The following is a 67,763-nucleotide window of genomic DNA, read 5'->3' as shown; positions in this document are numbered from 1 at the left end:
AAAGACCATGTGACTGACAAGCGCCGCGGCGCCGCCTCCCCACACAAAGACAATAGGCTTGTTCGACTTCATGCAGCTCTGCGCAGACCGATCGGCGGCTGACTTGAAGCAGTGCATGCCGGTTAGAAATGTTGTCCGACTTGATACAGCCAGAGAATGTCTAATAGGAAGAGAATTGGCACTCTCTGCTTACTTCTGGTTTCTGGACTGGCTGCAGTAACACGTCTCTGTCCATGCGGGGGCGCTCGCAGGCGAGTGCAGAATGAATGGAGGTCTATGGCGAAAAACCCTCAAAATCCACTTTTCTCAGGATATAATTTTTTGTCTAGTAATTTTAATGTTGTATTCGAAAGGAGATGCAAAGAAATTACACATTGCTGGGTGTTAGATTTTTTAGAGTCACTTATTTGGTTTAAAAAGTCTTTTAAAATGTCAATGACGTCAGAATGCTGACGTCATTAGCAGAATGCTAGCGTGTTATGGGCAACAACAACTCAAACTGTAAGAAATCGAAAATAATTAAGTACTCGTTCATTCAACTTTCGACCTATAACCCATGTTGAACTTGCAAAACCTACAATAAAATCTGAGATTTCTCAACGGCAATCGGGTGAAAGAGACACATTTAGCCGTCTAGCCCCATAGACTCTCATTCAGTCTGCACTCGCCCGCGATCACCTCCAGTGGAATTCTAATGGAACTGCAACCAAGATCGATACAATGGGGCTAATAGGAAGTGCCAAGGCTCTCCGTAGACGGGCTCTGATCAAGCGGGAAGGAAGTCGACCGGAAGTTGAAGCCGGCCGCGTGCCACCATCTTGTAGCAGAACTTCACCTGCTGTTAGCATCCCATTGACTCCCATTCATTTTGGCGTCACTTTGACAGTGAATAACTTTACATCTGAGGCGTTTGAAGACTCCATTTGTCCATTATTTATTTCTAAAGAAACACGACAATGTATAAAAGGCTCCATTACCTTGTAGCTTACGTTATGGCCCCGTAAAAACAGTTTTTGTAAAAGTAGGCTAACGATTGCGTCATAACCACGCGACTCTCTGTCGCACAGTAGAGAGATTACCGTATGGACAGGAGGAGAAGCTCGCGGGCAATCGGGGAGACGTGGAGGCAAAATGACTAAATAATTAATCAGAATACCTAGCAAAAGTTTCTCCTGCTCCTAGCTCATGGACACCTCCTACTCACGATCTCCGTCTCTGCAAGATTCGGAAGGGAATGATTCAGATTTCTCATGCCACAGCCACTAGAAGACAGACGGGTTGCTCACGTCACATCTACGTCGTCAAGCTCAGTTTGAGTCTGCGCGTCAGGAACGGAAGTCCTAAAAAATCGCTGAAAATGGGCTTCACTTGCCTCAATTGAGTTCCAATGAGATGACTCTGTCCATTTCTTATACTGTCTATGGCTCTGATACAGCGCCGACGCCACGTGACTGTGACGTATGCCATCAAAGTACCGCGAGAGCGATTCGAGAGTAGCCGGAGAACTCAGCCAGCGCAGCTTCTCAAGAGCGGCTGCACTGGGCTGCAGGAGGGCTGATGACGACACAGCTGTTCCACGATTGGCCGGATTCATCGCATGACAACGATCACTTGTGTTTCGTGTTTATTCGAACACCTTTAGTTCATCTAAAGCTCACAAATCAGTTTTTTTTTTATAACAGTAAACATTCTTTTCATGTCGTTGCGATGTTATATTGTGTCATAACGTTAATCAAATTAAAACTGATTAAAAACGTATCTCCACTTCATTGATAGTAGCTTATGCTGAACTTTATTCTTGTTCAAACAGACGCTGTATGAAGCAGTACATAAAGTAGGCCTATTGAATGAAAATGTCTCTGAAACATCTGTGTATTATTTGGCAAATATTACATTTATTTCACTTCAGCTGTGGTAAAGTACTCGAACACCACTGAGCGGTCACTACGGGAACCAGAAAGTGTCCGACTTCACGTCTCCGTTTGCAGCTCCTCCCCGCCTGCACGCGGCTACTCTCGCCGATCGGTTACATCCAGCCGCAGCCGATGTCGAACACACCCAATGCAACTGACAAGAGGGTTCACTCCTCCTATACGCTAAGGAACCGAGAGTGGTCATCCAGTCTCTTTGGTAGAGAGAGAGAGAGACACGAGGAAAACAAACAAGCATGCAAATGGCATAATCGCCGCCTATATGGGGAGGCTGCAGACCTGGAGCCGGTAGATCTACGCCCCTAGCAGTTTTACGCCCCTGGCAGTTTTACGCCCCTGCTGTTCCTGATGCGTCCAGTAGGGGGATATGCTGCGAAATAACACCATTAAATCGATGCTCAAAACTTACACAATAATAACCGTCCAGTTCATAGATTTTGCCCGAATTTGTGGTTTTTGTTAATTTAAATATTAAACGTTTTAGTATAAATCTGCACTGCACTATGGATTAAAATATCTCTAGATATTATTGGGCTTCACTCAGCCTATACAGAAGACTATTTGTTTTCATGAATTAAAAAATAACACACATAGTTGGATCAGATGACAAGTAATGATATATGACCTACTATAGAATAGTTAATTGAATATTGAATACATTAATATTGAATAAATAGTAATAATAATAATACTAATTAATAATAATAGAATATTCACTGTATGTTTTTATACAGGAGACTGAGTGAAATATGTTGTTGTGAATTTATATAAAGTTACAATTAGATATTAAACATATTTAGCCCATTAGACATACAGCACCGTGTAATCATATGGATCCTGGATTAAATATCTGCTGTACTATTCACTTAGTCATCATACAGCTACAAAACAGTGTCCTTCATAGCATTTTATGAAGACAAACACAATTTATCCCTTTTCTAAAATTCCAAGGGCCATTTATAAGAAAGAGACAATATTTTTGTTCACAAAAACATTATTTATCAACACCATTTATGAATTATGATGACTCCCCTATGGCTTGCCACTCTGCTTTAACTGTTTTTCTATCCTCCTGTCAAAGTGCTTCTGCTCACTGATAAAAAATTTAAATTAAATTAAACAAACAAATGTAAAAAGGACATCCATGGTGAATTTTATTTTGTCAAATTCAAAAGCAGCAGGACTCACTGTTAAATTTTGTATAAAATTCCCGAATCCTTAATTTATCACAGTTGCTTTTGTACATTTCATCATTATTCATTATCAATTCATTTTTTCCTTCATTAGTGAAATTCTAAATACACCTCCGCATTTCATCAATTCAGGACACATTTACAAAATAAAGTGTAATAGAAATGTATTGAAAACATGCTTAACAGTTTATGACAACTAGTCAGCCATTTTGCATTTAATGACTTATGCAAGGAACTAATGCCTATAGATGTTTTGAGGAGTATGACAATTCAACAGAGAAATAGTATAATAGGCCTATATTTTGATCAACATGACATAAAGAGTTGATAATGTAGGAAACAGCAGACAGTTGTACATTATGAATTGCATGAATGTACCAAAGCATTTGCAATTTGTATATAATGAGAAATTGCTTTTATGATGTGCACAAGTGAAAGATGATGTGATTTCAGGTGTGATCTGAGAAATGCACCAAAGCAACTGAGATAAACTATAATACTTATTGGAGACCCTGCAGAATCACTGACCCCATGAGTCACAGACCACATAAAAGAAAGTGTTACGAGAACACAAACTGCCTTTTTAATTTGCATTTCATGTGTGTATTTCATTAAAAAAAGCTCAACTTTAAAAAAATATAAAAAGGACATCCATACTGAATTTGATCTAGTCACAGTGTGTGTGTGTGTGTGTGTGTGTGTGTGTGTGTGTGTGTGTGTGTGTGTGTGTGTGTGTGTGTTGCCCAGAATTTATGTCAGATGAGTGTGGATTGCATCAATTTGCTCCTGATCTTCAAAGTACAATGGCACAGGTACTTGTTGGTGGAACACTTTTGGAAAAAGTGTCAAGACACTTTGATTTCTTTTGGCCACTGATGATGGACTGTGCAGAGAAAATTTAAAAAATGACATTAAAAACATGTCCTTGTATGTCTCTGTAAGTCATTTATTTACTAGAGAAGCTATTGGTTTGGAATGCAGTTAAAAAAGAGATGGGTGTTTATAGTTTATAAAAGTTTCGAGAGAGAGAGAGAGAGAGAGAGAGAGAGAGAGAGAGAGAGAGAGAGAGAGAGAGAGAGAGAGAGAGAGAGAGAGAGAGAGAGAGAGAGAGAGAGAGAGATTTCCATAGCTAAAGCAAACACACACCTTTATGGGATGCATCATGCAAGTTACTTGGCAAAGACAGAGTAATGATAAATCCCACTTTAAGTGCACACAGCCTACATTTTAATCCAGATCAGTACGCTATTTTAAGAAAAATGTATATTTAGATATAAATGAGATAGTTAGATCATCTCATTTTATAAGAAACAACTCAAACCAGAAAGGAGTAAAGGAGTCTTACCAGAAGAGGCAAGATAAAGACGGGCAACAAAAGAACATTCAAAAGAAAATTAATTTTGAAAGTGAGTAGAGAAGACTAGGGGCAGCTAAACTTACACGTGGTAAGCTATAACTTATAAATTTAAGCCAGACAGAACATCAACCTGACCGTCCAGAACTTTTTGTCTCTCGAAATAAATGATATAGACCTATCCATTGATATAAAGAAATGAATTGATATCTACCTAGCTCTATCAAGCTATTCGTTTATAAATAATAAATGTTGCATCATTGCTAAACAACAATAACTTTAGCGGATTATTTATTATACCTCAATCAATTCGTGTCAATGTACAGCCTCCCCCTACTGGACGCATCAGGTACAGCAGGGGCGTAAAACTGCCAGGGGCGTAAAACTGCTTGGGGCGTATATCTACCGGCTCCAGGTCTGCAGCCTCCCCTTACTCATCGCCGCCGGAAAAATTATCGAGCTCATTTTTTTTATCGTGCGATTAATTGATTTATTGACTATCGCGACAGGCCTAGCTCAAGGATTTAATCTGAGTCACATTTTTCTGTGATATTGATTACGGTTTCTTTTGTTCTTCCACAGGAAACAGGAAAAGTAATAACTAGGGATCTCAGTCTATGCTCACTCCCTTTTTTTCCTCTCACTTTGGTCATCAGATCAACTATATGCATTGTTTTCCTAAGTATGTGAGATAATTTCAGCTGATATTGAAGGTGTTTGATAAAAATGTTGTGCCTTTGGCAAATCCTTTCATCAGTCCATGCATTCTCTGGGACTTGATCTGAACCTTTCGCTAGCACTTGTTGTATAAGTGTGTTGTGGTTACACTTTGAAAAGTGATGTTACAGAGTTATTCTGATATACCTCTGCGGTTTCAAAACAATTGTTTATTGGAATATTTGACTTTGATGATTGCAGAAAAGCTTTATTTTTAGGGGTTCAAGCACAATATGTGGAAACCCTGTTGTAATTGTTAAGATTTTTATTTTTATTCTTCCACCGCAAAACTGATTGTGCAGACCAAAACCGTAAGGCCTCTAGATATTTGAAACCTGGCCCAGATGGTAGGTCTCAATTTAGTGAAATCATTGGAATCCTCAGCACAACGAACAAAACATATCTCAGATTTCAATTCCACCATTTCAATTTTTCCGCCATGTTTAATTTTCAGAAAAACTTACTTTTTCGATGCCGTTTGTCTGATTCACTCGAAACTTGACATGTTGACATCTAAAATGACATCTAGATCCTCATGGCAAATATTTTTTTCAAGGCAAGAATTTCGATCTGTGATTCACACTGACGACGGGATGCCAAAACGTTTGAAGGTTAAATCTCCTCATTCTGAACAACTTTGCCTCAAGAACCACTGCTGTCAATCAAATTCTTTTTCAAACTCCTCGTAGGCTGTTTGTCCGATTTGCTCGAAAGTTAAAACTTGACATGCATCATCTTGGGACCCTCATGGCAAAAAGATATCAAAATAATATTGATCGAATTAACTTTTTTTTATAGTTATCTTGCATGGCCCATTGTGAGTAGCCTAATGTAAATTGTAAAATCAAATTGTAAATCAAAACAACAATCGTCAAAGATTACGAGATACAAGAGAATTTGTGCATATTGTGCACAAAGTAGAAACTTCACAAAACTGTGTACATATGGAGAACAGGTCATTTTGAAAAAAACAATGCCAGGTTTTGTGGATTTCTGATGTTTAGAAAGCTCACAATAAATTCTAAACGATCACTCATTTCAACTGAAATATTAAGGCTATAATGTTACTGTCGTCTACTAGAGACACCCGCAGAATAAAAAAAAAATTAAAAGTTTCCAGCATTGTTTGATTGTTCTCTAAATTATGGTGCACTGGTAATATAGTTTTATATAATTAGTTTGCAAAGAAATGTGTAATGCTTATATAGACCATTTAAAAGGTATTTTCCCAATACATATTCAAAAACACATGTTTTTGTGTGTGTTTAAGCCTGCTTAATGAAGTTGCTATGGAAACATTGCTTTGCTTTAGTGGAGATTACTGTGCAAACCAACGATTATAATTGTAATTCTACTTACTAATAAAGTTCTTTTTCTCAAGTTTTGCTTTTGCATTCTTATTTAGACAAAATCAATATTATAACACTTAATCACATTTGTGTCAAAGTTTATAACTTCATTTGTATCAATACAATTGATACAGTTTTGACTGTATCAGTCAAACTGCTGATACAAGCAGTTTTGACTGCTCTCAATTTTGACAATTGTGCCACAATAATTGTAAACCCTGAAAATGTTATACAGAGGAGATTTGGAATAAACATTTTGTTACCATCTTTTATTTCAAACATCTGTATCTACAACAATGTGTGTGAGCATGCTTAGTGTATTGATTGGTATTGTTTAAGCCTTTCTTTTGTGTATGTGTTTTAGCCTATTCTTGATCATTGATAATTTATGGTCTTAAAACGCTTGAACCTCATTCATTGTTGCTTGCAGCTATATTTCCTCCAGTATCTGTGGCTTTACATTCACTATGCAATAAAGCACGGTACAAAATTGATCATGATCAGTTACCATAACTGACTAAATGACAGTTGATTAATTTTACAAATCTTAAAACTTAAATTTGCAGGTAACAATTTATAAAACAAGAAAAAAAAAAGGCAATGATGTTTCAAACTTTAAGTCATGCTAACAGTTTCTAGTATTTTGAGCTCGAGTTCTCCGCTTGTTCAAGTGAGGTTTCTATATAATATCACTTGATTATATAAAACTGATAAACATCTTTCTTCCCCGGGGAGCATGTGCTCAGAACACCCAAGTTCACATCTTTGTCACCCGTTTCACTTGTAAGAATTGAGAAATTACAAAATGCCGGACAGTCTGGTTGAAGAGCGACCATGACCCTGAGAGAGGACAAAGGACCTCTCTGGAAATTAGCATTTAAACTCACCATTTGTGAGGCAAAGTCTCACCTCCGAAACATCCTAATCTACATCTCTCCCCCACTCCCATGCTGAGACACATGTAAAATACCCAAGAAAATGTATAGTTTAATGTGAATGATTATCATTGAGTATTTTTCATGTTTGGTATCATTTAAAATGTCACAGTGTAACTGGTACAAATGTCTCATTTCCAAATAAGTAAAACACAAGGTAATAAGGTTTTTAAGAGTTTAAAAATAACTGACATACAATGGAAGGTGATCTTCTGTCAAATGATCACACCCCCCCAAAAGGTGTAACCTCTGAATGCAAATTTCTTTTGTTAGTACATGTTTCCAAGTGAAAAAGGTCCTGACTATATAATGAAATGTAGCAAAGGGTTCGGGGCCTTTTCTGTACCTGAGATTGGCCTGTGAGGCTGAGTGTGAGACCTCTCAGTCTCATGCATTTCTTAATGTTGGGTTGTATCTCTTCTCTTTATTCCAGAGCATTTGATGTTTTGTATCGATTATCTTTGAATTGATTATGAAGTTGGCATGATACATTTACCTGACATAATAAATTGTTACCTTTGATTATGATTTTTACCTTCGTTTTATGATTTTACTTTCGTGTGTTATACCCATTTTACAAACGGTGTTTGTAAATTGTAAAATGTTTATTCTTATATTTTATCATTACTAGTCTTTTTATTCTTTTCTTTTCTCTCTTTGTGTGTACAGCACTTTGGTCAACTTCAGTTGTTTTTAAATTGTGCTTTATAAATAAACATTGTATTGTATTGTATTATTATGACCGCCGCTAGCGTAGCTAGCGAAAGCGGTCATATGGGGATTGTCAGAGTTTTTTTTTTTTTTTTTTTGTCATCTACTGAATTTGTCAACGATACCAGGGACACCGAAACACCGGGGAACATGAAATTTGGTGGGCATGTAGCCCCACTAGACTTTTACAGAAAAATTTCATTTGGTCCCCGGGGGCCACTCCCCCCCCACGCTGGGCCCCCCCAAACCCAAAAAATGCAGTTTTTCCTAAATAACTACCTGAACCGTGGCACCGAGGATGAAGAAATTTGTATGGTACGTTGGTCTTAAGGGCCCACATCAACCTAGCCCATAATCACTCATTTGTGATTTGCGCCCCTCCCATAAAAAATGAAAATGCAATAATATTCTGCTTTAATCACCCCTATCTTCAGTTGAGATGTTCAGAACTGCACCATATTTCATGTGTATGATTAACTTGACATCCTCTGGGGGTATGCTAAGTTTCGTAGAATTTCATCCATGGGGGGGTATAAAATAAATTAATTTATGTGCACATTTAGTGACTGTACACTCATCGGCCTGTAGATGGTGGTGTTGAGCGAAGGTCTAGGATGATACTGTCACACACACACATGCAGGAATACAAACGCAAGCATGCACACAGACATCCACACGCACAGACACACACCCATACACACACATACAAATCCACATGCACAAAACACACACACACGCACATGCTACTACTTTTTTTAGGTATATACATACACACGCAATACAGCCAAATTGCTCCACGTCATTTATTTTTGTGGAAAGCCAGTGCAGGCCTGAGCGGCGGTCATATTTTGTACCGCCATGCGGTACATCTAGTTCTAACTGACTTTGGCATTATTTTAATTAGAGTTCAAAGGAATAGTCAAACATTCGCTCAATTAATGATCCACAGATATCATTAAAACCTTTTCATTTATGGAGTCAGATGAAATAATGAGAGAATACATATTCAAATGTATTGCATTTAATCAAAATACTTTGCCTCGAGAAAAGACAGTAACACGTAAAGACCTTCCGCGCTGGACGGATGCCGGTTTTGGGCCGATTGAACGCGAGCTTACACTGCTGATGAGTCTACATCCCTGTACAGTTAAATGCTTTAGCCTTAGGTACTTGCTAGAAATGTACATCTTGCACAGATAGAGATAAAAATTTTATTCCAAGTTAGACAGCACAAACACACACTCCAACTGCCAGTGGCTCACCTGGGCCTTATTCATTGAGACTACAACAAAATGAACAATATCAGATTGCAGACAAAAGAAATAAGTCGTTGTAATCCATCATGAACATTTGAGTGACTTAAGGCAAGCTTACAATACATGACTTTTGGCCGGATTTTACGGTCACAAACCCCCGGATCCTGGCCAAATCAGCACTTGTTAATTATTAGCAGTGACATGATCTGAGCCAGTCTCGAGCAGTCACAGACGCTATGATAAGATCCAACAGGCCACATGAGCTTTTAGTTTGTACGATGCAACAATGTGGAACTAATCCAGTCAATCACATTGCAGATGGTATAAACATCTCAGTCTCAAATTTCATGCATTAATTTATGTGAGAAAACATTTTTTGGAAACCCTTTACAATAAGGTTCATTAGTTAACTACCTTGGTTCACATAAACTAAGAATGAAAAATACTTCTACAGCATTTATTAATCTTAGTTTATATTAATTTCAACATTTACTAATATATTATTAAAATCAAAGGTTGTATTTGTTAACATTAATGCACTGTGAACGAACATGAACAGCTGGATTTTTATTAACTAACATCAAAGATTCATAAATACTGTAACAAATGTATTGCTCATTGTAAGTTCATGGTTAACTCTTTACAATGAGGTTCATTAATGTATTAATTAACGAACCTTATTGTAAAGTGTTAACCATTTATTTGATTTTGGTCGAGACTGCCTCTTGACCAAAGCTCTTTCCGTTTGTGCAACTCAACAGCGTTGCGCTCTGCTACAGATAAGAAACCCTTACAGTGAGCACCACAGCAATTCAGGTATTTTTGCAGTCCTGTAGTGTGAGCTTGCCTTTAATGTGAACAAATTTTGCACAACACACCTTTCCATCAAAACAGGTCTCTGCACAGGGCGACCCAGAAGGCATGCACACTTCAGTAGAACACATGAAGTAAATCTGTTTGCAGGGAGGAAACAGAAACCATCAGGTTGCCTTACCAAATCATGATTCTGATCATGTGTTTTTGTTTAGTGGTTACCTCCTCATTGAGATATTTATTGGTGGACAAATCCATGAACTGAAAGGCTTTAATCTCAAAGCGGCGCTGGTACTGATTCTGAGGCAGATGTTTCACATAAAGTATGGAGGTATTGCCCGAGTCAAGAGGATTGGGGCATCTGAAAAAAAAAGAAGAAATTCATTATCCAAGGATCAATCATGAATGAAAAAACTAAAAAAATAAAAGATATCTGAGAAGCAAAACTTCTAAGTATGCATATCAATTTCTTAGCAGCCTATCATTTCAAAAGAAGTTTACTGAACTGAAATCCAAGCAAGTTCACAGGAATTATGGAAGTTATTGAAGTTAACTAAATCATTGCATAAATCGTGACATTTCGAACAATTATGCATCTACTGACAGACACATAACTCAATTTTTTACATTTTATTTTTAGCTTTCAAACTGGGCTCTCACAACCAATTACAAACAATACATTAAATGTTCATCGGTTTAAAAATTCTACTCATTGCATAAGCGACATCATTTTAAAATTCTATTTCAAAATCAAATCTGCGTCCTCAACTCAATGCTGCAATGTTAGCATCTTTGTTTTGAATTTAAAATGTAGGTTCTTACTCTTACCCCTCAAAAAGCAGAACCAGGGCACTCTTAGCAGAGCGTGGATAGGCCACACAGTAGTGAACTAGAAGAGTAGCTGTAGGTTTTGGAGATCTCAGACGCAATTCCAGATATACAGGCTTCCCCAAAAGAACATGTAGGGGCTGATGACACTGTGGATAAAACTTGGTGAAAGTCTCGTCTGCAAGGATAAAGGAGAAAATGAAAAGAAAATATGAAAATATAAAATATTCAAAAAAATCACTATTCTGATCAACTAGAGCAACCAGCTTGACCGTTATAGAGCTTCACCCTCAGAAATCAAAAGCTGAACTCCAAACAGTCCTTCAGAGAGCAGGTATGGAGGAAGACTGGGACTCCTAACCATGTACCCTGCGCTGGCAAGCACAGGCCTGGAAAGCAAAGGATCAGCTGAATCCTTCTGGTAGCGGCATTCAACCATCAGTCTAAGGAGCACAAAATAAAGAGGAAAAATGAGACTGAAACAATCTTTACATAGCCATTTAATTAAAGCTAACATGAAACAGAAGCAGCGAAAGTGTTTATCATCAATATTGTGGCATACATGTGAAACGGCTCAAACAAGAAAAAAGGTAGGGCAGGACCACCCATGTGATCAAGGTGAAAAGGTGAAATCAGCTGAAAAGGAAGATTGTTGTTTTAAGTTACTACTGTGATGAAATATTACAAAGGTCTGAAAGTTGAAACCATGCACTAAAAGACCAGGGGCCTATACCATGATGGTGGTTGAAAAAACTGGTTTGTCAACTTGAAACTGAATTGGTTTGTGTTACAGGATTAATCATAAACCATTCATCAACTTTCTCTATCAACTCAGGCTTTGATCCTGAGTTCATGGAGCACTTACACATGAAAGTGTTACACCAATCACATGCCTTGAAACAGGAAAAACTGCGATTCACTTCGAGAGAATCAGCAAGATTCAAAGATTAAGAGATTGAAGATTATAAAATACAAATACATTTACACAGCAAGAAGAAAATAGCTTGCTATATCAGTGCAAGTGAAAGTTGTGAAGTTAGTTTATACACTTGATAAGGTATACAGAGATCTCATTTCATCAGAGGAGTCACTTTGCTCGATCTCCTACCTAGAACATAACCTGCCTCAGAGCAGGTTAGCCAGGGAGCGCAAGTTACTATGGCAATGAACAACTATAAGCCACTTTCATGCTGCCTAAAACTCAAGGTTGGATCAGACTAAACTGAAACATCCCTGGCTATCCACCTAAACCAGCTTTATGGTATAGGCCCCTGGAATGTACATTTAAAAACAAAACAAAAAACACATTTTCAAAGAATTTATTTTCAAAAACCTGATAGGGTTATCCCTGGAGATCACACCATACTTCAGGTTGCGAACTCTGATGAGGGCCTGTACCTCAGCCAGGTAAATTGTCGTCTCGCCTATGACCTGATGTAAAATGACAGCAGTTGTTCTCATTTCTTTCAATCAACCAATTGAATCAATGTACAAGACAGAGCCAGCAAGGGGGTCTGAAGTAACAAGGGGGGAGGAGGGGGCGTAACGCAACGTATCCCCAGATAGAAAAAACATGTGGCTCATTCACGTAAATAAACCTGTTGCTACTAAAACTATGAAACCAAAAGCTACTGAGAAAATACAGATGTCAGAGCATTGAAAAATATTAACAAAACAAAGGAAAATTGCCTGAGCCAATATATTTGAACATTTAACTCATGTCCATGAAATAATCAGTTTAAATAATCCATGTCATTAATTTATTTTCACATTCCTTTTGACTGAGGGGGCAGGACAGTCCGGGTGAGTGAGTCACACCCCAAAGATGATGCTTCTAAGGCAAAATACTTACATAAGAACGTGTTCCACACTCAGTGACAGAAAATTTGAAGATGGCCAAGTCTTTGTTGGAGATAACAGGTTTGCAACCAGTCTTCCCAGCAACAGTCAAGCTCATGGGGTTCACAGGGAAGTTTGTGAAATCATTGTGAACAGCAAACACAAAATTCTTATCAGCAGTGCATTCTGGGAAAACAAAGTCGAGACAAATGTCCAAATTTGTCAAATGTCAAAACTAATTTAATTCACAACAAGTGGATATGCACATGGACTAACCGTAGCCTTGTTCCAAATGCTAAGAGCGACCGCATGCACAAGGTTAGATATTAGCATAAAACACTCAAACCACATGTCCATAAGGGCATTCCACACACTCTTTCCTTGGAAAAAAGAATCCCACCAGTAAAAATACCAGTAAAAGTTTTTATAGAATAGGATCATGGCAAAGTTGACATGATTCATTACATAATTTGTCTACAATACGATTGGTTCTTCATCTGTATAATCCAGCAAATCCTTCTCAAAATCATGAGTTTAAGAGAAGTTTCTAGAGAATTCTATGCTTTAGTAAATGGCGGTATAGCAGCAATTTAATGCAATTACTGAACTACCAAATCTGTTAATCAGAACATAAACGTATCAAATTTAGGTGTTTTTAAAGTACAAGGAAAATAAATAGGCCAAATTTGAAAGCAAAGCAGAAAACCCTGACTCCTTGGAACATGTCAAATGTATGGGTTTGTAATGCCAAACACCACCTGTAGGGAAACAACAATTTAACAATCAATATGGCAGCTGTAGAATGGAAGTCTCTCCTTTCAACTGTAAGAGGCAATTGCTTTTTGATAAAGGAATTGTCTTTTCTTCACTCAACGCATGTGCATTAAGTGGACCTAAAAAAATAAAAAAATTCAGGACTTGAATTCATGGTACCATTGTTGTTACTTTTAAAACTGACTTGCCTTAATATACGCTAGTTTCTCGCATTACAGTTTTAGCTGTGAAGTATATAAGAAAGAACATACCATCCATGGGATAGTAGCAGACTGAGGTCATTGCATCAAAACAGCATCCTATGGTCAGGCACTCCTCTTGCGTTATACCCGAAGTACTACACGACACTCTCTGATCGGCAGAGATGCTGCAGCCTTAAATGAAAACAAGAAAAGCGGAGTTAATTTGAGGAAAGAAGCAGGACTTCAAATTCAAAGAAGTTAAAGCTGGAATGTAGCAATGCAAAGTTATAAATGTTCAACAGTGAGTTTCACATTCACCAACTGGTTTGCCGTTCAGCGGCAGCAGGTTTGGTGGGGATTGGGGAGATGATTGAGAAGGTTGTGCAGGCGGTAGTTTCGCACACGTCTGATCTGACTGCACATTGAGCCGTTTTAGGGAAGCAGTGAGACTTTGTTTTGCATCACAAGACAATGTAGCGACATCCAACTTTCCAGCTTCATTTGGATAGAGGACCCTCAGGGTATAATAGCCGTCCTAAAGAGAACAATCATGAGAGAAAGCTGGGTGCAACATGAAACTGCATTTGCAACTAATATTTTAGGTAGGAAAGTATAGGGCAGAATTTAAGATTAGCTGAGAGGTGCTTGGATTAAGGAGAGGTGAAAAATAAGAGTGCTTGGACATCAAAAGAAAAACACCATTTGTTTCACAGGTGCATCAAGACATTCCATTTTGCTAATACTTTTTTTCTTTAGAATAACATGCACTGACAGTGAACCATTTACAACAGGACCATGAATGTGAACAAAGTTAAAAAGATTGTTCATCTGTCATGTTGTGTCATACCTCTGCATGTGATGCATATCTTTTGTAAGCTTTTAACCAAACCAATCATTTGTAACTCACTTTAGATAAAAAGCATCTGCCAATAATGTAAATCTTTCTTCTGTGGAACACAATTTTGGCAGTCTACATTGACATTCACCATGTAAAATAAACAAACACACCAATAACAAAAACATTTTTCAAAATATCTTTTGTGTTTCACAAAAGAGAAAAGCATGCAGGTTTGGAACAACGTAGGAGTGAATAAATGACTACTATAATAGCTGACTTGATGTGAACTTCAAGAGCAGAAATGTTTCCATAACTTAAATACCTCCAAGGTGACATGACAGCCAGTGTAGTCAACAACCAAAACATTACGTCCATGGCCTTGTGTCAGAGAGTATCCACAGGCCACTGGGGCCTCAAGCACAGATTCAATCACTGCAAAACCTGAAAATATTTATGCAAAAAAATGAAATGCCCATTAAAATGACATGCATGAAAACAAACAATTGCTACAGGCTACTAAATACTTACCCAAGATTTTGACCTGACTGAGAGATCCAGAGGGCAAAATCACTTTCATAGTATTATTATTACAGTAAACTGCCAACTCCGATTTCATTTTATGTTTACTGTTTTTAGCCAGCACTTCTGATTTATTAGCTTCACCATCAGAATAATCATAATCTACGCCTGAAAAATGATCTAAAGAAGAGATCGGCTTAATCTGTAATAGAAACAAATCAATGTAGCACAAAAACAAAACTATTGTTTTCACTCCCTGCCAAGCCATGTGTGCCTAAAACGCAGCAAAAGATGGGATGGAGAATAAAGCGCAATGCTGCAAAATTCTAATAATTAAAGTGTTACTTCATTTATAACACCTGTCTCCACCAGTTCCTATAATTAGCTGAATATGAATTAGGTCACGTGACGCTTTTCTCAACAAAAGGACTTTGTTGAAAAAACGACCTGACCTAATTAGAATTCATTATTTTAATGTGTCTGAAAACTCGGAACACAGTGCCATCGCACAGCTTTCCCACACAGATATTTTGATAGTTGGTCAGCTAAATAAAACAGACGATTGCCAAATATGTAGTTGTGGGTGAAGATGCGAAAAATAATATGAAACTAATATTTTACAGAAGAAAGCTTTCTAGGCTCTGACCCGGTAAGGTTTGTGTCGAGTCATTCGCTAGTCTGGTTGTTTGATGAGAAAGAGATGAAATGCAGTAATAAACGCTTTAAAGGGACACTTCACCCATTTGCATTAAGCTTTGTATTGTTAGAAACCCAGTCATATATTATAATAAACGTGGATTTTTCATTAATTTTTCCCTGAGATGGGAGAAATAAGGATTTAAGTGTTTTACTTCCTGCTTATTATGACGTAAAAATCATCATTTTGCGTCATAATAAGCAGGAAGTCACATTTCATTGAAAAGTGTAGAGACTACAAACACTAGCTCCTCATTATTCCAGGGGGCGGGACCCGCTCACGCTACAGGCCTATTACAGATCAGTGGGTGGGACTTCACTTTCTGAAACTAAAAGCAATATCCTCCATCTTGTTTGGAAGCTAAGCTAACAGGCACTGTGGAGCAAGCTGTGAAGATATGACAATAGCGGAGGGTAACGTTACTCAATATGATGTAGAAGAAGAGGATTTCGGAAGTCTGATGCTCGAATCAGGTGTTTGTGGCTACCTTTACAAGCCGCATAGCGAAGAGCAGCCGAGGCAGAAGACCTGCCTGTCGCGGACGAGAAGCCCAGACTGGCTCGAGCTGGGGGCGGACTGGTGGCGCCGGTGATCTCACTATGCAACTACGAACCGCTACGAACACAGAGATAGAGTCCGTCTGCTGCAAAGCATTTAAACGATGCCAATTTCTCCTGGACGAAATCTCTGAATCACACGAGGACACGGACGTTTGTGTTGTGAACCATCCTAGTTTCGCACCGCATCTGACTGAACATCCCGGTAACGTAACCATGCAATAATTCACCACTTCGAAAGAAATACAAATGAGGAGTAATTCATTAATGAGTTCGCCAACTAACTAACGTTAGACATTTTGTGTGAAATGAATTTCAAGCTCCGGTGGTAGCTAGCCTTATGGACGGATGAGTGATTCATATGCGTCAGAGTCTCACTAGTAGCCTTGTTGTTTTCAACTGCGCTCTCTAACTGGTAGGCGCGGCTTGGGAGTGGCCTCCTAGGGCAGCGAAGCAAGTGCATTCTGGGAGTTGTTGTCTTTCATCCACATAAGCCAAAAATAAATTTTCTGGCTTTTCTCAGTCTAGAAAGCTCCAAATTCAAAAATAATTTCACATTTCTTCTACATAAATGACCTATTTTAAATACACATTCATCTTTCCAGAGGTGAAGTATCCCTTTAAGAATCAGTACAACTGCAGCGAATGACATTCTGTTCTCTGCTGCGCGAAACAGAGGAAACGGCACGGTTTGATGTTTGGTTGACCAATCAGTGGAAACGGGCGTTTCAGCCACGTGCTTCACACAATACCAAAAACAAACGTTTTGTTGTTTGAAAACAACCATGAATTAACTTCCATGTTGTTTCCTAAAGATGTTGCTTTGTTCAAAAGTATTCGTGTGTTACACGTTTCCGCAAATTCCGCTGAAGATTTTTTGCAACATTAATCTTGATCAGTCTTGATCTGAATTATTAATAAAAAAGATTGCAGTCTTTGAATCTAAAAGCCTGAACAATGTGTATGGTATGCACGTTGAACTTTATTTAACCCAATTGTGAAAATGTATATTTACATTTCTTTTTATTGATTTATTTAGTCTTTATTTTTTTTATATTATTATTATTATTATTATTATTATTAATAATTATTTATGCTTTGTATTATTTATTCATGTATTGATGCTCCACACTCCATCTCAGAAGGTGGCAGAAATGCACAAATTGCTTGCCAACCGCCATTAAATCGAAAGAAGAAGACAACCGCCTGCACAGTTAGCGGCGCTGTTTCGTTTAGTCTCTCACAGACTCTCTACAATGAAGAAAAACTCATTGACGTCTTGTATTAATATAAACAGTTTGTGATATCTTTAATATTATTTATTCAGACGTTCTAAACAGGTGAGTGATAATGCAGGAAAGGGTAAACACTTTCCAGAGTGTCTCTTTCAGTGGGACTGATCAAAGACAAAAGCATCGTGAGCTAAGTTGATCGTAGAGACCTTTGATGACAATAGTTATGGTCTACTTAGGCTGATGGCTATGTTTTGGGGAAACGTAGCCCTGAACAGTAAACACGAGCCTGATACTAGTAAATCTAAACCTTACTGTCACCAATATCTCTATCGTTAATGATTTTTAGTTTCTAAAACGTAATGAAATAACAACATGATTGCAATTAAAAGCTCAAAGATGTAATCCAGTACATCACAGACATGGACTGTGTGCCAAAACCTAGTGAGATGCCTACCTATACTATACATAATTTTTGGGCATATGCATTCTAATCTCAAACCCCAAAATACTGTTTAGTTCATCAGCGCACTATATTTTGAGGTAGAGTTAATATGCTTTATGTACTGAATGTTATGTGCTGTATACTGATGTTTTTCTGCAGGTTAGAATGAGTGCTGAAGCTGCAGACCGGGAGGCGGTGACTGGCAGTCGGCCCTGCACCCCACCACAGACCTCCTGGTTTGAGTTTCTGCTTGAGCCATCATTACTGGAGCAGCACTTACAGGGCCCTCATCCAGGTATCTTATACACTAAAAAACGGATCATGGAGTTGCTTGCTTGTAAATGAATGAGCACTTCAGACTATATATTTATACTTAAGGGTTAGTTCACCCAAAAATGAAAATTCTGTCATTGATAACTCACCCTCATATTGTTCTAAACCCATAAGACTTTAGTTCATTTTCGGAAAAAATAAATTAAGAGATATATATATATATATATATATATATATATATATATATATATATATATATATATATTTTTTTTTTTTTACAATAAAATCTGAGAGCTTTCTGTCCCTCTATAGACATCTATGCAACTGAAACTTTGACGCTTCAAAAAGTTAAGAAAGAGATCGTAAAATTAAATTCATTTGAATTTAACAATTTGTTCCAAATTTTCTGAAGCGACTCTTGAATATAGGCTTTTGTTCACATATAAACATTGATCAGCAAATATTAACAGAAGCTCAACCAGACCTGCTTGATGCTCCAGAACAAACCTCATTTGTTCTTGCTGAAGCTCAAAAGTGCTGCATAACACTAGAATGAACCTCATTGGTTCTTGCTGAAGCTCAAAAGGGCTGCGTAACACTAGAATGATCCTCATTGGTTTTTGCTGAAGCTCAAAAACGCTGCGTAACACGAGAATGATCCTCATTGGTTCTTGCTGAAGCTCAAAAGTGCAGCGTTACACGAGAATGAACCTCAATGGTTCTTGCATGTCAAGCAAACATGCTTGAGCTTCCATTGGTTTACTGCAACTGATGTGTGAGTTGATGAATGTTCATGTGTATAAAAGCCTAAATTCAATGTTCATCATATCATATAAAGTGATTGAGTCTCTTCAGAAAATGTTGGACTAAACTGAGAAAACTCAATTCATATGGAATAGTTTTACGATCTCTTTCTGAACTTTTTGAAGCGTCAAAGTTTCAGTTGCATAGCTGTCAGTGGAGGGACAGAAAGCTCTCAGATTTCATGTCCTGAAGATGAACGAAAGTCTTACGGGTTTGGAACGACATGAGGGTGAGTAATTAACAACAGATTTTTCAGTTTTGGGTGAACTATCCCTTTAATTAAATAGCAGCCTTTTGCGAATTGAGCTCCCAGTGCTATAATCCTATTTTGATTATAGTTCAGTTGAAAGATACTTTGCCAATGCGCTGTCACAAAACACAATGTTAGAGATTTTTTATGTTACCATGAGAAGTGTAAAATAGTTTCGGTTTATTTTATGAAACCGTGGCAGGAAAATGTAAGTAATTAAACCAAATGACGGTTGTTCGAAGGAGATTGCATATTAATTAGGACTTTACTGTAGTAAATATAAGTTCACTGAATGTCACACTGTATGGTCAGCATGTTAACTTTTCTTCATGTCTGTTAATGCTTAATGTTTCAGCTGATGTCAAATTAGTTTTAAGCCCCTCCCCTGCAACTATATGTCATATACAGTCCATTTTTTTCACCATCCAAATCTATTCTGCATTGAAAAAAATCAAGTCCTGCCTTTAAGTTATTGAATGTGCTGTTTTACTTGGATACATCTTGTCAAAATACAGAAGTAAAATTAGCTGCAAATGCTCTTTTATGTTGACAGTTTCCACAGGTCCTCATGTCAACAAAGAAAAAAGTTCAGATGACCTTAGTTTCCTAAGATGAGATTTAGAATTGAATTGTGTATGTTTCCACAGATCCATCTCCCGTTCAGCTCATCATTCAGTTTCTTGAGCAAGCCTCCAAACCATCTGTGAATGAGCAGAACCAGGTCCAGCCACCAGTGGACAACCGGAGGAACCGCACACTGAAGCTAATGGCACTTAAGGTTGCCGCCCACCTGAGATGGGACCTGAACATACTAGAGAAAGGGTGAGTGAAGATAAAAATGTTTGATTTAGTGTTGATTTATTTGTATTTTTTTTTTAGGTTTATAGCAAGTTTACAAATTTAGAACAGCCATCCACAAAGCAGTCCTTGGCCATTGTGACAGTGATTTCCACTTACATTTTCTTAAAGGGTTAGTTCACCCAAAAATGAAAATTCTGTCAGTAATTACTCACCCTCATGTTGTTCCAACCGCGTAAGACCTTCGTTCATCTTCGGAACACAAATTAAGATATTTTTGATGAAATCTGAGAGCTGATCACTTCTCCGTAGGCTGCTAGGTGGCCCAAACTTACTGGCCCAGAAAAGTTATTAAAGAGATCGTTAATATAGTCCAAGTGACTACAGTGGTTCAATCTTAAGTATATCAAGCGACGAGAATACTTTTTGTGCGCAAAAACAAACAAAAATAACTACTTTATTCCACTATTCATTTCCTTCTCTCTGGGCCTCTAGTTGGTTCACGTAGTGTTTTTGCGCTGCGCGTCACACACATGACCAGCGTCGGCCAATAGTGAGCCTACGTGGTGACGTGTAACACAGACGCGCTGCGCAAAAACACTACGAGGCCCAGAGAGAAGGAAATGAATAGTGGAATAAAGTCGTTATTTTTGTTTGTTTTTGCGCACAAAAAGTATTCTCGTCGCTTGATATACTTAAGATTGAGCCACTGTAGTCACTTGGACTATATTAACGATCTCTTTAATAACTTTTCTGGGCCAGCAAGTTTGGGCCACCTAGCAGCCTACGGAGAAGTGATCAGCTCTCAGATTTCATCAAAAATATCTTAATTTGTGTTCCGAAGATGAACGAAGGTCTTACGCGGTTGGAACAACATGAGGGTGAGTAATTACTGACAGAATTTTCATTTTTGGGTGAACTAACCCTTTAAAGGGTCGTATGATGCTTTTGTGTGTAATGCATCTGTTTGTGTGTGTATAAGATCTGCAAAGTTACTTCTCCAGACCTGCCAAAAAGTCTTGATTGAAGTCCAGATATTACTTTATATTACTGTATGTAAAGCTATACATACAGAAAGAAGACTGGGTCAGTGAATTGTAGTGTTGTCACCATGTCGAGGAGACGCTCTGTGTTTCGATGCAAAAGCAAAACCTCTTTGTTTGGCTTTGCGAAAATGGATGAACTTAGAAACCAGTGGTTAAGATTTATTTATATTTATATTCCTGAGCAGTACAACCCAAAAGTTAGCTTGTGTACAGTGCATTTTACGCAGCTGCTGCACATTTTCTCTTAATTAGAAATATACACTTCAGTATGTTTTTTTAACAGAATTTTATGTTGTCACTTCAGGACATAAAGTTGTTACAGTGTAGAATACAAACTAAACTGTTACAAAATAAAAACTTACCACTGTCAAATGTTTTGCTGAAGTCATGCTTGCAAAGTTGTTTGCGAGCGATCTGCTTGATCATCCGCATTTTCAGAATCGTACTCTGGCCCGAACTGATACGGTAATACAGACGACATCATTACTTTGTGTTTACAGTTGCTTTAAAAGCCTTGGAAGCTGAAGATTGTGATTGTTAAGGGCCGTTACGTTTCTTACACACGCTTGAGGTTTTTGACCAATCACAACCCACTGGGCCAGCTGGCCAATCAGAGCACTCTGGACTTTTTGAGGGAGAGACTTTGGGTGCTTCTCAATTCTTATTTGTGTATCCTCCTTTCCTTCCTCGCTTCCTTTACCCAGAGGAATTGGATCAAGTGAAATTATATATCCTCACTCCCTATAGCGTCACTTCAAAGCGTTGCCATGTAATGAGGACTCTACACCGCTGTATTTAGCTTTCACGTTGGGATTCTTGAACATTAGAGATAATTATTTATATTGTAATAGTTTCAACCTCCACAAAATAACACAATTGTCTGTAATTTTTTTTTATATTAACAGTTTATTATTATCAATGAATTATTCCCAGTTATTAACTGCTTTTTATTTGTTGTATAGTATTACAGTTTGTTTAATTTTCTTTAATTTTCTTATGTTTTGATATAATTCTGCAACTGTCCCACTACAGTTATTGTAATTTGACATACACCACAGTGAAGCAGTTCCAAATGTTAATGTGTTGCATATCAACTTCTGCAGGCATTAACTACAAATATACTGTGTAATCAACACATCAAAACGAATTAACTTCAGGCCTACATTAAAGTTATTCTCTATTATCTATTAACCAATACAAGATGCACTAATTTAAATATTAAAAGCAATAATCCATTCAAATCAAGAGACGTAAATAAGTGTAATTTGCTGAAAAGTACACGTTATACATCGAAATTAAAGGCACTGTCAAACTTATAACCCACATTTACAATAACTTTAGTTGATAAAACACTTCCGCAAAGGGTGTGTCCTCGCTCATGACTCCTCAGGAAGCCTCCTCACTCCTCGTGGTGCAATTAGAGGGTTGAGATGTCCTACAAGATGGCTGAGCTCAATCGGTTTCCGGGTCATAGGATGGAGGACGGAGGAGTGAGGAAACGAGGAGGGATATTGAGAAGCACCCTTTGTAGATTCAGAGTCAGAATCAGAGTGTTTCAGACAGACAGTAGGTGAAAATTTCGTTTTTTGAACATTAAAGCATGTTAACATTAAAGCATGTTATTAAGAACATTAAAGCAAACATTAAAGAATGTATATATAAACATTCTATTACACCCAATACATAATATAAATACTTTTAAAATAGCATCATATGACCCCTTTAAGAAAATTTAAAGATTGTGTTGGACATTGACATCAAATGGTAAAAAAATAAAAGTGTCTTGTTTTGTCTTTCTGTTTGAATCACAGTTTGACCATCCCTGTACTCAATATGTTATTGAATGAGCTTCTGTGTGTCAGTCGTGTTCCTCCTGGAGTTAAACATGTGGATCTGGACTTGTCCACCCTGCCGCCCACCACAGCTATGGCCGTGCTCATCTACAACAGATGGTCAGTGTGGCGCTCATTTGTATGTCACAGCTTAGGTAGGGTAGTTAGGTAACTATTTATAATATATGGCATTATATGTTATGTATATATTATGCATGTAATGGTTTCATTTCGAAGGCTGCGTTCCTTGGAGGTTGCATTTATCAGCCATAAACATCGAGGCTACTTATTTTCAGAAAAGTTACCATTACATTCCAAAGTGAAGGAGAAATGACAGTAATTTAAGTTTTAAGAGAGCATGCATCACAATAGTCAAGTTTATAATGGTTGTTTTTCTGACATTTTCCATGATGAATGCACAGCCTTTGAAATGAAACAGCTTATATTTATAGTTCCTATATGTTACTCTTAGAAATAAGTCAGTAATGAACATTATATTAATTATTAACAGGTCAGTAATGTATAGTCAGAAATTTTAACTTATAAAATATATGATTGAAACTAGGGGTGTGCAATATCAAAGATTTTTGATCATGGAAGATTAAAATGTCTCCATGATCTGCTTTTGAAGAAATATCGTAGTATCGTGCTATAGATTCTATCAGTTGCAGTTCTGGTGCCTCATTCTCAACATATTGTACAAAGCAACTTACATTCACATCACATGTTAATGCAAAGGTAGAGTTACTTTAAAGCCTTGCCGGTTAAACATTTAATTCATCTGCTGATGCGCTGTTTTAACGTGCTTTTCTGAGCGCATACACTGGCAAACAGCGCCTGATTACTGGACTAAGTTATCTTTCGAGTCTTATTGCGCCAATACTGTCAAACACACACAAGGTTTACATAGACACTTTTGGTTATGTCTAAAGTGTAAGCAAAAGTAAACGTTTGAGAGAAAATCGTATGCGTGTCTGTATATTAGCTGCATGCAGGTCTTAAAGTGACAGTTGCTTAAATTAAAATTGTCTTTATTTACTCACTCTAATGTTGTTCCAAACCTGTATTAATTTCTTTGTTGTGCTAAACACAAAAAAAAATATTTTGAAGAATGTAGTTACCCAAACAGTTGCTGGTCCCCAGTGTATAGTACATAGTATATTTCTTTTCCTACTATGGCAGTCAATGGGGACCAGCAACTGTTTGGTTACCCACATTCTTCAAAATAACTTTTATTTTCAACAGAAGAAAGAAACTCATTCGGATTTAAACAGCTTGAGGGAGTAAGTGAAGACAGAATTTTCGTTTTTGGGGGAACTATCCCTTTTATGTTAATAAAACAGCAAAAAACAAAGAGAAAATCACTCACTGCCCTTGACTGAAGAACTTTAATACAGTAGCTTTAATAAGAATCAATGTATAATTTATACAGTGAGGTCTGTAGTGTTTTATTGATTTGTTCATTCAATTTCTAAATTGAATGCTACTGTTAAATACACCTAGCTGAAAAAGTAATGTAATGTGTGTTTTTGTTCTTATTTTTCAATAACAAAGATAAAATAATAGTAAAGATTTTTATCTTTGCCACTTTGGCCTATATGTCTGCCATTGTTTTTTATTTTATAGTTTGTTGCCTTGTAAGGCTTTGTTTTTAAAATAGAGAAATTAGTTTGGCTGTTAATGCTCAGTCACTTGCAAAATAGTAAAAACCAACATGGAAAATAATCGTGATAAAAATCGTGAATCGTGATTTTCCTGAAAAAACAAGTGATATGATATTTTTGCCATATCGCCCACCCCTAATTGAAACTTTTGAAAAGTAATATCCGTTTAGTCCTTTCTAGATTAAAAGCGGCCATCTAGATGAGAAGTTTAAATTCGAAGCACCTGCATCCTCAGCCAGCTGCATATTTTAGCCCCATCTTCTTTGTTTACGCATATGACGTAACCATATGCAAGGGCTAATGACTAGAGACTGACATTTCTGCTGAAATCAGACCCAACAAATAATGTTGAAAATTTCTTTTTTTTTAACCTTGTGCATCGAGGTAAGGGAGAGAGACTTTTGAAGACTGATAACTTATGTACTTGTGGTCTTATGTACTTACCAAAAAAAAAGTTACATATTACAGGTTTAATTTTTATACAATTATTATGTGGTGTTACCATTTTTTTTCTTGTACAGTATATTGTTTTTTGTCTAAACTGTAATGTGCATGTCTTCAGCCGGACCCCGTATTTCTAATCAAAGTCAGTTTGTGATGCTTCTCTCTAGCCTTCTAATATAAATCAGTACTGCATGTATGAACAGTTGAAACATTTATATTATATAATATTATATATAATATTATAATGCAAATTTGTTTAGCTTAAATAAGTGTTTTACACTAATTTCCGATGAAAAGAAAGTCAGCCTTAAGCTGATTGCTATGTTGATGTTGTAATATGAACTTTCTCAATAGGGCCATTCGTACCATTGTGTTGAGCAGCTTTCCTGAGAAACAGACCAAACCTGGACCACATCAGCTGAATATGTAAGGAAGGAATGACAGGGGTGGCAGTTCTTTGTGTTGTGTTCTGTTGAATTTGTTCTAATTTAGTTGTGTGTCCTCTAGGATGAATCTGGTCCAGCAGGAAAAGGAACTCACAGAGAACATACTGAGTGTGGTATGACTGAAACTTGCTTGTAAGATACATGCTTGTAGCTGTCTGCAGTGTTTTTATATACTGATATCTCTTTGCTCTTACTCTGGGTAATAAAAGAAGACGTTCACACAGGATGTGTTACTAATACAACGCCAATATAACAGCAATATTTAGTGCAACAGATTAACAGCAAAGGAAACGTGGCGACTTCCATTTGTTTGCATAGAGAAACATAGAGTTCATACGGTCATAAAAAACGTTAGTAACCGAGTACGTTCTCTTACAAGAGGTCTCTCGTACTGCGTAAGTATCTTACGCTAGGGGACCCAATGTAAAACGCCGTGCGTGCTGGGATCTAACACCAAAGACCCAAGGGCGAACGCCCGGGGTTCATCTAGTGCACAATCACCAAGGGAACTCACAGGGAGTCCGGGAAAGAAAGGGGCAGAGCCACACTTTTCCCACATACAGCAGCGTCCCACAGGCGCAAATCACTTAATCATACATCATACAGACAGGGCGGAACTCGGCCTGAACTGATGAGAAATTGTGGGTCTTATACATTTTGCCCATAAGCATTTTATGGTCGATCAGCGAGCAGCGCTCAGCGGTCTCAGTATTCCGAACCGTTAGCATCAGAACAGACAGTACTGATTCATTTAGACCGACAACAGCCTGGCCTGTAAGGCGGGAACCTCTAGGTTATAAAACCTTATAATGTAGACGGGGAGGCCCAGCCTGCCGCCATACATGTATCTTGTAAGGCAATCCCACTGGACCAGGCCCACGATGAGGCCATGCTTCTTGTGGAGTGCGCTCTGACACCCAACGGGCACTGCATGCCCTTGGAGGTGTACGCCAGCGCTATAGCGTCAACTATCCATCTGGATAGGCTCTGTTTCGACGCGGCTAGTCCCTTGGAACGCCCGCTGAATGAAACAAAGAGCTGCTCCGTCTGTCTGAAGACAGACGAGCGAGACACATAAGCTCTTAATGCCCTGACTGGGAAAAGGAAGCTCGCGTCTCTCTCCTTGTCAGAGACCGGTAGGGCTGACGGAAATGACCTGCGCCCTAAACGGTGTGTTGAGGGATTTTGGAACATAACCTTGAGTATAACCTTTGAGTTATTTGGCCCAAACTCCATGCACGTCGCGCTTACTGAGAGCGCGTGTAAGTCCCCTATGCGCTTCACTAAAGCGAGAGCCAGAAGAAACACTGTCTTGAAAGACAGGTGTTTAAAAACCAATCGTCTGGATTGGCTCGAATGGGTCACCTTTCATGGCTTTCAACACTGTAGCAAGGTCCCACACAGGGACTGAGGGAGGTCTGGGAGGATTCAGCCTCTTAGCTCCCCTAAGGAAGCGGACGACTAAATCGTTCCTTCCTATTGACTGACCAAGCTTTGGTTTAGAAAACGCTGCTATGGCCGCCACATAAACTTTGAGCGTGGAAGGGGTCCTACCCTTATCCAGCAGCTCTTGTAGGAAGGACAGAACCTCCGTCACCCCACAGTCTGGGGGTGATATGCCACGAGCTGTGCACCAGCTGGAGAACACTGACCATTTCGAGGAATAGAGCCGTCGAGTAGACAGGGCTCTAGCCTGTGTGATCGTGTTTAACACTCCCTCTGGGAGGTCAGCGGGTACCCGTTGATGGTCCATACATGAAGAGACCACAGCTCTGGGTGAGGATGCCAAATCGAGCCCTTGGCCTGAGAGAGGAGGTCCCTCCTCACTGGTACCGGTTATGGGGCAGTGCCTGTTAGCCGCATCAGAACTGGGAACCAGGGTTGGTTTTTCCCAGAGCGGCGCTACAAGGAGCACTGAGCATCCCTCTTCCCTGATCCGTTCTATCACCTGAGGCAGGAGAGAGACGGGGGGAAAAGCATAGAGCGGGCAGCGGGGTCAAACGTGAGCCAGCGCGTTCCTGCTCTTGGAGAAAAATTCCGGACAGTGAGCGTTTTCTTGAGACGCAAACAGGTCCACCTTCGCTCTGCCGAATTTCTTCCACAGCAGTTGGACTGCCTGTGGGTGTAGAGACCACTCGGGAACGTTGTTCCTGGACAGCCTGTCTGGCCCTATATTTAGGAGCCCTGGCACATGCGCTGCTCTCAGCGAGCGCAGGTTGTGCTGAGCCCACACCAGGAGGCGTTTCATCAGCCTGTGCAGGTTTCGGGACCTGAGACCCCCCTGGCGATTTATGTAGGACACCACTGACATGTTGTCCGAACGGACCAAGACGTGGTGTCCTCCTATTTGGGGACAAAAACGCGTTAGCGCGTTGCCTACTGCCAGCATTTCCAGGCAGTTTATGTGCAGAAGCTTCTCCCGTTCTGACCACTGGCCAAAGAACGGTCTGCCCTCGAGCAGCGCTCCCCATCCCATGGTGGATGCGTCCGTAGACACCACCCTCACACTCGAGGAAGTCCCCAGGCTTACACCTGATCGGTACCAGTCGGTTGCTTTCCAAGGTTTCAGAGCTGTGATGCATTTCTGATTGACCCTGAGACGAAGCAGACCGGAAGTCCATGCTCGGCGCGGTACTCGCGCTTTCAGCCAGAACTGTAGCGGGCGCATGCGAAGCAAACCCAGCTGAAGTACTGATGATGTTAAGGCCATGAGACCCAGCATCCTCTGAAATTTTCTGAGCGGGACAGACGCGCCGCAGCGGAAAGAGTTCTCTGCGCGCTGAATATCCAGTGCGCGCTGCGGTGACAGCTGCGCTATCATAGACAGTGAGTCCAGTCCTGTGCCCAGAAAAGATATTATCTGACTGGGGAACAGAGAACTCCTCGCCCAATTGACTCTGAGGCCCAGATTCTCGAGGTGTTCAAGTAAAATGGTCCTGTGCTCTATGAGCTCCGAGTGTGATTGAGCTAGAATCAGCCAATCGTCCAAGTAGTTCAATACTCGCATGCCCTGGAGCCTGAGTGGTGCGAGCGCTGCGTCCATGCACATCGTAAATGTACGGGGTGCTAGGGACAAGCCGAACGGTAGGACTGTGTACTGATATGCCTGGCCCTCGAAATATCGCCTGTGACGTGATGCTATCTGTATTTGAAAATACGCGTCCTTCAGATCTATTGAGATAAACCAGTCTCCTCGGCGAATTTGCGCGAGGATTTTTCTGGTTGTGAGCATTTCGAACTGGCGTTTCACAAGCACTTTGTTCAGCTGTCTTAGATCTAGTATGGGTCTGAGACCCCCGTCTTTTTTCGGTACCAGGAAGTATCTGCCGTATAGCCCCCCTTCGCTCTGAGCTTGAGATAAAGGCTCTATGGCCCCTTTGCTCAACAGTTTTGGTATTTCGGCTCGAAGTAGGTGTGCTACTTCTGTTTTCACCGTAGTTTCGACGCGCGTCGCACCATTGCGAGGGCGTCGGCAGAACTGTAGCGAATAGCCTTTCTTTATAATGTCTAGCACCCACTCCGAAATCGATCTGGGTCGATTTTATGTGCGCGAGCCCTGTGTGACGGGCTGTGCTTGTGTGTAGGAATGAGCACTGGGAAGTGGCCATTTTTTCTACACTCATAACACCATCGGCCATGGCCGGAACACTCTTATGGGATTTATCTGGGTAGCCGTAAAAGCAGCGTTTGTGTGCAGGCAAGCGGGCTGTGTCGCCGACTTGTTTACTGCAGAATACACTGGAACAGTCGCATTTACTGGAACTGAACGAGCGAGAAGTTGCCATAGAAACAGTGTTTGGGTGCAGGCGAGCGGGTTGTCCAACGTGCTCGTTGGCTGCAAAATATGTATCTGCAGTCGCCTTTCAAGGGAACTGACAGAACGAAAGCATTGACGGCATAATTTTATCTGCCGGTAGACCCGGGAATCGAACACGGGTCTCTCACGTGAAAGCCTAAGAATCTGCCACAGGGTAAGACACATAAGCATTCAGTTAGCGCGAGTATATCAGAGAGCGTCAACATGCTGCCGTTTGTTTGCACGCGTGCGTGTATTACAACAGGCTTGTTTACTGCAATATTGACATTTCCAGTCGCCTGAACTTCAGAGGGGAATGAGAAATGTGTGAGAAATGGAGGTCGGTCCGGCCGCAGCGGGACTAAAAACACTCTTTTCTCCTTTCGCCAGTGACGCGCGGAAACCATAGAAACGGTGTTTGGGTGCAGGCGAGCGGGTTGTACAACGCGCTCGTTGGCTGCAAAATACACATCTGCAGTCGCCTTTTAAGGGACCTGACAGAGCGAAGCATTGACGGCATAATTTATTTGCCGGTAGACCGGGATTCGAACACGGGTCTCTCGTGCGAAAAACCTAAGATTCCACCACTGAGCCACAGGGGGGTAACACATAGGCTTCCAGATGCACGAGCATATAACAGAGCGTCAACATGTTTTCTTCGGCGTTTGTTTGCACGCGTGCTTGTATTATAACAGGCTCGTTTGCTGCAATATTGACATTTCCAGTCGCCTGAACTTAAGAGGGACCTGAGAAATGTGTGAGGAATTGAGGTCAGTCCGGCCTAGGCGGGACTAAAACACTCTTTTCTCCTTTCGCCGGTGAGTGACGCGTGAATGGGGCGCAGGGGAAGGGTAGCTTTCTTGTAACGTAAAGAAAAAGCTAACCCCGACCGTCCGCTTCCGGCCTCCCTTGTGAACGCCGCAGTTTGCGCGGCTCGAACAGAAGGATAGAGAAAGCTAGCCCCGTCACCGTCCGCTCCTGACATCCCCTGTGAACGGCGCAGTTTGCGCGGCTCGAACAGAGGGAGAGCAGGTATCATCCCCCACAGACGCGGCTTCTTGGTCGATATCCACGACGGAAGCGGCGGCAGACGGCGGCCGCTGTCCATCAGGAACAGACTCTAGCGAAGCAGGCAAGGCAAGCGGGCGAACCGGCGAGCTTTGCGGTTTGGGGGGGGGGGTTAAGGGGCCCGTTGAGCACGGCGCTTTTTACGGCGCGGTACTGCGGAGGTGCAGTCTCGGAGAAGGATGCCAGGCGAGTCCTCAGAGTCACCATAGGCAGTCACTAGCTCGCAGTGAGGGCAGTCGCCGTCAGCGAGCGCGAGAGTTGCGTGATCCTCATCCAGGAAAGGGGCGTCTTGAAAAAGGGGCGTCTTGAAAAACCTCGGATAGCGCAGCAGGAAGGCGACTGAAGGCAGCGCGGCCAGCGGCTTCAGAGTGTCGACTTGTCCCGCTGAAAAGGCTTCTTCAGACGGCGCGGCTTCTCTCCGGATCCAGCGATGCGAGAGCTTCACTGAAGAGATGAAAAATCAGATATCAGCTGCCTGCGAGCCGGATTTATAGGCCTAAGCCACGCCCGTTTCGGCGGGATGTGACGTAGCGGGCGCGAAGCACCCTCATTGGGTCTGACGTCACACTTGGCCTCGCTCGATAGGCTGCTGCAGTTGCCACAGGACAGTCAATAGGCACGCGAGCCGTCTTGCCTATGTCTGTATGCTGCTGCAACGCGTTTTACATTAATACAAAATTAAGGATAATTTTTTGGCTTCAATATCTCGCGGAAAAGGGATTTTCCCCTAGCGTAAGATACTTACGCAGTACGAGAGCACTCTCGTAAGAGAACCTGGAAAGGTCATGGAATTTTAAAATGGCAATTTCCAGGCCAGGAAAAGTTGGAAAAATAAATAAACCTAGAAATTTGTGGAAAAGTCATGGAAATTAGTTTAAAAATATTTATATAATAGAATATACAGTGGGTACGGAAAGTATTCAGACCCCCTTAAATTTTTCACTCTTTGTTATATTGCAGCCATTTGCTAAAATCATTTAAGTTCATTTTTTTTCCTCATTATTGTACTCACAGCACCCCATATTGACAGAAAAACACATAATTGTTGACATTTTTGCACATTTATTAAAAAAGAAAAACTGAAATATCACATGGTCCTAAGTATTCAGACCCTTTGCTCAGTATTTAGTAGAAGCACCCTTTTGATCTAATACAGCCATGAGTCTTTTTGGGAAAGATGCAACACGTTTTTCACACCTGGATTTGAGTATCCTCTTCCTTGCAGATCCTCTCCAGTTCTGTCAGGTTGCATGGTAAACGTTGGTGGACAGCCATTTTCAGGTCTCTCCAGAGATGCTCAATTGGGTTTAAGTCAGGGCTCTGGCTGGACCATTCAAGAACAGTCACGGAGTTGTTGTGAAGCCACTCCTTCATTATTTTAGCTGTGTTCTTAGGGTCATTGTCTTGTTGGAAGGTGAACCTTCGGCCCAGTCTGAGGTCCAGGATATCCCTGTACTTGGCCGCATTCATCTTTCCCTCGATTGCAACCAGTCGTCCTGGCCCTGTAGCTGAAAAACACCCCCACAGTATGATGCTGCCACCACCATGCTTCACTGTTTAGACTGTATTGGACAGGTGATGAGCAGTGCCTGGTTTTCTCCACACATACCTCTTAGAATTAAGGCCAAAAAGTTCTATATTGGTCTCATCAGACCAGAGAGTCTTATTTATCACCATCTTGGAGTCCTTCAGGTGTGCTTTCATGTGTCTTGCACTGAGGAGAGGCTTCCGTCGGGCCACTCTGCCATAAAGCCCGACTGGTGGATGGCTGCAGTGATGGTTGACTTACTACAACTTTCTCCCATCTCCCGACTGCATCTCTGGAGCTCAGCCACAGTGATCTTTGGGTTCTTCTTTACCTCTCTCACCAAGGCTCTTCTCCCCCGATAGCTCAGTTTGGCCGGACGGCCAGCTCTAGGAAGGGTTCTGGTCGTCCCAAACGTCTTCCATTTAAGGATTATGGAGGCCACTGTGCTCTTAGGAACCTTAAGTGCAGCAGAATTTTTCTTGTAACCTTGGCCAGATCTGTGCCTTGCCACAATTCTGTCTCTGAGCTCTTCAGGCAGTTCCTTTGACCTCATGATTCTCATTTGCTCTGACATGCACTGTGAGCTGTAAGGTCTTATATAGACAGGTGTGTGGCTTTCCTAATCAAGTCCAATCAGTATAATCAAACACAGCTGGACTCAAATGAAGGTGTAGAACCATATCAAGGATGATCAGAAGAAATGGACAGCACCTGAGTTAAATATATGAGTGTCACAGCAAAGGGTCTGAATACTTAGGACCATGTGATATTTCAGTTTTTCTTTTTTAATAAATGTGCAAAAATGTCAACAATTCTGTGTTTTTCTGTCAATATGGGGTGCTGTGTGTACAATAATGAGGAAAAAAAATGAACTGAAATGATTTTAGCAAATGGCTGCAATATAATTTAAGGGGGTCTGAATACTTTCCGTACCCACTGTATTTTTAAGTGATAATATTGGTTGAACAAACTACAATACTTAACGTTCAATCAATCCATTTCGACTGCGGCATTTCTATCAGGTTTCGTTTTATAGCGTTGAGCATTATAACCAATCACACATGTTTCCATTGAGCTTGAGTGTGATGGCCAATCACAGGCGTTAAGATTAGTCATCGCTGAAACAAAGAGTTTTGTTCAAGTACTCGTATAATTCTGACTGAAACTTGCGAATTCTCCCTTCATAAAACAACAAAATGCAGTGTTTGTGAAAGTGCCTAAACTCACACTAGACCCAAGTTATGGACAGCCTCACGATCATTCCTGGCATTGTGTATCTTTAGCACGAGTTTATGCTTTTATTTGGCGTGCTCTTTATACGCAAAGGTAATCTTTTACTTTCATCTGGTATGCAAAATTTACTCTCTGGGTAGAATCGTTTGGGTGTGTATGTGCGTATCATATGTACGCTAAAAAAAGTGTGTATTGGATGCTTGTAAAAGGTCATTTATGCGTATAAAGGGCACGCAAAATGGAAGCTTGGACTCGTGCTATAGATACGCAGTACCAGGAGATTGGGCTCGATCGGTCACATTCTCTGCTCCCTTTCTGTATACAGTTTATTCCAGTTAATATAATTTATTCATCATGCTTATAAGATTGTGTAGTCTGCATTTTCGAATGCGTAAAAAGCATTACATTAATTCATAAATTGTTAGATCGTTTTATCTGTGTAGCCAGAATATGACGTGCAGTTTCCCCAAACACAAAAACATTTTTATGTGTTCTATTTATCAGCTTTAATAATCAGTAGGCCTATTACAATATCAAGAGTATTAAATGACAATAATGGCCCTGTAATGAGTTCCTGTTAACTTTATAATTGAGTAACTTAAAAAGTCTTTGTAAATAAACATTTATTTGAATAACACTAATTAGTTAAGATATGCTGTAAGTAATTTAAATTTTGATCAAATTTGAATTTCTTATCTTACATGTATACACAGACGTTTCATGGAACATTAGGTCATGAATATTTGCCTCAAAAGTCATGGAAAAGCCATGGAAATTTATTTGTAGAAATGTGTACGAACCCTGCCACAATAAAGCAATAGCAGACAGTAGCGAGAATGCATTGTATATTCTTCAAAATGCCACTTTCTTTCTCAAAGAAAGCTCATCATAGCCCTGTCACTTGTTTAACGCTCTGCTTTTCAGCTCAGAGAACAGGCTACAGACTCTATCATGGTGTTAGAAAGAGCCCTGAACATTAAAAAAGACTTCTACATCCACACTATTCGTACCCTTGACCTGCTAGCTGCTGATCCCAGTACAGCCAATGGAGAGACTGAGTCCTCCACCGCAGGACTGCACATCAGCGCTGATCACCTGCACTGTCAGGTGTGTCCTACAGAGAATATATAACGGTGCCCATTCATCATGTATAGATATGTTCTGTTATTAAAAGTAAACAATGTTCATATCTGTCTGACAGGTGCATTACGATTTAGGAGGCATTTACTTTCAGCAAGGCTGTTCTGAGACGTTAGTGTATGAGAAAGCCAGAGAACACTTCAGAATAGCTCGAGAACTTTTCACAAAGGTGAGACATAATCAAATTAAAGGAACACTTTACCCAAAAAGGAACATGCTGTCATTATTTAATCAGGTTCATGACATAACTGAAATGCATTCAAGATTGTACTAATCTGTTGAGGTAATCAACACACATTTCTGAATCATGACTTTCTTTATTCATTTTGTTGTGTCTGATGGCAGCTGGATTTCTCTGCAACTCTTTGTTGTTTGGATGAGCAGCGGTTGGCTGGATACTGGAGCGCCTGCAGAACTCTGACCGGAACCTCCGACCCAAACGAGAGCCAACACACCCCGTATGGCCAGATCAGCAGCTTCATGAGGAACCACAATTATGGGGTCAGCAAGAACTCTCAATGCACTGTGCCATTAAATAGCTTGAGATGAACAGAGTACCATGGTACTCTTATTGATTAAAAACCCTTAATGATCACATGACAAAAATTAAAACCAGGGTTGTGGACTTGAGTCACATGACTTAGACTTGACTTGAGTCCCAAATGTGATGACTTGTGACCAGAGGTGGACAGTAACAAAGTACATTTACTTGAGTACTGTACTTAAGTACACTTTTTGAGTATCTGTACTTTACTTGAGTATTATTTTTTCTGGAAACTTTTTACTTTAACTTCACTACATTTGAAAGACAAATATCGTACTTTTTACTCCACTACAATTCTGTCAAGGTCCTTGAGTAGAAAGTAACATCAGTCAGTGGATGATTTTGGTTGCAGGGGTTGCATTTTGGTTGGAAATGAATCTGATTGACATCAGAACCCGACGTCAGATTGACGTTGGATATTGATTGAAAATAAAAGTAGGGTTGACGTCAGAACCCGACTGATGTTGGTTTCTGACGTCAACCCGATTTTCATTTTCAACCACACTACAACGTCTGTCCAACGTTGGAGATCAACGTCAATCTGACATTGGATTCTGACATAAACCTGATTTTCATTTTCAACGTTGGGTTTGATTTTCTAAATGCGAATTTTGTCACTTTTTTGCACACTAGCTTATAGATAAAAGTAAGGTGAACATATTCATACTAAAAGCCAAAAAACTTTAAATAGGGCAATATTTGAGGGAACAGCCATTTGGGTGTCCGAAACCATTGTGGACGTTATTGAGTGCACTTATTCAATCTCACATTCAATCCCACTACTGGAACTGTGTTCTGGAAATAAATGTGATATTGATATGAGGGTAGGTATGCAGGCATAGATTCAGAGGCATACGGTACTTTAAGTATTACATACAACAATGCAACAACAATAAAACAATGCATTGACATTTACTTTTAACTTTTGATACTTAAGTATTTTTAAAAACGAGTACTTCTGTACTTTTACTTAAGTAAAAATAGGACTTTACAACTTTTACTTGTAACGGAGTAATATTTGACCAGTAGTATCTGTACTTTCACTCAAGTAAGGAAGTTGTGTACTTCGTCCACCTCTGCTTGTGACTTGAGTCGACATAATCAAAAGAATGTTGCTAAATTGTGGAATGTGTTTGATAATTAAAAGCACAATAATCCGTGCATGAGACACTGTTTCCAACTTCAAGGCAGCTTTCTGTGTGTATGCTCAAAAACGGACCACAACTAGACAAGCAAAATATACTTTAGGTTTGGTGTATGATCAAATACACACAAAAATATGTCAAAATGGCCGGCTTGAAGAGTATTCACTTAAACACAGTTTGTCTTAAATGGGCGTAAATATTTGGGAGAAAATATGTGTATTGATAGATCTGCATTCGGTCTTAAACTCGCAGCAGCAGTCAAGTGAATCAAACAACAAAAGGCAAAGAGAAAATTACTCGCAGCTCTTCAATGAATAACTTTAGATTTAATAATAGATTAATTAAAGATTTAATTAATAAATCTATTAATTTATACTGTGAAAAAGAATGACATTAAGACATGATTCTATTATATTGTACTCGTATAGATAGGCTACCTCGTCTCTGTGACAGTTTTATTTAAATTTTTTTTGACTGCACGACTGTCTGAGGTAGCATTCAGGTGCAGTTGTGTGCACAGCACGATGGATCGGCAACAGGGGGGTTCACATTGCATGACTTTACAATAAGAAGAATCACAGACAACTCTGTCTGGTCTGCAAACTACGTTTCACAACCAAACACACACAGAAGTGAACGCTTCGTCGATTCTCTCAGATCGCGTGTTTGATAATGCACACTTCGTGATTGTCACTCACGTGAACGAGCACCGATTTGCCTTCAATTTTGGGCACTTGTCTACGATTTCACAAAATTGGTCGAAGTGTTAAAATCGTGTGAAGACACTGGCAGAATTTTTTTTTTTTGGCAGGGCATGGCCAACAGTGAGTGGCCACTTTCTACAGGAAAGTTTTGCCCGCTTCCTTCACTTTCCTTCATATTCCTTATAGCCAAAAGCAAACAAATGGGCCTAGTATTCAGGTAATTACATTTTTTTTTTTTCGCAGTAGAACACGCACAGTACAGTAAAACCACGTCTTTGTCACAAAATAAACTTTTTTTCCGTAGGAAAAAAGCATGTCCAATGTCAACATAGCCAAAATTAATTCACAATAGGCCCAAGTACTAAATACTATTGCAAATTAAATACTCGAACTATAAAGTTAGAACAAAGCCTTGTAGAAAGAATCTCTCACGTGACACGTCTATTTACGTCTATTCATTGTCTCAATTAGAAGTTCTGGAAGCTCATAATTCATGTCTGAAGAGACTCGTGTGAAATCACACAGGAGAGAAGCCAGTCAGTTGAGTTTGTGGCAAAACCAGTGCTTGCATATTGTTGTCTTTTTAATCACTTGATAATTCATACTCATAAAGTAGAACTGAAATGACATTCATTATAAGATTATTAGTTACAACTTTTCAAAATGCATCAAGCAAACACATGAGGAGAGTTCTCCACATGAAAGACCCACTACTGGCAGATCAACATGCAACTACATTTCTTTCCGTTACAGTAGGAAATTAAATTTAAAGTGAACTAGAGGATTTTAATTGAAAAGATGATTGACATTTTAATTGGTGACAGGATGCACATAACTAAGCGACAGAGCGATAATGATGTAGTACATCCCAAAGCTTGCCTACTCTTCTGCTACACACTGAAAAGTATGTAATTTTTCTTCACAAAAATGGTACATACTTTTAGGGCATAGTATAAGTAGGCCAATTGGCAAATGACTTGAGCCCTATTCGGACGGGACTAGTTTAACATGGAGAGGTGGGGTAAAGTAATTATTATCAGAGCTTCTCAGTGATTTTAGTCCCGTCCAATGTGCTATCTCAGTAATCATTACAGACAATGTCAGTAAAGATTACGGCGACTTTTACCTTCTGTAAAAAGGTCCGGATTGTGATTTGTATAGTCACAGCGTGTACAAATAACAAGGTCACATGAGACACAGCCATCTTCTAGAAGCCTCGTAGTACCCAGAGTGTTGTTATTTGTACACGCTGTGACTATACAAATCACAACATGTAAATAGGAAAATGTTGGCGTTATTTTGTCACTTATTGGGAGCAGTAGGCTAGATGGAGCTGTTTACCTCCAGTATTTGTGCTAAGCTAGGCTAGCGGTGGATGCGTCAGACAGAGTTACGGCACAAACGGAGATGAGAAGGGTATGTATGACTTATCTAACTCTGGGGTATACGGGTGAATAAGTTAAAGTCCCAAAAAGTCGGCTTGTTCCTTTAAGTTTACGGGAAGTCATTGAGGCCCATCCAGGAATGAATAGTAAAATGCAGGTAGAAGTAGTGTCCATCTGGAAGCAGCAGTAGTTCATCCTCTGTGCAGTCTATTAAGTGGACTTAAGGACATGCAGATGTTTATTGTCTGCAGCAGAATTACAATAATCTAGTGTTGAGGTTATGATTATAATAATATATTTTTTTTTTAAGCATCAAAGACAGCATATGTCTTATTTTGGCAACATTTATAAGGTGGAACAAGGCGTTTCTGCAAACAGTGAAAATATAATTGTCAAAGCACACATTTCTAATCAAGGTTCTTAACTGAAGGTGTCAGCATAACAGTAAATCCATCAAAAGACATTATATTCTATTGTCTTACATTCAGAGGTTTTTGACAACTAATGCATTTTCCAGAAAATTAGTTACTCCTGAGTATGTTGCAGTTCCACTAGAAAGTGGAACAATTTCCACAATTCAGAAACTAGAAAGTAAAGTTTGTCAGGACAAACTGTTATGTTGGGTTGACAAAGCCTTGTCTGAAAGTTTGAAAGCTTTAAAAGCTTCTTACCATGTTTTATGTTGTTCGTAATCTTTTACATTTTGTTAGCATGTCTTAGCACGTGTCTAGCATTATTTAGCATTTTGATAGCATATTTCAGTACATCGCTAGCATGAATTAGATTAGCATGTTTTGTTAGAATGATTAGCATGTTGCTAATTGAAAATATTTGGTGGAATTTGAAGAAAGCAGTTTTAATGTGAAAACCAAAGATTATCAGTGATCTGGAAAATATTTAAGCGAGGAATGACCTAGATTGAAGTAGAGAGGTGACAGAATCTTCTAAGCACTTACAGGCAGCATATATTTGAAGGTTATAAAGAATAAAATATTCTGCAAAAACTTCACATTCTCAGTCAGAATCACTCAAATGTGTATTAATAAACTTTCTATAATAGTTTACTGATGCCTTTGTTGAATTGTTTTCGTATAATTTTGTTCTCGGCAGGAAAATGTCTTGCAGGCCAAAGGGGTTGAATGATTGTGATTGCAACTGTATACTAGGAGAAAATGTAGTATTTGTTTTTCACTGGGGTTTGCCAGGACTATGCAGTTGTTGAAATGTGAATTTGTTGATTTGTATATTAGTAACTTTTATCTCTGTTTTGTGTCTTTGCTGTAGGCACTGATCGAGGCCTTTATCAGGGACAATGTTGCACTCAGTCTACCCAACAGCTTCAGACATTCAATTCAGCTAGAGCTGTTGCACAAGCTTCAACAAGGGTGAGACATGGCTTGATGCTTTTTAAATGCTTAATGAATAATTATATGTGTATTTAGGGTTCAAAATGACTTTTTGGACAGCACCTGAGACTGTTAATAACTACTGAAATGTTCAGAGCCTCATTTTTCAATTTGCATAAAAAAGCATAGAATGTGTTTGGTACTTACAATAAAAGCCTGTCAAGCAAGAAGGCAACCCTGCGAATCACACTATTTTGAGAAAATGACAGTACATAAAGTATAATAGATCTGTGTACTTTTGTCTCCATTCTTTTTTCCTTTTTTTAAATCCGAAATGAAATTTATATAAAAAATTTATACAAAATTTGTATTTTATTAAACATTAGAAATTAAAAACAACAACAGAAATTACATTCAACTTGTTTATATGTGTATATACAGGGCTTGACATTGACACTCTAGTCTAACCAAATGTGGGTGGATTTCAGCAGTGGCGTCTAACAGCCAATTTGGTGGGTTTCAGAGTGAAGCACAACGCTTAGATTTTTTACATGTGGAAGTTACACATTTCAGAGTGGCTTTGTTCACACTAAATGCTGCTCCACATGAACTCAGTTGTGCTGTTTGTTTGGGCATCCAAAAACATGCATCACAGCCAAACTAAAATGTAATTTCCCAACAACAAAATTGTGGCCAGTGAACTTTGGAAAACCACTAGCCACAGTGGCTGGTGAGCAAAAAAGTCAAGCCATAGCAGTACCAGTCAAAAGTTTGAAAACATTACAATTGTAATATTTTTGAAAGAAGTCTCTTATGCTCATCAAGCCTGAATTTATTTGTCCAAAAATACAGAAAAAAAAAAGTAATATTTTAAATATTATTACAATTTAAAATAATGGTTTTGTTTTAATATACTTTAAAATTAAATTTATTTCTGTGATGCAAAGCTGAATTTTCAGCATCATTACTCCAGTCTTCAGTGTCACATGATCCTTCAGAAATCATTCTAATATGCTGATTTGATACACAGTTATTATCAATGTTAAAACAGTGGTGCTGCTTAATATTTTTTTGGAACCTGTGGTCCTTTTTTCAGGATTCATACATGAATAAAAAGTTAAAAAGAACAGCATTCATACAAGTGATAATAAGGATTTATATTGTTAGAAAATATTTCTATCACTTGTTTATTTTGTGATTTATTAAATCCATTTAACACATTTAATGACTGAATAAAATGAATAAAAGTATTAATTTCTTTCAAAAACTGACCCCAAACCTTTCAACGGGAGTTCATTTTGTTACAAAATATTAATATTTTTAATAAATGCTGTTCTTTTTTAAACGTATTCATCAAAGAATCCTAAAAAACAGTATCTATCAGGTTCTAAAAAATATAGCACAACCGTTTCCAACATTCCATACATTTCTGAAGGATCATGTGACTCTAAACACTGGAGTAAGGATGCGGAAAATTCAGCTTTGCATCACCGAAAGGAATTATATTTGAAAGTATATTAAAATAGAAAACCATTATTTTAATATAGGTCGGTCGACCACTATTAAAAAATAACTTTAAAACAGTGTGCCCTTTCGGATGAGAAGCGTTTTAATTTAATTATCTGTCCAATGGACTACTTGCACTGAGCTTTGTGATGCATTTCAGTTTTGAAATGCTACAACTCGTTAATTTCCGGTTATGTATATTTTCAGTGTCCTGTAGTCACGTAGTTCAAGGGTTCACAAACTTTTCCATTCCAGGATCCACCTAGACAAGTATAATCTATCTCAAGACCCACCAAAATAATTTAAACACATGAATATGGGGTGGGCATGAATGACATGAGTTTAATTGCAATACAAACTTATGGTACATTATCAAAAATATTGATAACGATTAAAATAGCATCACGTTGTTCAGCGCAGAAACCGCTTTCGTGCTCGTGTGTGTGTATACATGTGAAATACCTTATTCATAAATACTTTCCCTATGTGTTGGTAGGTAGCCACAAGCACGCAAGGGAACGCAAACAACCCACTCTTACAATGACCGTATCTCTGAAAGACAACAGCGCTGAGTTGAACAGACGACAGAGATGAATGCGTTTCCCAAAAGCATTGTATGTAGATCGTAGAACCATTGCCACCAATGGTCTCTACGATCAACTCAGCTCACGATACTTTTGGGAAACGCATCCAGACCTGAATCAGCCTTTTGTGACATTTGTGTCAGCAATTTGACATGGACAATACAATTACATTGGACGAACCATTTGCATTTGCTTGGGTCTTTTAGCACACATGCTAATTTTCAACACTTGTCCATGGGAGGCTATACCTTTTATAAAGTCCAATACTTTTTATCAGTCGAATTCATTTAAAAATATAAACTGAACAGGTATATAAATATGATCAGTTAGAGAAAAACACCATTAATGAGAAGACGAGCACTGGACTGCTTTAGGTTAGTGGGGAAATATGCAGCATGTATTTATAATTCAGAATGCTCAGTTGGAAAGAAAAAATATTTATAGGAACATTTCAAGATTATTCATGTTAACGCAGAGAACATGATTCATTGTTTTGTTTTAGGGTGTGTACTTTACTCTTAACACCTTTTACCTATTTATTTATTATTCTCAGGTAAGGTAAAGAAAGTCAAATCTGACCTAAACCGTAAGCATTCAAAATGTACTTACAATTTGGTCAGAAGACTCCTCTGTGGTATGTTCTCATTAACCCTCTGAGGTCTGAGCTGTTTTCTGGCCCTGGAGGTGTTCTGACATGCTCTGACATTTGTGTTTTTTTCTGTTACTAGTGACATTTTCATGGCTAAAGTCTAATTACACTGTATTCAGCACAAACTCTGCTACAATAATATATCAGCAGCATGTATGTAAAAGTTTGTAGTTTTGAGATAATGACATTTATGCGTGGTTTGTGAAAATACAAAAAAAAATTCTCACTGAAATAAGGCCATGAAACCCATACTGATTATTTCTTCACAAGACTTTTGAAAATTGTATGACATAGCCTAGAATATTTGCTCCAAAACTATGTGAAAATCACCCTGACTGCTCATTCAGATAAGACAATATATTGATTTAAAATTTCTAAGACGTGTTTTGTGTGACAAAGCCATATGCGAAGAGGCGTGATCATCTCATGAATATGTAAGCTTTTAACACCTGAGAAAGACAAAGACACTCCCCTAACTGCCCTATTAGGAGCGATCAGGCCCTGTCATTCAGAGCAACCTTGCACAAAGAATGAGGAGATTTAAAAAAGAATGGCTTTTAGATTGTTTGGATTTATTTACAACACAACACAATCCAAAAATACAAATGACAAAAGAGCACATTGAAAACAATGATCCAAAGACAGAGACCTTTGTGCCATTCCTAAAAACATTGTACATACCTTTCATTTCCAAGGTGTTTGATTTTCACTTTACCATGTTCATGTACAGAGACTCATGTGAATGTTGAAGTCAGCAGGACTCAGTTGCATCTGGTCCCTGAAAGAAAAAAAAAAAGAAAAAACTGTGAACATACTGATATCAAGAGAAACTATAGGGCTGCACGATTTTGGGAATAGATTTTAGATTTTTCTGGTTAAAATTTATTTTTAAAATTCACAGAATACACACACACACGTTTCCAACAATATATAATGAACACCAGGTTTGTTGTGCCTTGTAGGCATAGGCTACGCAGTGCTGCATAAAATAATAATAACAATAAATTAAATCTTCCAAAAGATTTCAAGAACAACTACGCTAGAGAAAAATATATTGATTATCATATGTTACTTCAAATGTTTCCATTCGTTATGATGATATGAAATGAGATAATAGTAAAAACATAAAGCCTAATGTTTGGTGCATTTTTCCTTTCAAACATGCCAACCTTGGTGCATTTTTTCCTTTTCAATCGCGCTCCAAAATATGATACATTAAAACCCACAGCGCGCTCCAAATATGATACATTCAAACCCACAGCGCGCTCCAAAATATGATACATTCAAACCCACAGCGCGCTCCAAAATATGATACATTCAAACGCCATCGCGCTCCAAAATATTAAACATTATGGTTATACATATCTATGTTTGAGCAGATATCCACAAACAGTATTTAACAGGAAACACGGGTCTAAATAGTATAATATTCACCATATATCTATCAACAGTTCAACTGCAATGTGACGTTTATGCAACAATACCATAAACTAATAAGTAAGAATTTCTTACCTTACATCTTTCTTGTCTTCAAATCGCGTTCTTCTTCTTCTGGGGGTAAATCCAATGTAAGCTCAGACGTGTCTTCCAAACTCGACGAAAAGCAGAGACTAGTGACGTTTTTTGGTGTTTTGTGTTTGAGGTAACGAGGGCGTTCGCGTTCCATGTGGAGATTTGCATGTGAATCTCTTTTGCGCGAGTGGGCGTGTCGAATTAAAAAGTAATTAGCAAGCGTTTGAGATACTGGACATCCTGTTGGTTTTATACAAATTACTTTAACAGAGAATATTTGCTCCTCCACATCGAGAGGGGCCAGTTGAGGTGGCTCGGGCATCTTTTCCGGATGCCTCCTGGACGCCTTCCCGGGAAGGTGTTCCGGGCATGTCCCACCGGGAGGAGACCCCGGGGAAGACCTAGGACACGCTGGAGGGACTATGTCTCCCGGCTGGCCTGGGAACGCCTCGGTGTCCCCCCGGAAGAGCTGGAGGAAGTGTCTAGGGAGAGGGAAGTCTGGGCATCCCTGCTTAGACTGCTGCCCCCGCGACCCGGCCCCGGATAAGCGGAAGAAGATGGATGGATGGATGGAGAATATTTGTTTTCAGTTTGAATCCGATCATTTAAAAGTACACACTTAAATGTGTATAAAGGTATATGGCTCATAAATGTGTGAGAAGGATTCGCTGAGTTTTGTTTCAGTTTATAGACGTGCTCAAGAAAAAAAAGTTCACCGCGACGGAGAGGCAGAACGCACACCCGGTTTATTTTCTTTATTTGACAAAAGCACAATGTTTTGATTTGATTGTAAGTGGACACATACAAAAGTAGAAATATCACAGATTCTTTTTTTATATTTCTTTTTTCTGTATAACCATAAATGACGGAGTAATTTAAGTTTATGTTGCTGCTATGTGAAAAAAATCCAGCAAAACGCGTCGGCGCGTTTCTCGACCTCAGAGGGTTAAAAGTCTTCCAGCATCATAAATCTAAGTCTCAGTAGGCAGATTTTGTAATCAGTTAAATTTCTTTTAATTGGTTACTTTTCTTTTTATAATAAACAAAAATATAAAAGGCGAATACAACTTAATCGTTTAAGTATAAAATACAATAGTCATGTTTTGAAACAAAGGTGTAGTAAGCTCTGGGCTTCTTATCTTCTGCTTGGGGTTTCTTGTCCCCAGCTCTGGGCTTCTAGGCGTCGGGGGCTCTGGCGCATCAGTCTTTTATACTCCTTGTTTACAACAAGCGTTAGGTTGACACTCCTCCAAAGTTTCCCAGATCCTTCTCCAGGCAGGTGCAAGCGGTCCACCTCTTCATGTCCTTGAACTCCAGTAAACTCAACTACAATGGCTGAGTTCATTTAAAGTTGTAGGAGTCCTCTAGCGCACACACATAATCGCACTTTTCTGCTCCTCTCAACATGGGTTAGCACAGTCACATATACACACATATAACCATTTACTGTACCAAATGCCAAAACAATATAAGCCATCTTTTACAAACAAATTAAATAACAACATTGAATGCAACGCATTATATCCAATACATTGGCTAAATATGTGTAACAAAAAGGCATCTATAATAAATAAGGAGGCAGGTAATTGCATTTTCTTGATATTATACAACAGTTTTAATCAGTTAACAGCCATAAAACGTAGGTATAATCTGCATTCTCATGTATGTAGGTGCGCTGTTACCAGAAACACCCAAGTTGTAACAAGTAGAATGCGGTAGTAGTTGTGCAAGTAGTCCGTTTGACTTTTTTTTTATTTATTTTTTTTACTTGAAAGGTTTATATGTAACTGTAAAAAAAACAATAGTCAATTCTGGGCCATTTTAAATACCAGGTTAACAGTATCCTGGGTTATCCTGTTTCACACACACTTGGGGGTTAACAATTAATGCTGGGGATTCGTAAGCTGACTCTTCACAATGTACAACATTCCTAATGTTCTTATTTGCATATTTGTGGTGTCGGTGTCATTGATTAGACCGCAGCACGTTACCTGTTTGCATAAAGGCTCTAGCATTGCGCATCCTCATATTATACATATTTTATACTACACTGTCAATTTTTTCCTGATAATATTTTTCGGACTGCAAAGGTAATTAATGTAACACTCAAATTCACACGTTTTGATCACCATTGGTCCTCAACAAACCCGTTTCCATACCAGCGTGATGACTTGTTGGTGTTCATTGGCCAGACACTGAGCCTGGTTTCTCCCCAGGTTTTTTTCTCTCCGTTCTGTCACCTGATGGAGTTTTGGTTCCTTGCCATTGTCGCCTTTGGCTTTTGGCTTGCTTAGTTGGGGACACTTAATAGTCAACAATAGTATTGATCTGCCTGACACCATTATATGAGAACTGAACTGAGCTGGATGATGACATCACTGTTTTCTCTAGAGCGGCTATAGCCTATATATAAATGAACCAAATTAATAACTTTTTACAACAAAAATGAACCATTACTGAAGCTGGACTATGATGCCATTTTCTTCTAGATCTGCTGAACAGCAGAAACAAAATTTGTTGCATTATTTTACTGTTATCACTGTAAAGCTCCTTCGAAACAATCTGTATTGTAAAAAGAGCTATATAAATAAAGGTAAGGTGATTTGACTTGACCATTTGACATTTTCCCCCTCAAATACCAGGGTTAAGCGCAGTGTGAAAAGCCCTTTAGATAAGAAGTCCCACCAAAAAGATCAAATACCATTTGTTCTTTACTAAGGAATTTGTGTGAAAGCTTCATATTTTTGTTTATAAACTCACCCGAATGTCTTGCCCCATAGATTTCCATAATAAGTGGTATACTATAAACACAATTTGTTTAGTTAAGCCAACATATGATAAATGACATTCCACAAAGTTTGATCTTGTTGTATTTAAGCTTAGAATATTCCTTTAATATGTGTTTGTGTTTATGTGACAGGGACAGGGCTCTGGAGGAAGTATGTCATAAACTGTGTGTGTGTAATGCAGTAAGAGATGCATTGGAGGGTGGTGTCCCTTGTGTGTCCTTCCTTCAGCTGCTTCTCAAACCCAGCGAAAACACCATCAGCTTTCTGCTGGAGGTATAAACCCTGCTGCATCACTGAATCATACACATCGCACACTCCATTCTCTTAATTTACTACGTTCTCACTGATCTAGTTCACATGATCTTTGTTTTTTAAATGAAATGCTCTTTTACGCTCAGTGATTTCATGTCTTCAGGTGTGTACAAGGTCATTGGATAAGGAGCACCTGTCAGAAACGAGCAAGAGAAAAATGGCTCTTTTCATCAAGTGAGCACCTTTACATAGTTTTAAATGCTATTTTCATCTAGCCAGACTTTTGAAAATGCATTTTCAAATTTTTTCCCCCTGCATTTTGTTTGCTTTCACATGGTTTTTAAGGGTGGATTTGTTTAAAGTGGGTTTTACTTCAATAATATTCTTTTTCACTTTGTCACTAATATATTTCATTTTAAATGTTCCTATTGTGTAACAATTACACAAATATTCCATGACATCTCTCTCTTAATTTGAGCTTTGAGCTTGCCTGTTTTTCAGAGATTTTAGATTTTCTTTCTTGTTTTCATTGTAGGACTGTTTGTGACCGGTTGGAGGATGTTTCTCTGGCCTTCATGGTGTCATCTCATAAACTCTTCAATGAACTTCTTCAAGATGAGGAGAAGAAGATCCTGATAGAGCAGATGAGGAAGAGCTCAGCCACAGTCAACCTCAGTGCCAAACCACTGCCCTCATTCTACGATATACCTGGTACATCCTGACGGACAGATATTTAATCGTGACAATATGAATTTTTTAATATTATGATATGAGGAGCTTTACTTGCTTTTGGTTGTGGTGTGCTATTTATGTCTTGTTCTCAACAGTGTCTGCCAGTGTGAATATCAGCCAGCTTGAACAGCAGCTCATTCTGTCATTGGATGCTCGACATATCCGACAAATCCTTATTGAGCTGCATGGGATGGCCGAACGACCCTTCTGGAGGGTTAACAATAAGGTCGGGAAAGACTTTTGTTTTGCAGCATATCAACTTGTGAACCGATTCGCAAACCAAAAATGCTTGTCATAAAGCAATTGACATTTTTTTAAATAATAAATTATAATTGTTGACATTGTGAAAAAAAAAAAATTCAAGTTAGTTTACAGTTATATGCTTTTTTTCTGTAGTGGGAGATTCCTGTTGACTATGTAAACGTCATACTAGCAATAAAAGACCATCTGACAAGAGACCTGGTGTACATCCTGATGGCCAAAGGTCTACACTGCATCAGTATAAAGGTGTGTATCTGTACAAGACTCACTTTAACACCATTCAGCATGTTTACATGCACACCAGAAAACCAGCTTCTTAACCCTAGTGCGTCAATTAAAAAAGTTACTCAGAGGTCCTTAGAGGACCAAATGTCCGTGTCAGAACACTGTCATAAAAATGTGAATGCTCCCGACCACTATAGGGCTCTCTGAGTACGGTAAAATTAGTTTTCCTTGCCACTGTTCTATAGAGTCGTCAGTCTTACAAAGATATCAACACCACAATTAGTTTTAACAGTATGTAACCATTGTATATCGACATGAAATATTAATTCAAAATCACCTACGTGCATAGGCACACAGTTATCCAGTCATGTGATTCCAAGTGCCACGTTTTTGTTACTCATTTTGAAAACTGAGGTAGTTTAATAAAGATTAATTAATCTGGGATTTAACCCCAACAGGAAATATTTCTTAGTGACTTTAACTTGTTTTGACAAAGCAGCACATAAAGAGACAGTATGGAAATTAAAGGGGTCATATAATGCCATTTTTGTACAAGCTAATATGATTCTTTAGGGTCTAAATTAAGTTTGTAATATACTTTAATTAAAAATTCTCATTAGTATTGTAAGAAAACAACTCATTTTACCTGGTCAAAAACAGCTGTTTTCAGCACGCCGTTTAAGTGCATGTGTCTTTAAATGATAATGAGCTTTGCTCACCCCGCCCCTCTGTTCTGTGCGTAGACCGATTGTAACACAATAACCATAACGCTTTGTTCATTATAAACGTGGGATTATGAATTATATTGAGAACGTCGTACATAGAAAACATGCCGTAATGTACCCTGAGTGTAAACCTTAGCCGCATTCATCGTGAAGCGTGCTAGCGATTTGCAAAGATTAATATAAAGATTTATATAAAGGTTAATAAAAAGTTACACTCACTTCTTCTTCTGGAGGTGCAGCAGGAACACGAATAGTTGGTACCGATCCTTTTTTCAGGAGCAGCTTCTTAGCAAAACCAGCTTTATACTGACCCTCGTTTATAAAGCAGTCTGGTGTGTGAAATGATTCGCGCGAACATGAAAGCATTGACGTTGATCGTGGGGAGTATTCCCTTCGAAAACAAAACTCAGCCACTGCGTCTTCAGCGGTTCAGATTTAGGAACATCAAAATGACTGCTGTGTTCCTTACTGCACCCAAGAACAGAACACCACAATCGCTTGGACGCCATTCTGCTCATAGACAAGTGCTCCAGCGTATCAACAATGACCGCGCGGACTATGATTGACTGCTGTCGCTGCTGTCAATCAACAATCGTGGGAGGGGCGTCGATTTTGTGACGTCACAAAATCGAACGGCTTGATTTGAGACAGGGGAAAACATAAGAAGATAAAAAAAAAAAACACTGGATGGATTTTTTATAATTTTATGATGGTTGTGTACAGGCACTGCCAACACACATTTCAGTACAATCAACGTGTAAAAGTGCATGTACCATTATATGACCCCTTTAAATAAATTTGAATTAAAGATTACATCAAGTCTTATATTTTGGGGGTTCATATGTCAGGTTACTTTTAGTTTGTAGTTTGAACCAGTCTTTTTGTCTCTTTGGGTGTTGCAGGATTTTGTGCATGCTCGTCAGCTGTTCACAGCATGCCTGGAGCTGGTGACAGAGTTTTCTCCTAAACTGCGTCAGGTCATGCTCAATGAGCTACTGCTGATGGAGGTTAGAGCACACGAGGCGAGTGCTGTCGAAGGCAATATGGAGAGGCCTCCATCCGACCTGGTCAGCAGGGTTCGCGGATATCTGGAAATGAGGATACATGGTATTACGTCTACTGTTACAAGGTCTCTTACGGTGCATTTACACCGCCGCCGGCGAGAGCGGCAAAATTCGTGGAAAGATTCGTGGACACTCTGACGTAGATCGAATGCTTGGTCTTTTTTACAACTTTATTTAAAGGGGACGCAAAGCAAACAAGCATGTCAATCGTTATTTTTGCAGACCAAGTGTATAAGTTAACCTCATGGAATCTTTTAAATGTGAAAGTAAGAAATTGATCAATGGAAAGAACTTAACAATTATAGTGACATGTTTGCTAATGAATAAGCCAATTAAAAGCCAAAACAAAAAAACTGAAAAACAAGCGTTCTAGCATGAAAATCTTGCCTATAAATAGTGTTGCACGCCGCCTTATCAAATTCAAATTATCAACCTCTCCTCTATTTTGCTTGGGAACTAATGTGGTCGGAACCAAAGTTTACTGCGTTCCCTGGAATCCTCTCAAATGGAGCACTTCTAAATTCCGATTGGTTGACGCCGGTTGCCGCCGAACTGTGTCATAGCTCATTACCATAAAGTTGACTTGACTTCAACTTCTCCACACCTCTCTCGCCGTCCTAGATGCACATTGAAAATGAATGACTTCCGGCCACTTTGACGCTCTCGCCGGCGGCGGTGTGAACGCACGGTTAACAGGAGGTCTTTGAACTGAACAAGAGCAAGGTCTTTTACACTCACTTCTGGCAATGTAAAGAAACTATTAAGGGCAATAAATTAATCTGACCGTATACTGTAGATGTACTGTAACTGTTGCTCACTCAGCCTGGCATTGATGCAAATCTTTATGTAAATTTCTTTGGCTTTTTTTTTTTTTACTATATATTGACAAAAGTGTTTTAACATTCATTCACTTTCAGTTTTCATGCTAGTCTGTCCTTGGTTATTTGTAGATCTGCACATAATTTATCTAAACATGCAGTGCTTACATTAAAAAAGAGAAAATTATTTTAGTCTGAGAAATATGATAGAAGGCAAAAGCTGTTAAAGTTCCCCTGGTGAAAATCAAGTTTTTAATGTTGTTTTGTCTATGTGGTGTTTTTAATACGCTTTTAAGACAAACCATGTGCAAACTCATAAGTCCACACCATTGCTGAGTTTTTTTCTCCTTTAAACTGCAGTGAAAAAAATAACAGCAATGTCTGATTGTCAACGAGTGGATCTATGAGCTGGTGTGAGTGAGTGGAGGCGGGGCTAATTGGCATATTCATGGTTCTGCTGATACTACATGAAGCAAGGGTGTAGAGTTACATTCAAGCTATTGTAAGGCATGATGCTTTTTTCACAGGAAAAAAACTATTAAATATGTCATTTTGGTGATCAAAGATGAGTTTTAAGGGATACAACCATTGGGGGACTTTAAGGTAGCGTTGGATAGTTTGGATTGCACATTTTAAGGCAGGTGAGTGTCAGTTCCGCTCTGCAGATTTTGGCCTGAAGGTCTACCTGCTCGCATTAGTTAATGACCATTTACTCAGGATGTGATCAACCCAAATTGTGCTAAAACAGTTATTGAGTTTTTTTTCAAGTGTTGAGTTAATTCTTCTGACAAAACAAGCTATTTGGGTTTCTGTGGTTATTCTAATGAAATCAGATGAAGTGGAATTCATATTTTAGGAGAGGATGCTGTAGTTTGTTACAGTGTTCTTCACGTCCACAGATCTCCCGCTGCGTCAGATTGTTGGTGAGGAATGTGTTGTGTTCATGCTTAACTGGAGGGAGAATGAATATCTGACACTACAGGTGCCCCAGTCTCTGGTCAACAACAACCCGTATATAAAGGTATCTGCACTCTCTCCACACACCCTGCTGCTCATACGGCATTCAGATGGTAGGACCATTGAGAGTTTTTAATTATCTAAATAATCTGTTTCTGTAATGTCTTTTAAAAAACAATTATTTCCAAGTTTGATTCTTGTTACTGTAAGATAGTTATTTATTTTAGTATGGAAAAAATACTCTAATACAGTGATTTATTAAAATACATTTTTTAAATACATTTTCATTACAGTAATGAGAATTGTGGGGAAATGTGCTTAATTGCTAATTTTTATTATTTAAATCTATGCATGTCTAGATTTCAATCTCAGGTTGTTCTATTTTGTTGTTCTCCTTGTAACTCGTGCAGCTGGGTCAGCTGATAGCTTCCACCTGTAAGGAGCTGCCAGGTCCTAAAGAGAGCAGACGCACAGCTAAGGAGCTCTGGGAAGCGGTGGTGCAAATCTGCAGTGTTTCCAGCCAGCACAAACGCACCTGTGAGGGTAGAGTGAGCCTTCTCAAACTGAGAGAGTCCTCGCTCGGCATCCTGCCCCGGTGAGACGGAGGGCGTTTACTGCAGGGCCACTATATTGTACATGGGGAATTATTCTAAATCCTGCCCTAGATGACTTCCTGAGAAAAAAAAAATCTGTTTCATTGCAAGAAGCTGTAATTATATACTATGTTAAAAATTCTTCATGTCATGTTAATGCATTTTTTATTTTGTGTTATAAGGAGCAAATTCATGACTTTTATGAAGAAACTACGGGTAAGTGTAACATTTCGCAGTACATAGCATTAAATAAGTCTATCGTAAATATAGAGAACTTCCAGAATTAATCTACAAATATAATTTTGTTTTGTTTTGTTTTAGGAGCCACTGGTATTGACAACACTCATCTCTTTGTTTGTGCGGCTGCACAGTATTGTACGGGTATGTGCTAACCGGTGTAGAGGAAATTACTCCATAAAAGTACAAATACCTTTTTCTAGATTGTATTTTGGATTTTCAAATGTACCGTTACTACTGGTACCAGTCTGTACAAAAAAAAAGTTGATACTAACCATGCTAGTAGAATGTGTGGAGTGACATTGACATTGCAACTCTGGTTACTTTTCTGTTGCCTGGCTACCTGTTTTTCTGTTGCTGGCCAAGCGCACTATTTGAGTGATGTAAACACAAATTAATAAGAAAATCAAATTAAATATCTGATAATAACCCTGCATAACAAGGTCAGTATTTACATCTCCTATCATCTGTAAAAGCATTTAAATTTACATTCCAAAGAGCTCCGTTATCTGCCCCACAGTGGAAAATTAAACCGGATCGGCACGGAATAGAACGGTTAAGCAAAGAAAACGGTTTGGCCGGACCGTGGAAAAAGTGTTAACACAAAGATATTAGACAGCTGTTTTGTATTTATTAAAGCAAAAGTTTTGCGAGAGTGCAGAATTCAGTGAGCTTGCGGTTTAAAGATTGACAGCCTTAGAAAGCAAGAGAAGAGCCTCCCTTTGTAATCACTGTTTATTACCCATTCACAATCTGAATACAAGTTTAGTTTTTCATGCTGGTTAGTACACAGCAAAGTTTCTGGATTGACAACCATATTTAAATGCGCGATTGAATCGGAAACTGCGATGATCCCATCAGGACAACATTTTTAAAAGTACTTGATCCAATAGTTTTTGCTCTGGTACCGAAATTGGTACAGAGAACCTCGAAATGTAACTAGTATTGGTAGCGACTACTACGAAAACCACTACTATGACTACTTTACAACCCTAATTGTAACTGTTTTGGTGGGCATTTTATCTTTTTTTTTTTTTTATAATCACTGTTTTGCCTTCACTAGTTCATCCTGGAGTATGACATGAATTTTGTGAAGTATGTCAAATAAATAATGAACAGAATAGGTACTATAAAGGGAGTAGTCTCTTGTAGGGCTGTGCGATATCAACTATTATCTATATAGATATCAACTATTATCACGATAATCTTATAATAAAATTACAGAATATTGTTTAAAATTGATTAATGTGCCAAAGACGGCACCAATATGCAATTTCACTCCTGCAAAACTAGCACACTAGCCCTTCATCTAGCCCAACATTGTTGCTTTACTTTCTGAAATTCACTGGTCACGTTGACCAGTACATTTCTAAATGTTGGTTCAATGTGCTAGACATTCTTCATGAAAGGCTCATTCCTGTGGACTGGATTGATTCCAGGTCATTGTGCTTATGATGTTTTGTATTTCCCAGGATGATATAGTGAATGAAGTGACAGCTGAGAATATCTCCATATGGCCTTCATCTCTCGCCAAGTACGTCACAACACATGAAATGCCATTAGATGAAGAAATGCCCCTTTGTTTATATCTGTATATGTAATGATAATTTGTAAATTTATAAGGTTTGTTTTGATGATGTAATCTTGGTGTCAAATGTTCTGATGATGATTTTGTCGATGCAGTTTACAGTCTGTGGATGTTGAAGCCGTGGTTGTCACATTAAAGGAGTTGGTTAACTATGCTCTCAGCCTCAACCCCAACAACCAGTCGTGGCTCTGCACACAGGCCGACATTTACTTTGGTAAGTAGAAACAATTAATAAAATTAAACCTTGCACTTATACTGTAAAGATCCAACATGGAGGGGTTATTTCAAGTCAAGTCGTATTATTTGTATAGCACTTTAAAGAATACACATTGTTTCAAAGCAGCTTTACAGAGTTTCATGTTAATGCTTAATTGTCTACAATTGAATGCCATGTGCTGGGATTGGTGATTGCACCCCAGCTGGTATGTGTGTGTTGCCAGGGGTGACGCTTGATGAGCTGCTGGCAACTCGTCATAATATATATATATATATATATATATATATATATATATATATATATAAGAGCACCAGTGCTACCAAATAAAAAAGTTAATTTCGAGCACTGTTTGATGATGATATTAACCATAAAGCTGTTGAAATTTGCTATATAGTGTTCTGTATGCACCATATGCCTCTGTCTGAAATCCAATACTCTGAGTTGGTACTTATTTTTTTTATTTGGTACTGAGTTGGTACTTATTTTTTTTATTTGGTACTGAGTTGGTACTTATTTTTTTAAGTAATTACTTCTCGATCGCTAAAAAAATGCGTTCTATATGAATGTGTATGACTATCGAGTATAATCTAAGCCATGTTGCCCTTATCACGTGACCTACCATCATTCACAAATTCTCTCCAGTGGCCTCATGGGATAGTAAAGTGTCCATCGAATGCACACCTCAGAATCTCACTGGAAAAAGTAGTTCATCCGGTACTTTTTGCCTACTCTTTTGTGAGTACTGTTAATTCGTATACACTTTTGTGACATACATTTTGTGGCATAGATTTTTCATCTGTTATATAGTAGGGAGGTATGCGATTTCGGGTGTGTGGATAAAATTGTTACTACTATTTGGTGATGTTCATCACTGCCATGGTTAAATTATGCATATAAACAGCAGGGTTTAAGAAGTTTACCTTAACTGCCCCACCTCTAAGCACTAAGCAGTTTAACTTGAAAGTAAATTGAAAGTCATGACATGATATTTCCATGTCTGGTGCGTAAAAAAAAAAAAAAAAGGTTTTGTGCATCAAAATATTTAACTATTGACTCTGAGATTGATGCTGAAGTCTCATAATACTCCGAAAATAAAGTTTGGATACCTGAAATGATTGTTTCACATCCAAACAATTTAAAAATCTTAGCCTAATGTCAGATGCATGATATTTAATGGAGGTGAGTTCATTGTGATGCATTACTTGGTAATCTCTTTATACAAAGCATACAATCTTTTTTGTTTTATTTAAATAGGTTTTCATGCTGAATATTCAGTATTAAATAGGCATTAATGCTAACAGAATGATTAATACACTACTTGTAGATAGGTTTTTGCCAGAACAGGTTAATAAATGCAGAGAAAGCATTTTGAAACATAACCGTGACTAGACTGCAATAGAGGGTATGCACGTGACGTCACCGTCGGCCGGAGTGACTGCGGTTACATCCACTGAGTGGCAAAAAGACTGAGTGGCAGCATTTGTTTTCAGCGTGAATGCAGAGTGGCAGCATTTGTTTTCAGCATTTGTTTTCAGCGTGAATGCTTCCAAAAACATACAAAACGCATCTAAAACGGGACTGTACAACTAGATTTGACAAGAAATCGGAGGTATATTTTTACAGACTGACGAAAGATACAGAACAGAGAAGCAAATGGATCGCTGAAATTCACAGAAACAACTGGATTTGCAGTTATTTTGTCAATATGCTGAATTTAGGGGTAAAATCATACTGTATGAAATATTGTATTTTTTATATATTGTATTGACAACTCATAAATGTACCATTGTATATTCTAAATAATTAGATGTTTTTAAATAAACACTGACAAAAAACGTACGATACGATGATGTATATAACATCGATTCCACATCGATTCCTGGCTGCATGTCAATATCCATGGATCACTGGATCTTTGGTAAGTTGTAAGGAACACTATATCAAGTCCAACCTTTAGTTTAAACTGATAATCGTTTGTTTTACTCACGGTTTCGCAGTTTCCCCTATTAAATCCAGTCACGCAGCAGGCTCTTTTGCCACTCAGTCCAGCTGAGGGGGCGTTCTTGCGGGAAAGTGAAGTCAATGCATACCCTCTATAATTTATGTAAAGTTTTTACTTAAGTTTTTTTATATAATTTTATATTCTTCCATTGTTTTTTCAGTGACCAACCAGTATTCTGCAGCGATGCATTATTACCTGCAGGCAGGGACTGTGTGCTCAGATTACTTCACTAAACCAGTTCCTCCTGATGTCTACACTGACCAGGTGCTGCAAATTTGCTGAACGCTGTTATGGACAAATAATAATTTCTACTTTTGTCTTGGTAATAAAATGCCGTCTAAAGATGTGACTGAAATATTGTCAGGACTGACATGTGGAATTTCTTTGCAGGTTCTGAAGAGAATGATCAAGTGTTGTTCGTTGTTGAATTGTCACACTCAGGTAACAAGCCTTCATAAACCGTCTCGTTTCAGATGATAGTACTAGCTAATTCATGATGTGATTGTGTACACTCTGCAGGTAGCTGTTCTCTGCCAGTTTCTGAGGGAAGTGGACTACATGACTGCTTTTAAAGCTCTACAAGAGCAAAACAGGTGAACTTACAATGCATACTGTATCAGTACCCTACAAAATAATTCAGAAGTTTAATTCTCTCTCCACCCCTTCCCCCTATTCCATCAGTCATGACTCTATGGATTCGTTCTATGACTACATTTGGGATGTGACGATTCTGGAATATCTGACATGTATCCTTTTTTAAAGAACACTCTATTTCAGACCAACAACAATCTGTAGTCAGGAGTTATCAGTTATGAGGTCTAAATCTGCTAATTTATTAATACAAAATTAGAATAACCTTTTTTTCCAGCATATCTGATATTCTAGCCGTTGTTAAACCATAACATTTGCTCTCAGACATTCACCAAAAACGAGGAGAGGGTGACAAAAGACAAGTTGCAGTAAGCTGATTTGTTTTCTCTATTGATTCAAGAATTACATTTATTGCAGATAGTGTGGAAATGTTAATATCTAGTAATATCTATAATTTCAGTGCAGTTTTAATGCAAGATTTGGACAGAAGTATCTTCTGTAGTTACATTTGGCCATCACAAAATAAACTAATTCGCTCACTGCATTAATATGAAGCTGATGATGGTAAATTTATGTGAACACAGATCAAGGCCATCGGACAGACGGAGTTAAACTCCAGTAATCCAGAGGAAGTCCTGCAGCTCGCAGCACAAAAAAGAAAGAAGAAATTCCTACAGGCCATGGCTAAACTCTACTTTTAAATTCAATCCAAAATAAAAATAAAATCTTTATACTGAAAAATCAAAATCAATTTCAAATAAATATGGCTAAGCTTTGCCTAAATAAGTTGTCTCCTACGTTTATATACAAATACACAGGTGTATGATTTTTTTTTTCTTTTTTTTCTTCTGTGGTCAAATACTTTATATCCCACTTTGTGTTTTTAACAATCCAATGCACAGTTTAATGCCTTTTTATAAAGGAGATATTGGTATATGTAAACTGATTACATTGTATATGCAAATTAACAGTATTCTGTATAAGTAACAATATTAGTTAAGCACTAGACTCACCAGCATGCAGCAAGGTTATTTTCATAAATGAAAACTGAAACTAAGACTAAAACTATTGGACAAAAAAACATTTTCGTAAACTGAAATAAAATAAAAATTTCAACATAAATGAAAAACTAAAACTAAACAAAACTAACAACAGTTACTGAAAAACTAAATAATAATTAGCAAAAATAAATAATCATTTTTCCAATTCCACTGCGCTACTTTTTTTTTATGTATGACCATGGCGCTCGAATCTCATGTCTTTTGCAGCATCTCGTGCATGACACGACGCTCTTAAAACGCAGCAGTCAAGTTAAAATAAGTTCAACTTTTAAAAGACGCGTATCTAGACCTTGTGCTTTTCCCCCATTTCGCGTCTTTTTTCCGTTTTTGCAACGATGCAATAGACAAAAAGCATAAATGGATCAATACAAGAATAATGTTTGAAAGGATTAATCATAGAAATAACCTTAAAGAATAATCATAATAATCATACGCATATCTTTTTCTTTTTCTTATACACCACGTTTAAAAAGATTTCATTTTTAATATGAATGAGTATGAAAGAATAATTTTTACTTTTTAGTTGCATTTGTTTGGTTCTTTGTTCATTCTCAAATTATTTTTTATTTTTTTTATTAAGAGGTTTTCACAAGAGTTAACTGTAAACTGCAAACATTAAACTTGGCTGAAATTAAATGTCTTTAACTGGAAGTGTTCTGTTAACTCTGCTAAACTAATTACTAAAACTAAAACTGAAACTAAATATATAAAAACTAAATAGAAATGTGTTCACAAAATAAAAACTGACGTTTAATGAACGTCCATTAATGAAACTAACTAAAACTAAACTGAAATATATTGGAAATTTGAAAATGATAATAAAATAAAAACTAATTTAAAAATGCAAAACTATAATAACCTTGGCATGCAGAGGTCTACGTGTCTGAATGTTATGTCTGTCCGTAGATGGCACTTGACAATTTCTTTTAACTCTGCGCTCTCTGTTGAAATTTGCTATACTTTTTGGGCATAGATTTTTCATCTACTATATAGTAATATAGTTAATAGAGGTATGCGATTTCGGATGTGTGGATAAAATTGTTACTACTATTTGGTGATGTTTATCACTGCCATAGTTAAATGATGCATGTAAACAGCAGGGTTTAAGAAGTTTAGCTTAACTGCCCCACCTCTAAGCACTAAGCCGTTTAATATACAATATAAAATAAATATTTTTTATTTTATTAAATTTAACAAATCAATCAAGAAATATATTACAATTGCAATAGTATTGTGTTATAAAACTATAAAATTAGTGTAACATTTAAGTTTAGGGTTCAATTCTCACTATTATCTAGTTTCTTATTAGCATGCATATTACTTGGATATTGGCAGTCTATTAGTACTTATAGAGCACATATTATTCCTTATTGTTCCTTATTCTGCATAAAGCACATATTATTCCTTATTGTTCCTTATTTTGCATAACCATATTCTACATCCCTTAATCCTACCCACTACCTAAACTTAACTACCACCTTATTAACTATTAATAAGCAGTAATTCTGCTTTTATTGAGGTGAAAGTTCTAGTTAATAGTTAGCTAATAGTGAGAATTGGACCTTGTGACCAACATAATAATAATAATAAATTATAAATAAGCTTTTATTTTGGCGGTAGTCTTCAGGGGGAGAAGACCTCATAGGTTCTCTTTTGTTGACATTTTATTTCAATATTCATAGATTTTCGCTTCACACACCTAGAGAAAGAGACAAAGATGAAGAATTGAAAGATATCTACAATCAGTTACTAGTCAGGATTTCAATTTGAGCCACTGCAGAACCCTTTTTTTGGGATTGTATTCTAGAAAGAAAGGTAATATACATTTATCATACAGTTAAATTAAACCAATTTTTTTGTTCATGTTTCTTACATAAGGCTTTCTTTTACACTTACATTTCCTGGGGGATGTGCAGAGCTTGAGAATGAACTGGCCAATGTTAGAGAGTGCTTGTGCTGCCATGTGGGCTTGATGAGAATGTAAGCGAAGGCAGTGAACAGGAAATGGAAAGGAGTTACTCTTAAGTTAGTAAAAAAAAAAAAAGAAGCTATTAAGTTATTAACATTTGTTATGGAAAATTTGTAAGGACAATTAGGACAGTTTTTCATGCTACCTCGAGGACATTCATTCTTATTTTTAGTTTAAAATAGCCTGCTATCAGCACACTTTAATAAACTTCGGTAGGCTAACACTTTATTTTGATGGTCCCTTTAGAACATTCTGTTGATTGTAAGTAACTTTGCAACTACATGTCAAATAACTCTCTTTAGAGTATCAATAGTTCTAATATCTGCAAACTCTTTATTGTGATGGTCCTCCAACAGATACTCTACTGACTATTAGTAACTTTGCAACTACATGTCAACTTATTCTAACCCTACCAGTCTAGTAATACTCTAATGAGAGTTAGTAGACATGTAGGTGGAATGTTACTTAAAGACAACAGAATGTGTTAAAGGGATCATCAAAATAAAGTGAAAATGAAACTTCTTTTTGTAAGGGAGTGTGGTTCTCACACACACACACAAGAAAAGTTTTATGTTGATTTTTGCATTGAAAATCTTCAGTTGGTTCAACAACTAAAGTGTTAATATTAAAAGACATTCGCTTCACATGATTTAATTGAAATAATTTTGCAATTCAACTTCATGTTTTAAATTTCATCTTCAAATAAATGTCCCCTGTTCGATGGTAAAGAGTGACATATGTTTGGTTGCATTTAAATTGAGCAATATATTAAATATATATCAAATATTGAGACAAATATTGTGATGCCTGTGTGTATATACACTCACCTAAAGGATTATTAGGAACACCATACTAATACTGTGTTTGACCCCCTTTCGCCTTCAGAACTGCCTTAATTCTACGTGGCATTGATTCAACAAGGTACTGAAAGCATTCTTTAGAAATGTTGGCCCATATTGATAGGATAGCATCTTGCAGTTGATGAAGATTTGTGGGATGCACATCCAGGGCATGAAGCTCCCGTTCCACCACATCCCTAAGATGCTCTATTGGGTTGAGATCTGGTGACTGTGGGGGCCATTTTAGTACAGTGAACTCATTGTCATGTACAAGAAACCAATTTGAAATGATTCGAGCTTTGTGACATGGTGCATTATCCTGCTGGAAGTAGCCATCAGAGGATGGGTACATGGTGGTCATAAAGGGATGGACATGGTCAGAAACAATGCTCAGATAGGCCGTGGCATTTAAACGATGCCCAATTGGCACTAAGGGGCCTAAAGTGTGCCAAGAAAACATCCCCCACACCATTACACCACCACCACCAGCCTGCACAGTGGTAACAAGGCATGATGAATCCATGTTCTCATTCTGTTTTTTTTCACAAATATGTTTATTATAATTTTCAATTTAAGGACAAAACACATAACACACACATAAGAAAATGAAATAAAGACCCTCCCCCCACCCTAAAACCCACCCTTCACTCAATTACAACAAAATTATTTTCTACAAATCAAAGTCTTTTACAAGGCGTAGAAAGGGCAACCAAATGTCTTTAAAGTCCTCCAGTTTTCCTTTGGCAATATATGTCAGTTTCTCCAGCGCCAAGTTACTGGACATCAGTTTGATCCACTGTTTCACTCCAGGTTTTTCTGTGTCCTTCCATTTCAAAGCCATAACATATTTCGACTGCACCAGGCAAAAGTTTACAAGTTTCTTGTTCTTTGTATTGCATTTGAAGCTATTTGGAAAAATGTGTAATATACAGAGTTTACCATCTAAGGGCATTTTACATTCAATTAGATCAGAAATTAGTGCACAGATTTGCTTCCAAAAGATTTGAAGTTCCTCGCATTGCCACATACAATGATATAGTGTCCCCTTTTCTTTACCCCATTTGACACAATCATCTGGTATATTAGGGTTGAAATGATGGAGTTTCACTGGTGTGATGTACGTTCTGAACAACCACTTGTACTGTACTAATCGGAATCTTGTGTTGATAGTTTGTTTTTGTGCAAGAATACAGGAGTTATTCCACTCCTCAACTGAAATGTCTGTTTCCATATCAGATCTCCAAGCTTGTAAATATGAAAGGCTACTTTCTTTTGAGGCTGCAATTAAAATATTATAAAATTTGGAAAGTAAGCCCCTACTGTGATGATGGTTAATAGCCATATTCTCTATGGTGGACAGTGGGGGCTGCACAGTCGACTTCAATAAATTAGTAATAAAACTTCTGACCTGAAGATACTTAAAAAAAAATTTCTTTGGCAAGTCGTATTTGTTTGTCAACTGTTCAAAAGACATTAGAACTCCATCATTGTACAAGTCCCCTAATTTACACACACCTTTATTCACTTATTGTTTTTTAGCAGCTGTTTAGTTTCAGCTGAGTAATATAGGATTTTAATGGCAATTCTATTGTGTTGTTTTCAATTTGTATCCAAGAAGGAATATCCTTACGTGAAAAATACGAAGTAGCGGCACATAATTGAGCTTCCCAGTAGTACAGCTTCATGTTAGGCAGTCTAAGCCCCCCTCGGTCGAAAGGTAAATATAGAAGAGAAAGTCGTAACCTGGGCCGTTTATTATTCCATATGAATTTGGTAAAGTTTGTATTTAATGATGAAAACAAAGAGGCAGGAATATGTAGGGGAATAGATTGAAAAAGATATAGAAACTTTGGAAGAATCGACATTTTTATAATATTAATGCGACCTATCATGGAGATTGGCATCGTGTCCCATCTCTCTAATGATTCTAAAACCTTTTGAACTAGAGGGTCATAATTGATAGAAACAATTTTCTTTATGTCCGGGTTAACCTGGATTCCCAAATAGGTAAAACCTTCGTAGGTGCAGGTAAATTGTGTTTGGATAGGAGGGTTGTCTTTGTTCAGAAATAATAGGGAGCTTTTCTTCTGGTTAACTTTGTATCCAGAGAAATGACCAAAAGTCTGTAAAATATTTCCCCACTGCATGAACTGACTTCTCCAAGTTAGTTAAAAATAAAACAATATCATCCGCAAAAAGGGATAACCGATGTTCCGTGTGTCCTATTTTTATCCCAGTCAGCTCGTGGGAGTTGCGTATAGCCATAGCAAGCGGCTCAATGGCAAAAAGAAACAACAGCGGGCTAAGGGGACAGCCCTGTCGAGTGGATCTACAAAGTTGTATAGGTGTAGAGAACTGACTATTTGTTACAATTTTAGCAATCGGTTCTGTGTATAATAATCAGACCCATTTCAAATATTTCTCTCCCAGACCAAATCTTTTGAGGGTTTCAAAAAGGTATCTCCATTCTATTCTGTCAAATGCCTTTTCGGCGTCTAATGACAAAAAGGCATGGTCAGTGGCGGGTTGTTTTTCGTACAATATATTCAAAAGTCGACGAATATTATGAAAGGCTTGGCGGTCCGAAATAAATCCATTTTGATCATTAGAAATTAATTTTGGAGTGTGTGTTTCAATCCTGCGGGCCAAGGCCTTGCACAATATTTTTGTGTCACAGGACATTAGTGATATGGGGCGATATGAACCCATTTCTGTTGGAGTTTTACCTGGTTTTAAAATGACAGAAATGGAGGCCATTCTCAAAGATGGTGGTAGGATACCTTTTTCATAGGATTCATTAAACATATCAAGCAGGTGAGGCAATAATTTGTCAGGGAATCTCTTATAAATTTCAACTGGGAGTCCATCAGGGCCTGGGGCTTTGCCACTGTTCATATGACGAAGTGCCTCTTTAAGTTCTTCTACACTCAGTTTTTCATCAAGGATATTTTTAGTCTCTTCAGGTAGGGTTGGAAATTGCAGCTGGTCTAGAAATTGATTCTGTGCATTTTCATTTTCAGGATATTCGGATTTATACAAATTTTCATAATATTTGGCAAAAGCATTGTTTATACGTGTTGGGTCTACAACATCTTGCGGTCCCCAAGTCAAGACTTAAAACTCGGGGGGACAGGGCTTTTTCTGTAGTTGGACCTAAACTCTGGAACGCTCTGCCCCTCCATATCCGAACTGCCCCTACAGTTGAGTGTTTTAAGGCTCGTCTAAAGACTCATTTTTATTCTTTGGCATTTAACTCCGCGTGAGTGGTGTGGTCCTTTGTGGTGTTCTCTGTGGTATGACCCTGATGTTCTTATTTTGTTTTAATAATTTTATATTAATTGTTTTGTATGTTCTGAGTCTTTTGTGCAGCACTTTGGAAACTTTGTGTTTGTAAAATGTGCTATAGAAATAAAGCTGATTGATCTTCTCCATCGTCCAGTGTAATTGAGTTAATAGCTCTATCTGATTGTATTTTTTTGAGCCTCCAGGCCAGGAGCTTCCCTGCCTTCTCACCCTGATCATAGTAGGACTGTTTCAACCACAATAAGTTTGTAGCTATTTTGTTAGCGCTGAGTTCATTATATTCAGACTTTAATAACAGAAGTTTCTTATATTTGTCAGCGTCATCTTGCTGATATAAGTGGTCTTGCAGTTCTTTTGTTTGTTTTTCAAGGTATTTTAGTTTACTCAAATGTATTTTAGATTTACTTCTAGTATAGCTTATTATTTCCCCCCTTATATAGGCCTTAAATGCCTCCCATTTTATCGACGCACTGGTTTGGTTTGTATTGAAGAAGAAATAATCTGTTATCTTCCCTTCTAGAAATTCTTCAAACTCAACAGATTTCAACCATTTCGCTTGAAATCGAAATGGGAGTGGATGGGAACTAAAATTGGGCATCAGTAGGGATAAAACAACTGGGGCATGATCAGAGAGTAAAATAGTTTCGTACCAACATTTCTGAACCAGAGATACCAGACTGGAGGAGACCAAAAAAAAAATCTATACGCGAATAAGTTTTGTACGTGCTGGAGAAACATGAGAACTCTGCCTTATCAGGGTAAAGATATCTCCAAACCTCCACCAAATTAAGATCTCTCATGAATTTCCCAATAATCTTTCTTGCCTGTTGGTGGGAGGTGTCAGAGGTATTTGATCTGTCCATTGCAGGATTAATCACACAGTTGAAATCACCTCCAATGATGTACTGGCCACTATAAGATGACATAGTTAGGAAGAAATGTTGGTAGAAAGCAGGATCGTCCCCATTAGGGGCATATAAACAAACCAGATTAACTAAAGTTGAAATTATAGTACCACTGAGTATAATAAACCTCCCAGAAGGATCCAAGTATTTATCTCTTAATTGAAACGGAATTGACTTATGGATTAATATGATGACACCTCTAGAATGAGAGGAAAAACTAGAGAAGAATACCTGTCCAGGCCATCTGGACCTCACCCGGTTAATATCTTTCTCCAACAAATGAGTTTCTTGTAAAAAGCATATTGTGGTCTTCATCTGCTTTATTCTACCCAACACTTGCTTTAGTTTAACAATTTTATTTAGGCCGCGTACATTCCAAGTGCGTCTGTGAGCCATTTCTCCAGAAATCCGCACATGTCTTTGTCTTCAGATTTTTTGAGTAGTCCCACCAAACGGAGGTTAGAGCGTCTGTTTCTATCTTCATAACTTGTGATCTTGCTGGATAAGTCGGCAACCGTTTGCTCAAGCTGTTGAACTTTACCTTGGAGAGAAGCTACATCATCTTCCGCCTGTGATATTCGCTCCTCAGCCTCATCGAGTCTCTGTGAATGCGCTTGCACATCCCCTTTCACACTTCTGATGGCCTCCAGTGTGTCAGCAGAATGTTTCTCCATGTCGGCCCGTAATGAACGAATGGCGTCGAGGATTTCACAGTTAGTAGTTGTCTCTCGAGCAGCGTCCTCAAAGTGGGTCAGATGCGGCGGCTGCGTAGCCTTGTTAACACTAGCTGTAGCAACCATAGCGCCGTTGTTCGATCTTGTTGTTTTTGTAGTTTGTTGGACTGGTGTGGCACCTTTAGGTGGTGGCATGATGAACAAAAGATTACTAAAGACAAAAATGCGTCAAAATGATAGTTGGTCAAAAGTTAAGGATAAATCTGAAGGATTTAGTTGCGAGCCACTCACACGTGCGACCTCTTACCAAGCAGCCATAACCGGAAGTTCCGTTCTCATTCTGTTTACGCCAAATTCTGACTCTACCATCTGAATGTCTCAACAGAAATCGAGACTCATCAGACCAGGCAACATTTTTCCAGTCTTCAACTGTCCAATTTTGGTGAGCTCGTGCAAATTGTAGCCTCTTTTTCCTATTTGTAGTGGAGATGAGTGGTACCCGATGGGGTCTTCTGCTGTTGTAGCCCATCCGCCTCAAGGTTGTGCGTGTTGTGGCTTCACAAATGCTTTGATGCATACCTTGGTTGTAACGAGTGGTTATTTCAGTCAAAGTTGCTCTTCTATCAGCTTGAATCAGTCGGCCCATTCTCCTCTGACCTCTAGCATCAACAAGGCATTTTCGCCCACAGGACTGCCGCATACTGGATGTTTTTCCCTTTTCACACCATTCTTTGTAAACCCTAGAAATGGTTGTGCGTGAAAATCCCAGTAACTGAGCAGATTGTGAAATACTCAGACCGACCCGTCTGGCACCAACAACCATGCCACGCTCAAAATTGCTTAAATCACCTTTCTTTCCCATTCTGACATTCAGTTTGGATTTCAGGAGATTGTCTTGACCAGGAGCACACCCCTAAATGCATTGAAGCAACTGCCATGTGATTGGTTGATTAGATAATTGCATTAATGAGAAATTGAACAGGTGTTCCTAATAATCCTTTAGGTGAGTGTGTGTATATATACATTGTTACATAATGAAGACAGACTTCACTGCCAGTTCACTTCACTGTTCACACACACACAATTCCATTGCAGGCTATGGAAGTCCCCACTTGGATAGTTAGACATCGGTCAGAGTTGCAGATCCCCTCTTGGCATGTTTAAAAAATAAAATAAAAATGCATATTTGAAGTTATATTATGAAAAAATATACATATGCATGTGTGGGGATTTTTGAAAAGACTTTAAAGGTCCTTAAGTAAGGAAACAAACAGCAGATCTACAGTCTCAGAGCCTCAGTACTGCATTGCAGTTCATGCTCCAGCCTACAGGAGTGCTGCTGTCTATGGACTTAAACACACACACACACACACGTCCCCATTTGGTCAAAAATTAAAAAAAATTCATCAGAGCATTTTTTACTTGATTTTAACATGTTTTAGCATGTTAAAATGTCCCCACTTGGCTCGGCGGTCCCCTGTTGGTGAGTGTGTAACGACACCAACAGCGGCGGTTTCTTCATTCGGGCGATCGGGCGACGCACCACCAAAGTGTGAAAGGGACTTTTTCAATCACAATCTCATTCAACCACAGAGTTACGCTAGCAGTCACTCACTGTTGTTCTGCCTCTGGATATAAGTCCAATCAGCGCCAAGTCACGTTCTGTGGAATACTGCCTCTTTTTGGGCGATTTCACTATGGCCGAAAATCGCCCAGAGTGTTCCCATAGACTTGCATTCAAAGATTTTTTTTTTTCTCGAACTGCAGGCACTGCAATGCATTCTCTATGGGTTCCGGGAGGGCTCGCACTAACGTGCTTTCGTCATCATACGTAAACTTCACTTGTGCAGCGATTGGTGGAAACAAATATACCTCTAATAATATTTAGCCATAAGCCGAAGTGACATCCAATAATTTCCTCAGTGTATAACTTACATTTCACGGACATATTCTCCATCTGTAAATGTTAGAAAGTCAATATTTCCAGTTTGCTGTCATGACTGGGCGAGCTTTCTGCAAGCTAAACTTCCGTGAACGAGCGCCGCCGCGTGCATGCGCGCCGAACAGATGGAGCGCAATAGAATAGGAGCGCAA

General features: G+C 38.5%; 2 protein-coding genes across 3 annotated transcripts; one reads left to right on the top strand and one right to left on the bottom strand.

Annotated features, from left to right (window-relative positions):
- Positions 1–9,387: 9,387 nt before the first annotated feature.
- On the bottom strand, positions 9,388–17,114 carry LOC309510784 (zona pellucida sperm-binding protein 4). Of its 2 annotated transcripts, XM_082185671.1 has the most exons (11): positions 15,249–17,114; positions 15,043–15,161; positions 14,201–14,417; positions 13,952–14,074; positions 12,940–13,112; positions 12,421–12,518; positions 11,376–11,530; positions 11,088–11,265; positions 10,482–10,620; positions 10,325–10,399; positions 9,388–9,472 (listed from the first exon to the last, which is right to left on the bottom strand). In XM_082185671.1, the coding sequence occupies exons 1-11, from the start codon at positions 15,505–15,507 to the stop codon at positions 9,464–9,466; spliced, it is 1,545 nt and encodes a 514-aa protein (XP_082041797.1). In that variant the 5' UTR covers positions 15,508–17,114; the 3' UTR covers positions 9,388–9,463. The 2 variants fall into 2 exon arrangements, with proteins under 2 accessions (XP_082041797.1, XP_082041796.1); XM_082185670.1 differs by having other exon boundaries at positions 9,388–10,399.
- Positions 17,115–17,699: 585 nt separating this feature from the next.
- Positions 17,700–57,704, top strand: ints8 (integrator complex subunit 8). Its single transcript, XM_082186713.1, has 28 exons — positions 17,700–17,833; positions 18,330–18,465; positions 20,145–20,319; positions 23,153–23,293; positions 25,636–25,707; positions 25,789–25,840; positions 34,277–34,459; positions 34,554–34,661; positions 34,838–34,993; positions 39,555–39,655; positions 46,788–46,929; positions 47,072–47,142; positions 47,444–47,619; positions 47,736–47,866; positions 48,037–48,147; positions 49,754–49,958; positions 51,633–51,754; positions 52,101–52,285; positions 52,466–52,499; positions 52,605–52,664; positions 53,993–54,054; positions 54,204–54,322; positions 56,488–56,591; positions 56,718–56,768; positions 56,847–56,920; positions 57,009–57,073; positions 57,243–57,286; positions 57,503–57,704. Exons 2-28 carry the CDS (start codon positions 18,336–18,338, stop codon positions 57,617–57,619), a joined length of 2,991 nt encoding a protein of 996 aa, XP_082042839.1. The 5' UTR covers positions 17,700–17,833; positions 18,330–18,335; the 3' UTR covers positions 57,620–57,704.
- The last annotated feature ends 10,059 nt before the right edge of the window (positions 57,705–67,763 follow it).

The sequence above is a fragment of the Leuciscus leuciscus genome, assembly GCF_965113295.1.
Source record: "Leuciscus leuciscus genome assembly, chromosome: 12".
NCBI classification, from domain to species: Eukaryota; Metazoa; Chordata; class Actinopteri; order Cypriniformes; family Leuciscidae; genus Leuciscus; species Leuciscus leuciscus.
Note: the sequence above shows the minus strand (reverse complement) of the source record. Positions and strands in the feature narration are given on the sequence as shown.

Bases quoted from the DNA above. Each gene is read 5' to 3' on its own strand.
- LOC309510784 (XM_082185670.1), bottom strand. From the start codon at position 15,507: ATGGCTTGGCAGGGAGTGAAAACAATAGTTTTGTTTTTGTGCTACATT. The intron at 14,418-15,042 runs GTATTTAAGTTA...TGTTCTCTTTAG, and splicing joins GCTGTCATGTCACCTTGGAG to GACGGCTATTATACCCTGAG. The intron at 11,531-12,420 runs GTTTTTGAAAAT...TGTGCTCCTTAG, and splicing joins TCCAGGGATAACCCTATCAG to ACTGATGGTTGAATGCCGCT.
- ints8 (XM_082186713.1), top strand. From the start codon at position 18,336: ATGAGTGCTGAAGCTGCAGACCGGGAGGCGGTGACTGGCAGTCGGCCC. The intron at 23,294-25,635 runs GTCAGTGTGGCG...CTTTCTCAATAG, and splicing joins GTGCTCATCTACAACAGATG to GGCCATTCGTACCATTGTGT. The intron at 51,755-52,100 runs GTATCTGCACTC...TAACTCGTGCAG, and splicing joins ACAACAACCCGTATATAAAG to CTGGGTCAGCTGATAGCTTC.